General features: G+C 56.4%; 1 protein-coding gene across 1 annotated transcript; it reads left to right on the plus strand.

Moving 5' to 3' along the window:
* The first annotated feature begins 1653 nt into the window (after positions 1 to 1653).
* KCNJ12 (potassium inwardly rectifying channel subfamily J member 12) lies at positions 1654 to 41233 on the plus strand. The gene is made up of 3 exons (XM_012737915.2): positions 1654 to 1914; positions 29760 to 29881; positions 36799 to 41233. The coding sequence occupies exon 3, from the start codon at positions 36855 to 36857 to the stop codon at positions 38154 to 38156; it is 1302 nt and encodes a 433-aa protein (XP_012593369.1). The 5' UTR covers positions 1654 to 1914; positions 29760 to 29881; positions 36799 to 36854; the 3' UTR covers positions 38157 to 41233.
* The last annotated feature ends 28808 nt before the right edge of the window (positions 41234 to 70041 follow it).

Genomic DNA, 70041 nt, shown 5'->3' on the forward strand with positions numbered 1-70041 from the left:
GACCAGCCCTCTCTGTGTCTCAGTCCCTTTATCTGTTAAAATAGGGCCAACAAGCTTATATGCCCCAGAGGGTCCTAGTGTTAACCACATAATTCTAGTCAGGTCATTGGCACAGAGGCCAACACATACTGAGTGCTCAATAAACGTTAGCTGTTTTACTCAACCAGGAGCTGTGCTAAGCACTTTAGGTATACTCATCTCATTTAATCCTCACGACAGCCCAATGAGTTTAGTGAGCTCCATTGTTGATGGGGAAACTGAGGCACCAAGTGGTGAAGTGACCACAGCTGATCAGTAGAAGAGGTAGGACAGCCTGAGGTTGGTGAGAGCTGGGCTAGGCTGTGCCTACCGGCTGCCTAGGGCCCAGAGCCTGTGGCTGGTGGGGCCTGCAGATGGCTCTGCTCTGAGCTGCCAGCAGTCTGGGCGCTGGCCAGAGAGCCATCCTCCTTGGCTAGAACCCTGCAGCCAGCCTCCCGGCTGTGCAGACACATAACTATATTTCACATTAAAGGGGAAGCTGGAGGCCAAGGGGGCCGGGAGCCCTTTGAGGCTTATGCTCTGGGCACAGACCTGCATCTTCGACCCAGTTCTGTGGCCCCAGAGCTGAGCTGGGGATCAGGCCAGTGGTAAAATGGGGTTTCCCTGGGTTAGGGCCCAGCCTGGCAGGTCTGTCTGCCAGGATGAAAGGCCTGGGCCTTGCAGGAGGCAGGAGACATGAGGCCCAGACAACAGGCCCCAGGAGGCTGGGAGGGCAGGGTGGGCGGCAACAGACTGGGGAGAAAGCCTGAGCCTCCAGAGACATTGGTGGGCAAAGGAGAGTGTCACATGGGGGTCAAGTTGGCAGAGAGGGAGGAGCACAGAGGAGAAAGCAGGAGCCCAGCAGCACAAGGAGAGGGACGCTGGGGGGATGGTGTGTGTATGTCCGTGTGCATGCCTGGGAATGCTGGCTTATATTGTATACAGATGTGCACATGTGCAGATACCACCCTGCATGTGCACAAGAGTGTGTATGCACCTGCGACCATCATGTGTATCGGCGTATGTATTTTGCGTGTGTGGATGGGGAGCCTGAGCTTGTGTATCCAACTGTGTGCACTCGTGTTCAAGATTTCCTTGCCTGTGTGTGTGCTAGCCGGCACCTGTGTGTGCACGCGTGTCCCCGGAGGACGTGCCTCTGTGTGTGTGTGTGTGTGTGTGTGTGTGTGTTCGCGAGCGCGCGCGCGCGCGTCCGGGTGCGCAAGTGCCTGGCGGTGTGTGTGAGGGGCGGCCCGGGCTAGGAGGGGCGCGGGGCCAGGCCAGGGCCCTGGTAGGCTGGGGCAGCGGCGGCGCGGCGCGGCGCGGGGCGGGCGTGCTCTCGGCGGAGAGTTAGAGGAGTTGCCGAGCTGGGCTCGGGCGGCAGCGGGGCGCGGAGCTGGGTGCGCGCCGAGCTGCTGCCTCCCGCCGCCTCCTCGCCCTCCATTCCTGGTTCCCCGTCTTCTCCCGGCCACGCGGCCGCCGCTGCCGCCTCCCTGGGAAGGCAGCCGGGGGAGGGGACTGGCGCGGCCGGAGCCGCGGGGAGGTGCGGGGCGCCTGGGCGGAGGGAAGCGCGCCGGGCCCTGCCCGAGATCAGATAACAGCCGGAGGGGGAGGGGGCCGGCCACGCTCACTGTCGGACTGAGGGACGGACGCCAGCAGACCCGGCCCGACCGAGCGGCCGGGGGCGCCGTCCAGGCGCGCGCCCCCGACCGGTGGCTGGACCCGGGCGATCCGCGCCAGGGACCGACGCGCCCCTCGGCATGGAGCGCCCACTGGGGCTGCCCTGAGGCGGTGGCAGCAGAGGCGGCGATGCAGCCAGCGCGGCGGCGGCCGCGGCCAGGAGCGGCCGCCCGGAGCTCGGAGGACACGGAGCGCGCCGCGCCCCGGCTGCTGACCGAGGTAAGTGCGCGGCCGCGGGCGCACGGACTCCCGGGACCCGGCCCCCCTTCCCTACCGAACGCCCCCCCACCCCCGCCCCCCGGCCTGGGGCGAGCACTAGCTGGTGCAGCAACAGGGAAGGTGGGGCGGGAGGGTGTTTTCTTCGTCTCCTGGTTTTCATGTTTCCTCCCTTGGTGAGCCATCGGAGGAAATGCTGACTGCGAGCTTTTCTTCCCCTGCTATGTCTCCTGCTGCCGCCACCGGGGAACTTTGCTCCTGGCTAACCTTCGTCCCGGGGGCGCTCCGGGAAACTTTGAGGAGCCCTCGGCACCCCCTGGCCAGTTTGCGCGAGTGGGCTCGAGAGGGAGCGTGCGGAGGCACTTTCGCGCGCGGCATGGGTCCTACATGTGACCTTCCCGGAGACCCAGCCATCAAAGTTGGGGTACGGAGAGGGGCGCGCGGGCTATAGGGCAGCCCGGAAAATGCCCCCACCCTGAGACCTGCGGGTCCTTTAATTCGTTTCTTTTTCCTACCTCCCATGCTCCAATGGAGTAAAAATATTCTGGAAATGGTTCTCTGCCAGCGAGCCAGCCTACAAGTCCAGCGCTCCTTTTTGCTTTTAGAAGTCGGCCTTGATCTCCAAAGGGATGGCCCCTCTGGCAAGAAGCCCCTGGGGTTTCAGGGCCTCAGTCCCCTCTACACCGCACATCTGCTATGAATGTCCTGGGGGAGCAGTGTGGGGAATCTGGGGCTCGTGGGAAATGGCAGCTGGTGGGGTGCTCCTGGGTTGGGGGTGTTCAGATGAGAGTTGAGGCCCAAGGCCATGTCTGTGCCTGGGTTCTGATCCAGCGTGCACATGTCATGTGACTGTTAAAACCTGCATTGGGAATGGGGGTCACAGGAAAGTGTTTCTTTGGGGATAGCCTTTGGTTCTGGGAGATTTTCCTGCCCCCCACAGGCTGGACTTGCTGGGACCTGGGGCCCCAAGGGGCGTACCCATGTTGGAGTGCAGTGCTGCCTGTGGCCATTCTAGTTTCTGATTCTCTCCCTTGTGCCCAGGCTGGAGTCCTACAACAGAGCGCCGGGCACCTCCTGCTCCCCATGGCCGCATCCCCAGCCCAGGTTCTCAGGCTTTGTCTCCCGAGAGAGTGCTGAGGCGCCTACACGCCTCCGAAATCGGCAGCCGCCTCCTCGAAAGTGCAACCCGGGAGGCGTTTGCCTACCCTTCAACCTCCTACCGCGCCAGAGGACCGGACCGCAGCCCCTGTCTGCCCTTTCGGGCCCCAGCCCCAACTTTACTCGGTGGCAGTGGCAGCTCCTCACCCCGCAGCTCCTTCTTGGAGCCCGTGTTGAGGAGGGTCAGGGAGGGGAGCTGCTGTGTTCTGAGACAGCCTTAGTGCTGCGGGTTCCCTGCGACAGCCTTCAGCAAAGTCTGCCCCTGGGTTTTCTGGTGGCCCCTCCACCCAGCCACAGGGCCTGAGGCTGGCCACTCTAGGAGGGGGACTGCTGGAGGGCTGCTGTTCAGTGGGGCCAGCCCCCTTGAGAGAGCAGAAAGTGAGGGGAGAAGCACACTTGGGGACAAGGACGGTGGCTCCAATGTGCTGGGCAACAGGGAAGGTGCCTCGTCTCCACTGGAGCGCTGCTGTGTGCACACAGCAGGCGCTCTGTAAATGCTAGGTGTTGATGCAGACCTGGCAGGTAGAGCTTCAAGTCCCTGACTGGCCCTGGTTCTCCTCCCTGGGCGAGGGCATGGCTGAGCGCCCTGCTCAGCGCTGAGGGCACGAGCCTTCTCTTGGGGTGGGGGCATGGCCTGGGCTGGGGTCCCTCTCAGGACCCTCCTCTGGCAGTTCCCACAGCAGACCCCGTGGGGACGCTCCAGGTATGTGCCTCAGCTGGGCTGAGAGGAAGAGGTGCTCGGAGAGGGCTTTACCCAAAGCCACGAGGCGAGTTGGGTTTGAACAGAAGCCTTCATGTAGCTCTCCCCAGGCCAAGGGACTGCCCTGCCAGTGTTCCTGCCTCGGGCCTCGGTGTCCTCCCCAGGTCTGCCGGAAGCAGGACAAGGTAACGCTGGCTTGCCCTGCGGCCGTGAAATAGTAATGACAGCAGTGACGATAGTAGTAACAGTAACAGCAGCAGCAGCAGCGCCCTGCAGCGATGCAGCGCCGTGGGCAGTCTTCTCCAGCCTGGCCACAGTTGGCAACACCAAGCGTGGCACCCGGAGGAAGCCTTGGCATGCGGCTGTGATGGAAGTGACTGCATCGTCACTCCTGGCAACCTCTGTGGCCCTTGCCAGGCCCCCAGGCGAGGGACTGCTGGTGTACCCTTGCTGCCCACTGATGGCCACCCTCAGCCCCCCTGCTCCTGGCCATGGCTGTGAGCGGGCCCTTCCTCTGACAGGTGCAGCTGGTGCTTGTGGCTAGGCCCTGGCCAGGGCTCCACTGTGGGCGATGTGGGCGCACCTGCGCCTCCCCTGGGCCTGCCACTGGAGCCCTGCCACAGGCTGGCATGGAGGAGCAGCCGGGAGGGCAGCTTCTGGGCAGCAGGAAAGGTGGAGGCTGGGCTGACCACGGGGAAGGTGTGGTGGACGTAGGCTCAGCCCCATGGGGTGGCTGCTCGTGGAATTGGCAGTGTGATGGGACCGGCAGCAGGGACAGGCTGAAGATGAAAGAGAGCTGGCCTGAAACTGGGCCGTGGCCGGGCTGGCTGGTGTCTTTAGAGGTGCTTTGGGGTGAGGTCTGGGGGCTGGTGGGGGCAGGTGGGTTTTCCAGAGGAGCTGGGTCCAGGGCAGGACTGGAGGACTGCTGGGCACTGGCCCAGGCTTGGCACTCTGCCAGCTCACTTAATTTCCTAATGGCCTGCCAGTGCAGAGGGTGGCGAGAGCTCCATTGTGTAGATGGAGACTGGAGGTGCTGGAGGGACTGGCCTGTGCATGCTCTCCTGGGGGCAGAACTACACCTTTCCTGGTTCCATGACACCTTGCCTGTGGGCACTTGTGCAAGCCTGGCTTCGACCCCCTGCCCCCAAGCAGGTCCCACAAGGCCCTGGGGCTGCCTGCCATCCAAACTCCTAGGGAGCTGCCTCCCCAGGACCTAGAGAAGGCCTGGCATGCAGTAGATGCTTAGCAAATGCTCAAAGAGCCTGTGCTTCCTCTGGCCATGGAGACCTCAGTGGCAGCTCCTGCCTCCATGTACTGGTGAGAGCTGTGGGGCCGTGAGCTCTGGGGCTGGAGACCCTGGGCCCCCCTGCTTGGCTTCAGCCCCTGGTATGGTGTGCAGCTCACGAAAGTGCTTAAAAAATGGGTGTTGCGTGACTGGAGACCTGGGCCTGCCCTTGAAGACATCAGTGTCTGGGAGGAGACTGGAGAGCCGATGGGCGGGGCGAGAGGCAGGGTGTGCCACTGGGACTGATTCACTTCTGGCCTCAGTTTATCAGTGTATTGAAGTGGGACCAAAGCCCCAAGCTTCCAGGGAGGCTCCCGAGAGTGCCTAGGACAGGGCAGTGGCAACCGGGGCCTTGGCATGTGCCTCTGGGAGGCGGAGGTGGAGGTGCAGGGCCTGATCTCGACAGCAGTGGGTGTGTGGAAAGCTGACTGAGAGCAGTGGTGTGAGCACTCGCGGCGTGGAGCCTTGCGGAGCTGTCATGTCCAGCCAAGCTTTCCTTGGACATGTGGAGAACGGGCCCAGGAGGGGTGGCAACTTGCTGCAGTGGTGGCCCAGATGTGGGTGTCCTTTCCATGTCCCCCTCCACCCTTCGACTCCCACTGGTGCTCCAGAGCCCACGACTTCCTGCCAGACTGCTGAAGTGGCAGCGTGAGGCTGTGGGGGGCTTGGGGACCCCTGCCCAGTCCCGAATTAGCCTTCAGCCCTGCAGTGCCGGGTGTGGTTCCCTGCGCTCAGCCAGATAGGCATTGCTCAGCTGCCCTGGGGAGAGTCCCACCCCGACTGCGTGGTGCTGCCCTTCAAGGTGGTGGGCACAGCTTCCTGGATCTTGCCTGACTCCCACCTGCCTGACCTGAGCCCTCCCATCTCCCGGGGCAACTGAAGCCACCTCCTCCTCCCCTCACCTGTGGGCTGGACCTCTTTGAAGGGCTCAGGCTTGGAGAAGGGCCAGGGAATACAAAATAAAGCTTATGCAGTGGTGGTTTCCACCAGGGTCCCCCCAGCCACTGTCGTGTGAGCACCTGCTCCATACTTGGCGTGCTCCGAGGGCCATCCCTCGGTTCCAGCCACACTCCTTACCAGGGCCACAGGGCCCTGCAGGGTCTGACCTCAGCAGCAGCACTTGCCCCATCCCCCGGCCACCACCTGCCCTCCTGCTGTGTCTCTAGCAGACCAGGCTCCTCCTACCTCAGGGCTCTTGCACGTGCCATTCCCTTTGCCTGGACTGCTCTTCCCCGAGCTCCGTGCAGCCCTGCCCTAGCGCCTTCAGGACTTGCCCAGATGCCAGCTTCTCCCTGAGCCTCCCTGACTTCCAGTGTGACATTGTTGAATCCTTTCCCCACATTCTGTCTCTTGCTTTACTTTTGTCTGTAGAACTTAATGCCATCTACCAAATAGATTTTATTTGTTTATCTTGTTTACTGTCTCTCTCCCCCTTGGAGTATAAACTCTTCTTTCTGGACCTGATCTGCCGCAGCTAGGCCAGGGGGCAGCAGGTGTTTGGTGAGCACGTGGGGATGGATGGGCCTGGCAGGTGGTGAGTGCGCAGTAGCAGTGGTTGCCAGAATCATCTTCCCATTCTGCAGATGAGAAGACTGAGCCCCAGAGAGGTGATGTCCCTGTCCCAGAACCATGATGCTTGTCAGGGGCAGAGCTGGCTTCAGCCCTTTTCTCAGCCTTTGGCCTAATGTCTATCTGGCTGAAGGGGCTGGGGTTTATTTCTGGCCCCTACTTGGGGTGGACTCTTTATATCTGTGCCCTCACCTGCTTCAAGCTCCAAGCCTTGCTGTGCCCCTGGCCTGGGCCTGCTTCTGGCTCAGAAAACCCCCACCCTCTCCGGGGGGAAGCAGTCCCCCTTGTAGATGGGCCAGCGGAGGCCCAGGAGTGGGGCCACCCAGACCAGCCGACCTCTGGGAGTCAGCGGGCGTCGGGAGGTAGGCTGGCTGCGGAGGAGATGGGGCGGCAGGGAGGGGCGACGCCTTCATTTCTTGCCCAGCTAAGCGCCCCAGACTCCCACAGCCATGAAATACACTGCCGTCAGTGAATTTTACCTCCCCTTTCCAGTCTCTTTTTTGAAGATGACACCCAGGTTTTAAAATTTAGAGAAATTTTTAAAATTTGCCATTATTAGCTTTAGCAACGTCCCAGCTGTAAAGAGAACTGGCATGCTTTCTGGTTGGCTAAGCATAGCCATTCCCTCCTCCCATGGATGTCCCCATCGTCTCCGAAAAGACGGGACTGGCGGCCCTTTTGTGGGGAGCAGGGAGGTTCTGGGCTGGGCCTAGGGCCAGGTGTGCCCGGGCGGGGCACTGTCTCCTGAGGCTCCCCTGGGTGACGACTGGAGCCCTTGCAGCCCTCCCTGTCCCACCACAAGGGGGTGCAGGTGTGACATGGTGTCCCCACTGTGGGAGTGGGCAGCCAAGCCCAGAGAGCTCCCGGGTGTGCAGCTCTTCAGAGGCGCAGCCCCGGGCCAGGCCCCTCTGCCCTCCCTCCACAGCCCAGCCTTTTGGAGGCTTACAGAGTGGGGGCTGGGGAGGAGGGAGCGTGGGGGCCAGGGAGGTGTGCTGGAGCTGGAGAGGTTTCGAGATGGGGAAGGAGAGGTCAAGGAGGGCTGCTGTGTGGTCCGGTGGCTGCAGGCGTGCCCTCACCCCTGCCTGCCTGCCTCATTCCAGCTGCAGCCTGGGCCCCGAGCTGGCAGCTTCAGCCCTGCAATTCTCCAGCACTTAAAGCAAAAATAAATCGCTACCAGCAGCTGGCATTCCGGGTGCTAGCAGCCGCACCACCCCCTGCCCCGACCCTCCGCCTCTGGGCTCCTGATTCCAGGCTAAGGCCAGGCCTCCACTCAGGCCGGTGGGGCTGGGGAGCGCTGAGGGGAGCTTGGCATGGCCCCAAGGGGGGCGGCGCTTGGTGGGGTCATGGGGAGGGCAGAGGCAGGATAGACACCTGGGGCTCTGGGCAGGTGCTCCAAAGTGGAGCTTCCTGGAGGCCTGGGCCTCTGCCCGTGGAAGTGGGGCCTGCGCAGGGCCTGGGCATTGCGGACTCAGAGGGTCCTGGCCACCTGTTCTGTCCTGGGGACTGCCCTTACATGCCACCTGCCGGCCCAGCTCCTGGCATCTCTTTGCTTTTGGGCCCCTCCCTTCCCTTCTCAGAGAATCCTAGAGGTCTTGCCTTGTCAAATGTGAGTGACACAGGCCTTGAGGATGTCAGGATTTTAGCTGTTGAGCATGTCCCGTGTGGAGGCTGGGGCCATGGCCCAGTTAACAAGTAAACAAACGCAAATGTGATCATGGACTTTCTTACATTCTTTTGTTATTTTAATAATTATAATAGTGTTTAATTACAAGAGTGCTCCATGCTCATGGTAAAGCAGTAAATAGTTGCAAAGATAGAAAGTGACCCCTTCTCAGATCTTGTCCCCTGACCCCAAATCTTTGCACCCTTGAGGTCTGTCTGTCATTGGGGAACTTCCCCATGTTCTCAGTGCTCATGCAAACATGTGACTGTGTGAATGTGGGTGTGCAAACATGCTAACAGGTGTCATGGTGGCCTCTGCACCGTGCGTGCTGCTGTGTGGTGCCTGCTGGGCCCGGGGGTCTTCTCCTGTCTCCTCTGGCATGGCTCATGGGCTGAACCTCAGAGCGCCGGCATCCTAGGGGCTTGGTCTGGAGTCTGAACGCACAGCACTCAAGCTCACGGGTCAGCAGTTCTTTGAGTCTAAAGTTTTAGTCACTTGGAGACGGAGAATCTGGAATGGCAGAATTGGTGCGTCTTAGTGCCAGGAGAGTGCGTCTTAGTGCCCTGTATCCTCATCTGGGCACCTCCTTCCTCAGATCCCTCTGGAGTTGAGATAATCCAGCTCCCTGGGCTCCATCTCCAGGATTCCTGCTCGGAGAGTCTGGCGGGCCCTGGGAGTCTGCGGTTTTTAACCTCCTCAGGATAGCCCAGCCCCTGTCACAGCCAAGCCCCCAGCCCCAGGGCAGGTCCCATCCCCTCCGGGCCTCGGGACCCCTGGGCAGATCCATCCGCCCCGCAGGGCAGAGTAGGCGGGTGGAAGGTGAGAGCTCCCCTTGAACTTGGATGGGGAGACATTTGTTTCTCGCGCAGGTGGGGTCCTGACCTTCTCTGGCTCCATTTTTCTTAGCCCTCCGGGGGCAGGATTGCCTGGTTCTCGCAGTCTCCAGACTGGGGAACCACCACTCCTGACTCGTCTCTGAGCCTCTGCCTCTCGGTGCCCACCACCTACAGGCCACCCCGTCCTTCCTGTGACCCGGCGTCAGATGAGTCAGTCCACCTTGTACTGCCGAGGGCCGTTTTGAAAGGATCCGATATACATTCTGGAAAGGGTGTGAATGATCCCTGGTGGCCTTCTCTCCAAACCTTAGTTTCCCCATTCATGAAATGGGTACGGGCTTCATTTCCCTGTCTGGGCATCTGTTCTCTTCTCCCCTCTGGGCTTCGGCTCTGCAGGCAGGGCAGGGCAGGGCAGGGCAGGGCAGGGCAGGGCAGGGCAGCTTAGTTTCCTCCTCCCTGCTCCCCCCTCTGCCGTGCGGGCCGGAGGCTCAGCCCTGCCATCACCTTGACCTGCTGGGCCTCAAGCTGTCGGCACCACCTGCCCAGCCAGAGCAGCCAGATCCCGCCCCGGGCCCTGGGAGATTTGGGGACCTCCAGAGGGGGTGCCTCTGGGAGCCCCTGGGGCAGCCAAAGAGTGGCCCAGGTGATCCCTGGGGGCTGTTCAACAGAGGAGACCCCGTTGCCCTCCTGCCCTCTTCTGCCGCGGAGAAGGCTGGCCGGGCCCTGCCAGCACTGCCTCCGGGCCACCCATGGGTCCTGGCCCCGGTCCCACAGCAGATGCCCTGGCCCTGCAGCTCCAGGGCCCATGACCAGGCTTTGGGCCCCCGCCTGCTCTCCTGGTGGCCTCGGGACCAGCTGTGGCTGAATGGGGATGCCCCAGGTCAAGTGCCGGTGGCCGGGGGAGAGGAGGAGCAGAGTAGACGGGAGCAGGAGCCCTGGGGGCCTCAGCGTCCTCCCCTGTGACATGGGAACACCAGAGAGCGAATCGGGGTGCGGAAGGAGCACTGGGCCGGACTAGCGCCCAGGCTTGAGAAAGCGCAGCGGCCTGGATGACTGGGTGGAGGGTGGGGCAAGCGCACCAGACCCGTGGCAGCCCCTGCTGTGGCCGTAGCAGACGACCACACAGCGGCGAGACGTGCAAACTGCATCTCCCAGTCCGGAGGCTGCGTGCGCAGGGAGGGCTGGGCAGGCCAGGCTCTGAGGGAGACTGCTGGCCTCTCGCGGGCCCTGGTGGGGCCACTCGTCTTGCTCACCTTCCACAGCCTTCACTGCCTGAGTCCCCCTTCCCTTCTGGGGACACTTGGGATGTCTGAGGCCCTCTCTCTTCCATGATGGCCTGACTCCAGACCCTTATCTCAGTTGCATTTGCAAAGACCCCATCCAAATGCGCCCACACTCACAGGCTCTGGGTGGACATGTCTTTGGTGGCACCCTCGACCCACGACTCGTGGGCAGCCTGGGGACGCTGCCTGCAGCTTGGCTTTTTTCTTTTAAGGAAAAGGCTCCTTTTAGCTGCGGCCTGTGGGGAGCGCAGCCTGGGCAGCTTCCCCAGCTCTTCTGTGCCTGCAGCGTCCTCATCTGGGCCCTGGAGGTGCGAAGGGCCCCTCTTTGTTGAGGGTGTCAAGACGGCACCTTTAGCACCGTGGCCCTCTGGCCCTCGGCAGAGTGGCTGTGAGCTATGTCCTGCAGGAGGCTGGGCCTCCGAGGAGTGGACCCGCCTCACACCGGCTCCCCTGCCCAGGCCGTCCTACAGGACATTCTGGAAATGGCCCTGCCTGGGCAGAGGTGGCTTTGAGAGCTGTCCCCACTAAGTTGTGCTGGTTTACAGCCCCCCGCGGCCCCCACTCCCCGAGGCCCTGGTCCTGACGGTGAGGAGTAGCACCTCTGCCCCAACCTGCCCCTTGGCGGTCCTCGTGCTGTAGAGGTGGGGCACCCTTTCCATTAAAGCGCCGTGGTGCAGTCTTGTTTCTGGCAGCTGCCGGCGCCTGCAGGGAGAGTATTTTCCTGCCTTCATCCTTCCCTGTGGGTTGAGCCCTTGGTGTAGGTGGGATGCCCCTGTCCAGGGCCGTTCCTTTCTCATCCCACTGGGGCTTCACAGCCGACCCCAGGGACAGGGAGCACCTGCCCCATTTCACAGATGCCAAAACCGAGGCTTGGGGAGGCCCTGCAGGAGCCATCCTGTCTGTGCCCAGAGCCCTAGCGTGGGGTTCTCACTGCTGAAGGAGGGAGGGAGGGAGAGGTTGGGTTTCATTCCTGCTGGCTCTAGCCCCTGGCCCCTGCGTCTCTGTGGCCCCATGTCCCTCTGGAGGCCCATGTATCTGTGACTTATGGTGATGCCCTGTGGCCAAGGGAGCCTGAGTGTCCTCCGCCCTCTCCGGTGGCTCTGTCAGGGTATTTGGGGTCTCCAGCAAAATGCACAGCCTGGTGGTGAATTCAGCAGCCTGTGGTGTCACCAGGTGTCTGTTTCTCAGGACTCAGGAAGCAGTGTGACGTCTTGCTGAGACTTGGCACCCAAAAATAATAATGAAAATGACTGTTTACCAGCGTCTGCTGGTGCCGGGCTGTGCTCTGTGCTTTCCTGAACATTATCTTATTTAATTCTCAAAGTGTCCCGGCTGGGTAGGGAATGGGGCTTGAGAGATGAAGCCACTGAGGAGGCAGGTGTCCAAGCTGCATTTGCACCCAGATCAGAGGTCTCACGAGGAGGCCTCAGTTTTCTGCAAAAGGCCATGGGCCCTCTGGGTTCCCCCCCCCCCAGGGAGACACCCAGGCAATCAGGATGGAAGATGAGAGATGTCTTATCTGTGACACATCTGTGGCTTGCAGTGGCATGGGACTGTGAGACTGCATTTAAGCGGGGCTGCTCCTCCACCCCCGTTTGCTGTGTGACTTGAGGCAAGCAGTGTCACCTCTCTGGGCCTGATGTCCTTACTCTTAGAAACAGGGCCAAATCTACCCTATTTAAACTGTGATTGTGCCAGGAGTGTGCCTGGCCAAATGTTAGGACTATTTCAGAATTTTAGATGACAGAGTGTCTGAGCCTGTCCATTTTATAGATGAGAAAACTGAGGCCCAGAGAAGGAGAGGACTGGCAGGGCTGACACCCGTCCTGAGTGACCTCAGCCATAGGGCATGGGCAGCTAGCCCCATTTTACCTCATTCTTGCCCCACGGGCCTGGCTGGAGACAGACCACTGCCGAGAGTGCGCTGTGTGCTGGGTTCCTGCAGGGAGAGGGTGAGCCAGGGCCCTGCAGATGATCTCGGCGGTGGGGGTCTCACCCTGTACCTGTTTCTTAGACAGAGAGGGGCTCACTCCCTTCCAGCTGCCCTGTGGCCCAGGGGCTCCCGCCCTGGAGACTCCGTGGATGCCAGGCTTTCCATGAATGTGTAGGCATCGCGTGCTGCCCCAGGATGGGATGGCAGCAGCTTTGCTGCTTGGGGAGGCCACTGAGCTTTTGGTGACTGACTTACTTGTTCGTTTAACTCTGGGGCCCCCAGGCCTCTTGGGGAAGCAGCTGTGCTGAGCAGAGGTCTCTGCAGAAGGCTGGGGCACCCTGGGCTGCCGCAGGGTGGTAGAACAAGGACAGCTCCTGGGGAAGCGGCTCTGGATCCCGGCCCCCATGGGGGCGCTGCCGTGGCATCTGTGCCCCCAGAGAACCATCCGTGGGGCCCCAGGCAGAGAGGGCCGAGGCGGCTGCCTCCTGAGCTTGCAGGGAACAAGAGTTAAAGGGCATGAGCCCCGGGTCCGTTGCAGTCTTTGTTTCTGGGGCAGCCGGTCAGCCTCCTGGACCCTTTCTCCCTGCAGATTCTGCTTCCAAGCTTTGGGCGCTGGCCCTGGACCCTCCTCCTGCTTGCCAGCCCCTCACTCGTGCCCAGCCTTCCCCCTAGAAGAACCCAGGCCCTCCGCCAGCAGTGTGACCACCTCTTTCACTGAGAAGATCGAAGGGGAATTTCCACCCCTGCCCGCCAAGCTGCCCCATCGAGGCCCGTCTGCACCGGGTTGCGTCCCCCTCGTCCGTCGGGCCTGGTCCTCTCGCCCACCGGAGGCCGTCGCTGTCACCAGGCTCCTCTCTCTCCTGGACACTCTCTGCGCCTTGGCTGGGACTGATTCCCTCCACAGCTGATCACTGGGGCCCACCCTGGGACACTGCGCCCAGGCCCCAGGACACTTTAGGGGACAAAACTAAGCCCCACCCCTTGGAGCTCCTATGCCAGTGGACAACTGGCCAGGGACTCCATGGGAGAGGGGCTGAGGTCAGTGCTGGTGGGTCAGGGTGGAGCCGGCAGGAGGCCTGAGGGAGGCAGAGCTGGGCTTGGGGGCCACCTGGAGACTCAGCCAGGGGCAGGGCAGGGGTGGGGAGGGAGCAGCTGCAGGGCCTGGAGGCCAACGCAGCATTTCTGGTATGATTTCTTTCTTTCTCCTGAAAACAAGCATCTCTTCCCTGCTCCCCAGGGGGGTGGCTGCGGTTCTGACTGGGAGGACTCGGGCTTGGATCTGTCAGGCTGGGTTCAAATCTCCTTCATGTGACTCCTCAAAAAAATTTTTTGAGGTGAAATTCACATGATATAAACTTAACCATTTTAAGGCGAGCAATCCAGTGGCATTTAGTGCATTCACAGTACTGTGCATCTGCCTCTGTCTAGTTCCAAAAGGTTTTTATCACCCCAAAAGGAAGCAGGTCCCCATGAGCATCGCTCCTCCCCGCCTCCCCAGCCACTGGCAACAGCACGCTGCTTTCTGGCTCTGTGGGTGTTCTAGTCTGGACACCCCGGTGAGTGGGCCCTGCACCACGGGCTCCTGTGTCCGGCCCCCTGCACTTAGGCAGTGCCGGGCGCATACGTTCGAACAGATGGCACTTCCTTGCTGCTGTGACTGAATGGCGGATGTCCGTCCTGTGGACCAGCTCTGTTCCTCAGTCCGGGACACTGGAGCCACTCCTGTCTTTGGTAGCTGTGGACGCGGGTGTGCGTGGTTTTGTGTGGACACCTGTTTCCAGTTCTCTCCATGTACTGGGAGTGCAGTCGCTGGGTGCAGTAGCTCCTTTAGCTCTGCAGGGTCTGCTGCCTTTGCAGGCTGTCCCCTGCTCTGGGCCGCCTCCTTGGACCCATGCCCCGCCTCACGCCTCCGCCCTACCCACCATAGACCCCGCTGCTGCTGCCCTGCTTGTCCCCTGTGATGTCACTGAAATGTCAGGACAGGGTCACCAGTCACCTCCGTCTGTCTGGTCCTGTGCCCTCCTGGAATGCCTGCTCTGCGGCAGCAGGCTCAGGGTGCTGCCTGTCCACACGCCTCCCTCTGCACACCAGCCTCACCCAGGTCTGTGTCCCTTGGCGCCCAGGCCTTCCCACCCCCACCCACATGTGACGTCTCCCTTAGGGTCTGTGGGCACCTTGGACTCTATGGGGCCGGGGCCCCCACCCTCTCTAAACCTGCACTCCCGGCCCCCCATCGCTGGAAGAAGGCATGCGGAGGGACCCCCGCCAGGCCTGCCTCGGCCAGTGGGTGGGAGGGCTGAGGCTGGGTCTCCTTTGGCAGGGCTGCTCCCTGGCTGTGGGGCATCCGTGTCACAGCCGCGTGGGTCCAGGCTCCTCGTCTGAAAAGTGGCTGCGGGAATACTGGTCTCCCCACTTACAGCTGTGGCTGGGGTGAGCAGGTGGCTTGTGCAGAGTGCTGGGAGTGGGGCCTGGTGGGGGGCTCCGAAGCAGCTTCCCTCCCTATCTTTTCCTGATCTACGGTGACTTTTGCGGGAAGCAGCCCAGGGCGTGGCCCAGAGCCTTTCTGAGCTTCGCTGTCTGCAGGTGTCGGTGGGAATAATAAGCTGCCCACCTGAGGTCCCAGTGGTGCCTGTAGTGCAGCGGCTCTGGAGGCCCTGGCACATAGTAGGTGCCCAGCATGTGCTCACTCATGGGTCTTGGACATGGGTGTGTGTTTGCCCAGTAGTGCCCAGTCCAGTGGGCTGGCCTTGGGGAAGGTCAGGCCTGGCTGCCGCAGTGGGTGCTCAGGCAGGTGGGCATCAGGGCCCTCTGCCTCTGCCCTAGGCTGCAGCTGCTCCGGGCTTTGGGGCCGAAACCAGCCGAGCCCCGCCCCCACACACCCTGTCAGTGCTGAGGGCCTGCAGGAGCCCCCACCAGGGCTGTGCCAAGCACTGCATTGGGAGAGGCTCCAAGCCACCTGGCTCCTCTCGGCCTGGGGCGCTGGTGCTATGGGGAGGGGGTTTCATGGGCCTTCACCCTCCCCACAGCCCAGCATCCTCAGGGCATGGTGCCCAGGCAAGTGTGTTCAGAGGGAGGGTGGGGCCTGAGACTGGCTGTATAGACGGGCTCTGGCTAAGCGGCAGGCATTTGTGGCCCAGGTGGTGGCTGCAGTGTGGGGGCCGTGTGGATGGGTGTGGACTTTGGAGACAGGTAGAGGACTGCGGGGCGTGGGTGGCACGGATGGGGTGGCCGTGGCTGTGTGGCCCCAGGGAAGGCACAGGCAGGGTAGGTGAGCCTGCATTCCGGAGGCTGGCGAGGGGTGTCGTGTGGAGATGCACAGATGCTGGGTGCAGGGTGCAGGCTGTGGACAGTGTTACGGGTCTGGGCACTCGAGGGGTGACCTGAGGGGCTTCCACCCCCTCTTGCCCAGCCCCTACTCTCTGGGGCGGCCGAGGCTCCTTCCAGGCCCAGGCTGGCACGTTCCATCCTCGTGTCCTCTGCTGTCCCCGAGACAGCCCCGCGCGGCCGCCACGCTCGCTCCCCCGACTCGCAGGCCCGCTCGCCAGTGGCCCCCCATTCCCTGGCTGGTGGGGGAGTGCAGGCTCCCGGGTCTGGAAAGGACATTGAACAGGAGCTCGTGTTGCTTAGGGGTGTCGTGGGCTTCGACCCAGCACGTCCCGTGGTGGCCCTGGCGGTGCCGGTGCTCTTGTCTCTGTCTGACAGGAGACACGCCGGGCCCGAGAGGCGGAGGGCTCTGCGGGCCCAGTGCTCCTGCGGCCCGTGCGCTGGCGGTCAGGCAGTGCTCGGAGGCCCAGCTTCCGGCCGGGCGGTCTCCCGCGCACTCTGCCCGCCGCGCGGCCTCTGCGCCCTCCTCCCTCCGCCTGGTGCTCTCCTCTCTTGCTCGCGGGCAGCGCCGGGGGATGGCCGCCGGTCCAGTGCGGGCCTGTGGTGCCCTCTGGGGTCTCAGCCCCCGTCTGGGCTTACAGCAAGCAGGGGTAGAACCTGAGGGCTGGCGCAGGGCAGGTCCTGGGGCCTGAGGGCCCTCCATCTTGTTCCACAGCTATTAGTGATTGCTCAGGACCCGTTCTGTGCCAGGCGCTGGGCTTGTCTTACTTGGCCGCCTCACAGCCCATTTTACGGATGAGGCCACCGAGGCCTTGGGAGCGCAGTTTGATCCCATGGGTCTGAGCCCCTGTGCCCCTCCACCCTCCGCCGCCGGCGCCCAACACTGAGCAGCGAGCAGCGGGGCAGACACCTGGCCTGTGGCCTGGGGTGGGAGCATCCTCGCAGGGCCGCCTATTGGGCCCGTGGGGAATGTGGCTTCTCCCAAGCTCACAGGTGGGGCGCCACTGAGGGCCGAGGCCACCGTCCGCACTGCGAGACACTGCTGGGCTCTAGTCCTGGTCTCTCCTGCCCCACTCACAGGGCCCAGGCAAAAGAGGACGGGTTGAAGCCAAGACGGGCTGTGGTGCCCCTAAGTCTCCAGTGTTTAAAGGCCACCTCCCTGCGCCTCAGTTTCCTCATCTGTAAAATTATAACATCTATCTCATAGGGCTTTCAGGAGGCTTAAATGAAAGAACAGGTGCGGTCATTGCCGCATACGATATTTGGTCAGTGACAGATCACGAATGACAGTGGTCCCATGCGATTGGAACGAAGCTGCCCAAAACAGGTGCGCCGTTTTTTTATCTTTTATTGTTTTATCTTGTATTTTTTCCTTGCCTTTTCTGTGTTTAGTCATGTCTAGATAATCACCGACACGCTGTGTTCCAGTTGCCGGGTGCGGCGGCTGCGCCGTCCAGGCTCTGTCCGTGTGCCCTGTGACACGCAGGGCCGTGTGCCTGGGCCCGCGCCTCTCGGAACCATCCACGCTGCCAGGGCTCCGCCAGAAATGACAGTGGTGATCACAGGGACAGTGATGATGATATTCTCCATGCTAGGCATGGCTCTAGGCTCTTTAGGAACTTATCTATCCACCCAACAATCACATCTTACTGCCCTGCATTATAGATGGGGAAACTGAGGCAGAGAGGTGAAATGACCTGCCCAAGATCTTGCCTTGACAGAGTGGCAGGGGCTGCGCCACGGCCTGGAGAGAGGAGGAGGGCAAGACCTGCTGGAGCCCGTCTGCTCGGTCAGGGCTCCTTCCCCACGTGCAGCTCAGGCACGGCCCGCCCTGTCCGGGCCCTGGGCCTCTGCAGCCAGCCCAGGCTGCCCTCTGGCTTCTCAGCTGGGCCCTGCCAGGCCTGGTGACCAGGCTGCCCTCTGGCTTCTCAGCTGGGCCTGCCAGGCCTGGTGACCAGGCTGCCCTCTGGCTTCTCAGCTGGGCCCTGCCAGGCCTGGTGACCAGGCTACCCTCTGGCTTCTCAGCTGGGCCTGCCAGGCCTGGTGACCAGGCTGCCCTCTGGCTTCTCAGCTGGACCCTGCCAGGCCTGGTGACCAGGCTGCCCTCTGGCTTCTCAGCTGGACCCTGCCAGGCCTGGTGACCAGGCTGTCCTCTGGCTTCTCAGCTGGACCCTGCCAGGCCTGGTACAGCGGCTGCTGTGGGCCCTTGGAGGACAGGCTGCGCGAGGGGTCGCTCAGAGGTGCCGGCTGCCTGGTCTTGGGGGTGGAATGGGCAATGGCTGGCTCGGCTCTGGTGCTTGCTGAGGCGGGCACTGAATCCTGCACACACGTGGCTCCTTGCTCCGTCCACAGCCCTGTAAGAAATCCTCAGCTAACAGGCAGAGAAACTGAGGCTCAGAGAGGGGCAGCGGGGACCTGAGAGGACACAGCCAGGGAGTCTCCAAATCAGCCTGCTGCAAAGCCCCTGGTCTGTGTCTGAGCATGCGCCCGACCTCCTGCTCTGCAGGTGACGCGAGTGACGGCGCAGACACAGCGACTACCTGCTGGGCGATCGCTGGTGCAGGCCCATGTGGGGCAGGAGTCCCAGCATGCCCCTCAGCCTTCCGGGGGCTGCCAGCTGCTCTCCTTACGCATGGGGACACAGCCCAGAGGAAGGCTCGCCTGTGCAGGGCCGGGGTCAGCCGGCCGGGTACCCACCAGTCTCAGGAGAAGCCAGTGGTTACGGGACGCCCTGCGGTAGGCAGGGGCTCCCGGGAGCCCTCAGCCCAGTGTTGGTGTGGGAGGGCCTGGCCCGCACCCAGGAAGGGCCTTCTCTGGGAGGATGACGACAGGTCAGCACTGGGATTCAGCCCTTTCCTGGTCACTGTCCTCACAGCCAGGCCCTTGGAGTCACTTGAGGCCAAGCTGGGCCTCCACTCGGAGTCCGGGGGAGGGGAGCTGGGTGTCAGGTGCAAGGACCTCACCTGGCTGTGGCTTCAGGCAGCCGTGGGGACTGACTGCACAAGGCCATTCTCATGCCTCTCGGGGTTGCTCCCTGGACACAAGCAGGCATTTGGGAGGCTCTGTCCAGGGTCATAGTTCGGAGGGGCGGGTCACCCAGGGCCCAGATTGGAGCACACTGTCCATCAAGGTCACATGTCTGGCTTCCATGTCTGGCTGTGTGACTCTGGGCAAGTCTGTTTAGCTCTCTGAGCTATAGTTTCCTTATCTGTCCAACAGGGATTGTATCAGTGCCCACTCATACTTGGGGACTGAATTAGGGGCCACATGCTTGACGTTAAAGGCACTGGCTCTCCAGCCACCTGCCTGGGCTTTTCCCCAGCTCTGCCTCCTACAGGCTGTGGGGCCTTGGGTAAGTCACTTTATCTCTCTGAACCTCAGTTTCCTCTTCTATCCATGGAGAAACAGCAGAATCTTCTCTGTAGGGTTTTCTCAGGGCACAGGGAGGCAGTCGAGGTAACGTCCCCATAACCATGATTCGAGTTCCTGCCACAGGCCCTTGAGCAAGGGCCACCCCAAAGAACACAGGAAACCTCAGCTTCTCATGCCCGAGAATGCTGTCGTCTGAGGGTTTCAGCTCCCGGCCGCCTGCAGGGCGCAGATCAGCAGCAGTTCCGTCCCCATGCACTCTTGTCTGATGAAATATAAATAGCACGCGATGTTTTCGAGCAAGCTTAGGGAGGCGTCTGTGGGTCACCCTCCCTGCCTGGCTAAGGCTGATGAGCTGGCCATGGGGACGAGCAGGAGATGGGAGCTCGTGAATAAATCATTGCACGATCTGGGCTAATGCACCGTCCACAGGCTGCATGTGATGTGCAATTAATGTGTTAATTGTCCAGAGAGGGTGACTTTTGTGGAGGGGTGGCCCAGTGTCCCCTGATTTGCAGAGTGCCTGCTCCCATCCCCTCAGCCCGAAGATCCACACTCATTGCCCCTGCTGGGCGGCCCCTGAGGTGGGCTCCCCAGGCCTTGGAAGGGACCCCGTGCATGGGGCTCAGCTGGCCAGGCCTGACACAGGTTCTCAGATCTGTGCCCGGGCTCTAGCAGCCTCAGCTGGGACAGGGACGGAGCATGCTGGGGGGATGGGGGGAGCGGAAGCGGTTTCGGAGAGCTATGAGCAGGGCCTGGAGGCAGAGCCCCCCCCCCCCCCCCCCCGTCCCTCCCATTTCCTTTCCTTCTTCAGCCCTTTTGTCCTCAGTGGCTTGGTCTTTTTTTCCTTTGAATCAAGGCTGTCCCAGACTTAGCATCTCCTATCCTGTTGCCAAGGTGACCAGACCATCCCTGCCACCCCATAGCCACGGCCAGTGTAGGGTGAGGGACAGAGTCCTGGAACGGGCGAGTGAGCATCCATTCCTGTGTACACACAAGTACAAGAACAGACACGCAGAGACGCCCAGGTGTGCAGCCCTGCACGAAGGTGGGCACAACTGCGCCATCTGAGGAAGGACACAGGCCCATGTGGGTCCTCATGCACCCACCTGTGTATACCTGAGGAGCTCACTGGTCTGCCCAGCACTCCTGTTGGCACCACAGGGTCTGCAGTGCCTTCTCTGGCCCCTGGGGCCTCTGGCGAGTGCACCCGTGCCGGCCCTGCAGTCCTGGTTGGCTGGCAGCATCCCAACACCAGGCCAGACCCCTGCAGCCCCCACTGCCCTTAGAGCCTTGCACGGTCCCTCTAAGGGGCTTCTGTGCCCCTCGTGGGATAACTCTGAGGCATGTCTTACACCCAGGGGCTGGAGCCAGGAGCCCGTGGTAGTGACCTGCCCATCAATGCAGCCATTATTGGCTGCTGCCTCGCCCCCGTCTCAAGTCCCCGGTCCCCTCCCAGGGCTTCCTGGGATCACCTCCCAGGTAAACTGCTGGATCTCAAATCCAGAGTCAAGGGCTGTTTCTGGGGAAGGGCACGCACCTGTGTCCCAGGCCTGGTATCTGTGCGCATGTGGACACGTGGCCATGGGGCCAGAGCAGGAGCACACATGTGCACAGTGCATGGCAGTGTGTGTTGCAGCCTGTCTGGACACTGTGCGTGCACTAACACCATCAGTCCCCAGCAGCCACGCCAGGGAGGCGAGATGATCAGGTCCATTTCACGGATGTGGAAACTGAGGCAAGGGTTAACCCTATAAAAGTGTGCATGGGGGGGTGAAGGTAGGGCACACAGGGGACTGGACCAATCATAGGAAAAAATCCAGGCCCCCACTCCTCCCACACCCCTCCCCCGCAGATATGAGGATGGAGGTGGGAAGTAGCCTCATTAATTTTCTGTTTTTGAGACAGAGTCTCAAGCGTCATCACAGCTCACTGCAACCTCCAACTCCTGGGCTCAAACGATCCTCCTGCCTCAGCCTCCCGAGTAGCTGGGGCTACAGGTCTCACCACCACGCCTGGCTGATTTTTTATTTTTTGTGGAAACAGGGTCTTGCTGTTGTCCAGGCTGGCTAAGTCACCCTCAGACCCTGCAGGGCGTAGCTGGTGTTCCCCACGCCCAGTTTCTAGCCACGTACCCCAGAGGCTGGGTGCACATGCCCGCTCAGGGCACCAGGCCGAGGTGCTGGCTGACCACGTGGCCACGGGCCGCCAGATTCCCTTGCTGAGCCTCTGTCTTGCGCGTGCAGCAGGCGCAGCCGAGGCAGTGTGCCGGACGGCTGTTGAGAGGCGCGCAGAGTGGATACGAGGTAGCAGCTCCTTCCTTCCCGCTCCAGGCAGGAGAAAGCTTTTCTGGGGTCTCTCCGTGGTTGTCCCACCTCCTCTCTGAGCACACACGTGCTGGTCACACCCCTGCTACAGGACAAATGCCCCAAATTTATCTTATCCTCCTAAGACCAGGCTCAGAGAGGGGCCACAGCTCAAGGTTACACAGACGCCAGGCCCCGGACTCTCCAGCCTGAGCCCCGGCAGCACCTACCTCCCCATGTCAACAATTAGCTACCACCCAAGGGATGGGGGAGAGGCAGGTGGGAGCCAGGTAGTCAGGGAAGGCTTCCTGCAGGAGGTGGTCCAAGCCAGGGCTGGAGAGGCTGTGCTTTGTCCTAGAGACATAAGGTCCATGTGCGTGATCAAGTGCTGGGTCTCTGTTCCTACAGCCCTGGAAGCCCTGAATTCCCGCCCTGGCTCGGGTGCACACCTGCTGTGTGGTCCTGGGCAGGGTGCTCACCCGCTCTGAGCCCCAGTCTCCTGCCTCTGTCAAAAGGAAGGACAGTGTGAATGGAAGTGTCGTGCGCCACACTGCTGGTGTTCCTGACACACTGTGCACATCCCCGTCTACTGGGGTAGGAAGGGCGTGCGTGTTGGTAAGAGGTTGGTGCGAGGCGGTGTGGGGTCAGAATGTCCTTGTTGGGGACCTGGTCGCCACCCTCTAGCCATGGGGCACCTCGGTGTCCTCACTGCGACCGTGCCATAGATGAGGGAAATGCCTGGAAGGCAGATGCTGTTCCTGCCCTTCCCTGTGCATGGAAGTGCTTCCTCAGGTCTCTGTCCTTGGGGACCCTGGGAGTACGCGGTGGGCCGCCGTTGGAGGCAGCCTGGAGTGGGGAGCAGGTGCCCTAGCCTCCTGCTGTCACAGACCTCGCCTTCCCCCAGCCCCTCTGCCACCGGGAGCCTCCCCCAGCCCTGCTTCCCGCCCCAGCCCGGCTCGCCTGGGCGGTCCGGAGCCGTCCCTCTCTCCCGCAACGTCTCCCTCCCTCCCTCCCTCTGCCGGGGACAAGGAGCAAGGCTTGCTGGCCTCTGCGTGGAGTCGGGGCTCCGAAGAGACTTGTCTGCAGCACGGACAGACGGACGATGGATGAGGCCCAGTCTGCTGTGGTCCCTGCTCAGCTTCCTTCCTCTGAACCGGCATGCCGAGCTGGTACTGTGCCGGGGACACCTTTGACATCCACGTTCTCAGAATAACATGTTTGAATGCACAAGAGAACCCACATGGGCTACAAAGGAAACCAGGAGTGTTGAAATACTTATCAAAAGAGCATTTTAAAATGTGTGATGCAGCAGTTCACATGCTGCTGCCTTGTGAGTGCCTTAACTGTCCCCACGGAGAAGCTCTGGGCGGGGCGGGGTCTGCGTCCTGGGAGGCGGGGGCCCACTCTGCGTGCCCACGCTGGGCGTGTGTCGCCACTCGTCCCGCAGAGGCGCTGGGGGAGGGCAGAGCCCGGCTCCATCCCTGGGCCCCAGCAGGAACTTCTGGATGGTGCTCCATGTGGCAGGGGCCGCAGAGCCTGCTTCTGCCCTGCGGGGCCTGGGCACCAGGCCTGCTTGCAGTTAGGATCCCAGCCAGGGGGGGGAAAGGGTCAGGGGTCACCTGCGCCCCCAGCCCCCACCTGGCTGGAGTGAGTGTCTCTGTGGGGTCCTCCCCATCTCCCCCAGGCTTGGCTTGGAGAAAGCTGACACTTCCTGCCTGTGGGCCCAGCCTGCTGCCATCTGCTGTGAGCGGTTCATAAGGGAGGCGGGTGGGAGGCCCCTGCCCCAGCCGCAGCCTTCTCACACAAGGTGAACAGGAACCTCGGTGGCCTCTCACTTGACAAATGGAAACTGAGGCCCTGCCTGCTGTCTTGTGATGCACACCTCAAGGGCTCTCTCAGGGCACGGGGACAGAGCCCTGGGTCCCCGTCTTCTCATCAGCCTCACCCAGGAACTGGCCCAGGGCCCCTGGGGGAGCCAGACCCAGCCCCCACCCGCAGGGGCCCTGGAGTGTCGGGGAGACTCGGGGAGGTAGGTCATCGCACCCCGTGGCTTGTCAGTGCGGCAAGCACAGGAGGTGGGGCTTGGTGGTGGGTGTTGCAGGACACAGGAATTCGAAGGAAGATGGGGAGAAGGGCCTTTGGGAAGGTGTCTGGCTGTGGCCGGGCCAGGCGTGGCCAGTGTGTCCTCTGACCGCCGTCTCTGGAGCAAGGGCCATCATCCACCGGGGGGTGAGAGGAGGAGGCCAGGCACTCCCATCTGTGCAGCTGAGTGTCTTCGGCCGCGTCCTCTGCCTCTCTGAGCTGTCAGCTTTTCCCGCCATCTGCTTGCTGTCTCTGCCCCGCCCCGCACCCCCTTCCCCCGCACCCTCGGCTCCAGCCCCACCGCCCTCTGTTCCCGGAACACGCAGAGCAACATCCCAGTCTCAAGGCCTTGGTCCTTGCAGTTCCCACTTCCAGAAGGCTCTTCCCACGCTCTCTCCTCGCCAGGGCTCGGATCCAGTGCTCGCCTCTGAGACACGGGCCCTGGCCCCAGAGCAGTCTGCACCTGTTTCTGGAAGCACTCGGATAGGGTCCTCAAACTTTAAACGGGGCCAGTTACTGTCCCTCAGACCGTTGGAGAGTGCGGCGCACATTCCACACGTGCGCACTGTGGGCCCGGGACGAGTCGGCTGCTAAGCAGGACAGGCAGCGGCAACAACACCCGGCAGCCGGATGAATGTCCTCGGCGGGCCGTAGTTTGAGGACCCCTGCACTCAGGTTTTTGCCTGTCTGCTGCCCCTGGAAGGCGCCCCAGCACAGCAGAGGCTCGGGGTGCTGCTGAGTGAGCAGGTAGCCCTGGGCCCTCGTGCCATAGCGGGCAGCAGAGTCAGGCAGGCCCGAGGCCTTCTTGGGCCTTGGCGGCCCTCAGATCTGCGAGGAGCAGTAGGGCCCTCGGGTGGGGTGAGGAGCCTCAGCAAGCCCACCCTGCCTTCCTGGACCCCATCTCTGAGCTCAGCCTCCTGCCCATGCCAGGGTGGACCCCAGAGCCCTCAGACATCTGTCAGGCCCTCCCAGGGGATTTTCTGAAATAAGGCCAGATTTACAAAATGGGGAAGGAAAACAAAGGAAGCCTTCCTGTGTGGCCTTGGGCAAGCCACATAACCTCTCTGAGCACCCGTTTTCTCACCTGTAAAATGGGACTAGTCATACCACTTATCTTATGGGGGTTTGCTGAGTTAATACCTGGAGATTGCCCAGCTGGGAACTTCCTGTTCCCCCAAGTCCCCTCATCCAGCTCTGAGCCCCCCCTCACCCTGGGGAGTCACAGGCCCCCTTCGGGCCTTGCTGGACCCATCCAGGTGGGAAGGGATGAACAGGTAGATGTGGTGGGGGCGGGGGTAGCCCGGGCAGCAAAGGCTTCTGTCTTCCTCACAGCTGTACGTTTTTCAAGCTTCAACTTAATTTGAGTCTCAGACATTTCCTGAGAAGTGTGCACAGGAGGGACACACAGCAGCCTGGGGCCAGAAAGACCACCAAAGAAAAGGCTGGCACACTTGCCAACATGAAATGTCTGCGATGTTGTTTATCAAAACCCAACACAAGTAAAATAAAAGGTAAATGATAGACATCTGTTATAAAAAGGATTGATGTGGCCAATATATAAAGAGTTCTTATAAATCAACAAAAAGGGACACAGTCGGAATGAACAGGGGCTAGGCGTGTGTTCCCAATGTGCCGGAAATGTCCACACCTCAGACCCTCCGTGTGAAATGCCTTCCTCTAGTTTCCAGAATTCGAGCCAGAGGGAAGCCTCCTCCATGAAGCCTCCCAAGATTTTCCTAGGCCCCCTCCTGCTTCTGAGTGCCCCCGAATGCTTCTTGGGCCCCTGCAACTGAGTGCTTGGCTTCTGCTCGTTTCATCAGGGAGTGTCCCAGGTGAGGAGACCCAAATTTCTTTGACAGAGGAGAAAATCAGGCACAGAGAGGAGCTGTGCCCAAGGTCCCCAGTCTGGGAGACACAGAGCTGGGCTTAGCACCGGGTGTCCTGCCTCTGCTCTTTGCTCCAGCACCAACTGCCCAGTGAGCTGGCCAGGCCCGCCTCGCTGCAGCCTGGGGCCAGGTCTGCATTTCTTCATAACGGGCTGGGCCAGCGTAAGGCCTGCTCAGGCGGGGGCCAGGATGAGGGCCGCAGGCCCCGTAACCCGATTGCCCTCTGCAGGGAATCATGCCACCTGGATGGGTCCAGCGAGGCCCGAAGGGGGCCTGTGGCTCCCCAGGGTGAGGGGGGCTCAGAGCTGCATGAGGGGACTTGGGGGGACAGGAAGTTCCCAGCTGGGCAATCTCCAGGTATTAACTCAGCAAACCCCCATAAGATAAGTGCTATGACTAGTCCCATTTTACAGGTGAGAAAACGGGTGCTCAGAGAGGTTATGTGGCTTGCCCAAGGCCACACAGGAAGGGCCATATTGTCTCAGAACTCTTAAACTTTCAAACCCTCTTACGGCCTTTGGGATCCCCACTGCCCTTGGGATCCAGTTTAAGTTCATTGGTGTGACAGCCAAGGCCTCGGTTTCTCCATCTGCCTGTGTAATGCCTTGGCCCCGTGCTGGCCCAGCGCTCATCACACGTCCACCGCCCTGTTGTTAGGGTGATGAGGGTGTGCCCCTCCCTTCCCCACACCCCAAATCACTTAGGGTCCAGGATGTGGGGGCTGGAAGGGCCCCTGTGGGGCCAGCCTCCCGGTTTTTGGACAGGGACGGGACACGCAGAGGCAGGGAGAGCCTTGCTGGAGGCCGCTGTGCCAGGAGCAGAGACCTGCACCCGACAGGCTGACTGAGTGTCCCTCACCGTGCCCCAGGCACCGCGGCTCCGGCTTTTCACGCACATGGCCCCAGGCAGGCTGTCTGCACCTGCTCGCTCTCCCGCCAGCTTGATGGACGCCCCTCTCCCCTCCACTGTGTGGGCACCTCCCCTGGGCCCCTGGGACACTGGTGGCTTTGGTCCTGCGTGCTGCAACTGCTGACTCCCCCCTGTCCCCGGCAAGGCAGGGTGCCCCACACAGCCAGGTGCCTGCTGCTCCCTCTTCAGGTCCTTGGTGCCCAATGTGGAGCCTGGCATTGAGTGGGCCCTCAGGAAAGGTGGGCTGCAGGGGGCCAGAGAAGGACACCTGGCCCAGGTCACACAGCAAGTGGGAGTAGAACCAGAAGTCCCATGAAGCCTTCAAGACTCTGAAGGCCCCTTGCTCCTGGGACTCAGACGAGCCTAGGGATGGGGCAGTGTCTGCAGCAGCCACCAAGGGGCTCCTGCTCCCGGGACCTCGGGCCAAGGACACCCTGTCCTTCCCCGCCCCCCCCCCCCTGCAAAGGATGTTCTCAAGATAAAAATATCACCGGAAACATTCCCCGGTGTTTGGTGTGACTGTCGTCCACCCTGAAGGGCCAGAAGCTCCTGGCCTGGCCTGGCCTCGCCTTGGGGCTCACAGGGTGGACATGTAACCCCTCTGGCCACTTGGTGCAGACTGTCCCAGGGTCAGTGCTTCCAGCCACCGCTTTCTGAGCACACCCTCCGGGCCTGGCATGCCCTGGGCATAGAGGAGCAAGGCAGCGAAGCCCTGCCTGGGGCTCGTGCTTCCCCTGGGCCATGGCCTGCCAGGGCAGTTTCTGAGGACCCCACCAGGCCACGAGGCTGGCCCAGGCACTGCTCTCAGCTGCCCACATGGGTTTCGGAGCCTAGAAGCCTCTCGTGGAGGACGCTGGGGAGGATGCATCACTGTGTGGCCTCTGCCAACGCCAGGGACAGGACCTAGTTTACCTTCATGACTGTCTCCTGGGGTGTGTGTGGCTCCCCATTTTGCAGATGGGGTGTCTGAGGCCAAGGGAAGGGCCCCCAGTGAGCTACAGGGTGGCCAGGCCCCTCTAGGGAGTGCTGACATTGAGGATGTCAGCTGCCACCTCCCTGGATCCCTGTTGGGGCCAGGCCCTGTGCCTTGCCCACACCCCCCGCCACCGCACTCGGTCTCAGCACGTGCTCTGGGAGGCCAGGGGGGCCTCAGAAACCTTGTTTTTCAGAGGAAGCTGAGCCTTGGGAAGGGGCAGTGACTTGCCCTGTCCAGTGGGCAGTCTCAGCCCCAGCCTTGTCCAACAGGTTTGGCACCAGGGAAGTGTAGGGGTTGGCCCGGGCCCTTCCCACCCTTACTGGAGGCTGTGGTTCAGCCCATGCTGCTGGGGCCCTCTGTCACATGGAAGCATGCCCCCACCCACCCTGCCACCCTGTCCAGGACTGTGACCACCACCTGGGAATCGACTGGGGGACTTGGAAGGGGTGAGTCCACTCTGCAGGCTGCTGTGGACACTGCTGGTGGCAGGAGGAGCATGGGCAGGGTGTCCAGAAACCTGGGCTCTGACCTCCTGGCTGCCACCCACTGGCTCCAGGACCTTGGGCAAGTCTGCTCTGAGTCTCAGTTTCCCCTGTGTGCAGTGGAGCTGATTTTGCATCCCTCATAGGTGAGAATGAACCCAGCTGGACCTGCGGGTCTGAGGGAAGCCCTCCAGGAAACAGGTGGTAAGGGCAGAGGTTGGGAGAGCCTGGGCAGGCCGGGCTAGGTGACCTACAGACAGTGGGAGGGGCCGATGGCCTTACCTCTGCCCGCCCCTCCTGGCTCTGCAGAGCCCTGTGGCAACATCCCATCTCGTGTGCCCGAGCTCGGCCCCAGGCGAGCAGGGCTGTGAGGGCAGGCCCGGGCTCCCGTCTCGGCTGTGGAGACTCCCAGCTGCATGGCAGTTTGTGGGGCTTCCTGAGCTGCTGCTCACACTCCGTTCTGAGAGTGAAAGACCGAGAGGGGCAGAGCGCTGGCCCAGGCAGCTGCTCAGGGAACAGTGCAGTGGGCTGGGCACTGGGGTGGAGGGTGAAGAGGGCCTGGAGGGCCACTGGAGAACACACGGGATCCCCCTACAGAGTAAGTTCAGAGAGGGGAAGTGACTCATGCAAGGCCACACAGCTTGTGAGAGGCAGAGCTAGGACTTGAACCCAGGTCTGTGTGTCTCTAAACCACTGTCGCCTGCCCTGGCAGGCTTATGATGTGGGATTGACTCACCAAGTTTCCGTAGTCCTAGCCAGAAAAGCCAGTGTGGAAAACCTGCCTTGGCCTGTAACCTTGCGAAGGGCGGGGCCCGGTGCACTCGGGCTGGGCGGGGGGAGGGCGACAAGCATCTCAAGCAGCTCACCTCTGGAGGGTCTCAGAGCCCCTTCCCACCGTCCTCTCTCCTGATCTTCATAGCACACTGGAGAGGATGGTAGGGGGCCTCTTTGACAGATGGGAAAATTGAATCTTGAGGATCACAGGGTCATTGGTGGGATGTATGTGCACCCAAGGCAAATCTCTGGCAGATTACTAGTGTGTACCCATCCATATAGTGAGCCATGTGCATACCCACTCATCTGTCGAGTCATCTGTCCCATTCACCCAAACACTCCATCCATCCATCCACCCACTCATCATCCACCCATCCATCCCTCTTTCCCTCAAGCCATTCATCCACTCATTCGCTCATCCCTCCTTCCATCCTTCATCTATTCATCTACCTTCATACCCATTCGCCCATCCATCCTTACATCCATTCATCCATCCTTACATCCACTCATTCACCCACTCATCCCTCACCCACCCGTCCACCCACCCACTTATCCATCCACCCATTCATCCATCCATCCTTCCACTCATCCATCCATCCGTCCACCCATCCATCCATCCACACATCCATCTATCCATCCATCCATCCATCCACCCATCCATCCATCCATCCATCCACCCATCCATCTATCCATCCATTCATCCACCCATCCATCCATCCATCCATCCATCCACCCATCCATCTATCCATCCACCCACTCATCCACCCATGCATCCACCCACTCATCCATCCCCCTACCCAACCACCTGTCCATCCACCCAGCTGTCCACAGCTGGCTCCAGGGTTGGCATTGGGAAGGCTTTGTAGGTGGTGGCTAAGAGCATAGGCTGAGGGCCTGGGTTCTTTTTTGACCCTAGGAGAATTGCCACCTTATCTATCTCTCTGAAATGGGTCTAATAAAAGCTCTAACCTTGTGGTTGTGTGAGGATTACATGGGATGACATACATAAAACACCTATGATAGTGTCTGGCATGCAACAGGCACTTGACAATTGTCAGCTGTTATTTTCTCTGAAGACCCATCCTGTTCTACCCATTCATCCATCCACCCATCACTGGATGTTTGTTCTGGACAGGGCTCGGAGGCTACAAAGATGTGGGGCATCAGAGGTGCAGGCTGGAGGCTCCTCCACCTCCCATGGGCCAGGAGAAGTAAGCAGAAATGAGGGTTCATATGGAAATGTCTTACTTGTGAGCCCCTCTGAGAAGAGCAGCACCGTCTGCAGTAACGTGGTTTTGCTCTGTTAACTTTAGGATGCTCTAGTGTCTGGATCCTCCCCAGCTGGTGCCTGGGAAATGGCAGCGACTGCTAATTCAGCCTGGAAGACTGTCACTTGCCCACTCAGCACCATCACTTAGAAGATAGAATTCAAGAGGTAAGATTAAAGTCACTGATGTGCACCTGTGCATCTAATCATCTATTCCACCAAACACTCATCTGCACACCACCCATCCACCCACCCCAGCATCCACCCATCCACCTATGTCCACCGCCCATCCCATCCACTCATTAGATGTTCCCTCCACCCATTCATCTGCTCAGCCATCCATCCACCTGCCCTCCACCCACCTAACCCATCCATCTATCTGGTCACCCCCATCCACCCACCCACCCATCTCCCAGCCTGATTTATCCATCCATCTGCTTGACCACCCACCTGTGCACATATCTGTCTGCTCATCCATTATTCCATCCATCCTCTGCTCAGCTGCCTAGTCTTTCATCCTTTTGTCTGGCCAGGGAGCATTTCCTGGGGTCTCCTTTTTGTCAGGGCGAACTCCAGACTCTCTGGGCCTCTGAGGTTAGTCAGAGATGGGGCCTGGACAAGATCAACTCCAATATAGGTTAGAAGGTAGATTTTGGCCCTAGCAGGGGAAGCCCAGGGCTGGAGACTCGTAAAAGGCCCCGTGGAAGAGGAGCAGCAGGAGGAGCGGAAAGGGGCGTCGTGCCGCGGGGCCTCCAGGAGGGCAGGCTGGGGTCCGGGCCTTGGCCCTGGGAGGAGGACCCAGGGGAGAAAGGTTCCAATACAAGTCTTAGTGGGAGGTGATCCCCAAAGTGAGGAGGTGGGACAAAGAGGAGAGGGAGCCCACAGGGGCGGGTGGTTGGGACGGCTACTGCTGGGGTAGCTGAGCCCGGCCTTGCTGGGAGGTGGCGCGGAACCCGCCTTCAGTGTCATCCATCCCAGGGGCAGTTTCCCGGGTGTTTACCCACCTGCTCCTGTCTGTCACTGACTGAGGGCTGCTCTGGTGGCACCAGCTCCCCAGCCTGCCCTCCACAAGGGCAGGGCAGGCTCCAGTGGCCAGAGAGAGCTTTGGGGCAGAAGACACTGGTGTTGGCCGTGGGAATTGGGGCTGGCAGTGAGGGCCGGGGTACAAGTGGGCACTGACCACCCGTCCCCCACACACACCAGCGTGTCACTGAGCCCCAACTTGGCACCCAGGTCCTGCCCTGCAGGCTGTGGGCGAGGCAGGGGCTGTCTGAACCCATGCTGGGCAGTCTGGCCTGGAAAGGTGGTCGGGCAGGAGAGGCAGTGAGAAACAGGGCTGCTGCCCCTCCCTCTGCCTCTCCCCGCCGCACGGCACCTGGCCCCGCTGGCCTGGCTGCTGCCCCTTGCAGCTCCGGGGTGCCCAGCACCTCCTCGCCTTTGGCTCCTGGCCCTGGCCGGCCGGCCGGAACGCCCTCTCGACACCCCGAGTGCCGGTCTCACAGGGGCGGCAGGGCCTGGCACGAGAGACACGCTGCAGTGCAGCCTGGCCCGCCTCGAGGCCTCGGTCTCCCGACCCGCACGGCGAGGACTGGTTGCCCGGGCCCTCCGCGAAGCCCGACGGACGGCGACTGTCAGGAAAGACGCCGAGGCCGCGCCCACGCAGACCGGCGGTGCTGTCTGCTGTGGCGCACGCGCGCCGGCCCCTGGCACTCTCGCTGCCGAGGGTCTGTGAAGTGCGGCTGTGGCAAGGCAGCGAGCGCCCCTCCCTGCACGTTCCACCAAGGGCGAGCGGCCCAGGTCAGGGTGCTGGCGAGGGCCCTCACACCTGCGCCGCGGAGCCCGGCCGTGGAGTGCCGCGGGCAGTCTGCAGGTCTCGGCAGCAAACGGGGTCGCGGGGCGGAGCCTGAGAGGAGCACGGGGTGGAGGGGCACTGGTTGTGCCGCCGCCTCCAGGCTGGAAGCTCCACTTCTTAAAGGCTGTGTGACCCTTGGCAAGTGACGCAGTCTTTCTGAGCTTCGGTTTGCTCATCGGGAAAGTGGGGATAATAGTCACAGTGTTGTCGGAGGGATTAAGTGAATCACTTCGCAGAGCTCTTGGAGCAGCACCTGGCAGGTAATAAGTGCTCTGTAGGCGTCGGTTGCTGTGCTTGGGCCTCGGAGGCATCCCCGCCGTCGGACGGGCCCTGGGGTGGGGGCTGCCCGCCCCTGGTCCTGGTCTCCCCCAGGCACTGTGGGCCCCTCCACTGTCCCTTCTGGTCAGCACTTTCTTGACATCTGGGAATGCTGTCCCAGGCCTTGCCCTGGTCACCTCCGGATGTCACCGAAACCTGAGGAGCCCAGAGCCTCGGGGGAATGGGCATGAGGCATCCTGCTCCATCCGGAGGCACCTCCCGGTGACTCCTGGGCCCCACCCTCGGTCACGTGGCAGCCGTCACCTGTCGGTCTCCTCTCTATAAGCTGCCGGCCCAGGCCCAGCCAGTGCCCAGGCAGTCCGACTGCGCGGCGCAGCATCTCCAGGCTGTGCCAGCAGGGAACCACCGCACTCCCAAGGTCTGGGTCTGGCTTCGCCGTCCCCGGTCTCCTGCCATCCCCGGGGTCTGCTGGGCCTGCGCTCCCTGGGGCTCCAGTCTTGAACCGTCTGGCTCAGGTAGTTGCCCCAGCGCCTCTGTCCTGCTCCCCTCCCAGACACCCTGGGACCCCACTGGCCAAGCAGGGCTCTGCAGAGGACTCTTTTGACTATAGCCTTGGGCTACGTGACCTAGGACAATTCTCTTTCTCTTCCTGCCTCAGTTCTCCCATCTGTAAAACAGGGAGCTGGAGTCTTATCTGATCTCACCTGCGCACCCTGTTGAGCAAGAGCCAGCCTGGCCTGCGTGTCCCCAGTTGAAGGTGTTGGCTTATATTTCTTTTATTTTTGAGACAAAGTGTCACTCTGTTGCCCAGGCTAGAGTGCCGTGGCGTCAGCCTAGCTCACAGCAACCTCAAATTCCTGGGCTCAAAGTGATCCTCCTGCCTCAGCCTCCCAAGTAGCTGGAACTACAGGCATGTGCCACCATGCCCAGCTAATTTTTTTCTATATATATTTTTAGTTTGCCAATTAATTTCTTTCTATTTTTAGTAGAGACGGGGTCTCGCTCTTACTCAGGCTGGTTTTGAACTCCTGACCTTGAGCAATCCTCCTGCCTCGGCCTCCCAGAGTGCTAGGATTACAGGCGTGAGCCACCACGCCTGGCCTGGCATTTATATTTCTTAAATTGCATCCTTGTGAAACCTCGCCACACCTGTGTTTGCACAGGAGTGTTCTTGGAACACTGAGTTGTGGTGCTGCACTTTCTACCCCTGTGTCCTCTTTGGGGTCTTTCTTTGTGGTGCAGTGTTCACCAAGTGCCCAGTGAGGGTTCCCATTCCCCTCGTGCTTGGGGTCTCTCTCACAGAGGGATGGGGGCGTGGAAGGCTAGGCACCAAAACCCCGGGCTCCAACTCTGTCTCTGCTACTCAGTTTTTGGGGGACTTTGCACAAGTGACTTTGATCCGAGTCAGTTTCTGGCTCTGAGAAATGGGGGAGCGGGGTATGAACTTGACCTTATTGACTTTCTCTGTGGTTCTAGAAGGAATGTCAACAGAAACGAGGGTTCCCAGGCCTGCATGACACCGTCTGGGTGGGACCCAGGTGCCCAGCCCTGGCGGAGATGCCAGGAGCCACCGCAGCACCCTCACCTGCCTGGTGCCGGGCCAGGTGTGTGCTGCCAGCTGCCGGGCGCACGTGCAGGCTGCTGTCTCTGGCCTTTGATTCCTGTGATTCTGTTCCCTGCAGGCCTCAAGCTGCTCGGAGCACGGGCTGGAGCAGCCATGACCCGTTGGACGTCCCTCAAGGCCCCAGGGCCACACAAACCCGCCCCCTGGGATCTGGTGTCCTCCCGCCGGCGTCTGAGTGCCCCAGCCTTGGCTGCCTCCTGCCGGAGGGCCTGGGACTCTGGGGCTGAGCCGTCTTCCCAGCTCAGTCCTGGGCGCCCCGCCCAGCTCCCTGCCTCCTGGCCCAGGCGGAAGCGGCGTCCTGCATTACAGCCTCAGGCCTCAGCCCCTCAGACCCATGGTGAGGTGGTCACCTGGAGCAGCCCTGGGGGAGGACAGCGGCTGGGGCCTGTGGAGGGAAACCTTGCATTGGGCAGAAATGGTTTGGATGTCGCTCTCCTGCTGGTGGCTGTTTGGCTTGGAGGGTCCCTTCTTCCGTTCAGAGAGTAGATGTCATGACAGTAGCCACTTCGGTTGTTGAGAGGATGACCGGAGAGCACTGCTGCTGTGTCTGGCCCCCGGGGGTGCCCAGGACCTTGCCTGTTCTCCCTGTAGTCCTCTCAGGCAACGGTTGCTGTGAGTGCCTCGTCCTGCCAGGCTCTGAGGCTCTGCAGCACCCGTGGCTGACAGCGACCCTGGGGGTGCACCAGTCTGGCTGGTCCCTCAGGCTCCACTCTCACTTGTCTCCCAGGTGGTTGGAGCACAGGTCAGAAGTTGTGCCTTCTCCGAGGCCCTGGCTAGTGTGGACAGACCTGGGCTGAATCCCGGCATGCCGCCCCTGCCTGTGGAACTCGGGCAAGTCACTGCCCGTTTGTGAGCCTCCACATCCTTGTCTGTAAAGTGGGTGGCCCCCTCACCCCTCCCTGGAGAGCCCTAGGGTCTGCAGGTGGCTCTGCACCTCACAGGGCCCACAGTGCGTGCCCGGCCACCCTGTGACCTTCTCCTGGGGCCTCAGTGTCTTCCAGGCAAAGTGGCTGCAGGCACTCGAGGGCCCAAGGCTTCGGCTGGCTCCGACCTAATGGTGCGACCGGTGGGGACTGGGGGTGTGAGGGGTCCCCATAGGTGGAGAGGGGCTCGTCCAGCTGCTCAGCGTCCTGCCCACCCTGGCAAGTCCCAGGTCTGCCCCCTTCCAGCTCAGCCCAGCCCAGCCGAGGCAGGCTGGGGTCCAGATGGAGTCAGTGGCCACAGGGCTAGGCTCAGATGCCCCAGCCTGGCTCCGACAGGCGGGGTGGGGCCTGTGGGGCCGGGGAGGGACGGCTGTGGCCTGTGTGTCCCACTGAGAGTGGGCTTTGTTCCGGCTGCCGCGGGCCTGTGCGGGCGGCGTGGCGTGTGCCAGTGTGTGCAGCAGGCTGGGCCTGGCCAGGTGCTCTGCACAGCGGGCCGGCGGCGGTGATGGGAATAGGTGGCACTTTTGTGTGCTCCCCACGTGCCAGGATGGTGGCCCTGCCGTCCTGGTTTACGGATGAGGAAAGCAGGGCCCAGGAGGAGGGCTGGGCGGGTGGCCTGTGCTGCACACCGCTGGAGCCGGCGGCCACAGGTGTGGCGTGCGGGTGTCAGGAGACTGCATGGGGTATCCCCAGTGGGGGGGGGTGGCAGGCCCCCCGACTCCAGGTCCTGGGGTGGGACAGCAAGGAGCAAAACAGAAAGCTCCCTGCCCTCAGGGAGTGGCGGTCGCAGGTTCTCTTCCTCCTGTTGCCGGCACTGTTCTGTCCGGGGCGGCGCTGGGCGCTCGTCAGGGCGGGGACCGGTGTGCAGCCCTCCTGTGGCACAGGAAGGCCTCCCGAGATGGCCAGGGCCTGAAGGCGGCCATGCAGCAGGAGGACATCTGGGAGGAGAGCGTCCAGGGTGGGTTTGAGGGACGTCTAGGGACACGGGCTGTACAGGGTGAGCGGGAGAGGTTGGGAGGCAAAGTCCTGTGCAGTCCTTATGTCCCCGGGGGCACTCTGGCTTTGAGCAGAGGAGGGACAGGTCTGACTCAAATTCCACGGGCCCTCCATGGCTGCCGTGGGGACTGGGGCCCGGGGGTGGGCTGTCGGGGTGGCTTGAGCCCTGGTCCAGGTAGGCAGTGATAAGGATTCAGGCCGTGAGGGTGGGAGAAGGGGTCAGATCCTAAATATATTCTGAAAGCAGAGCCCTGGGTGGGAGTGAGAGGCGTTCAGATGGATCCAAGGATCTTGGCTGGCGCTGCTGGGAGGGTCGCGAGATTGTTCTCCACACCGAGAACGTGGTGTGGGCCTGAGTGAGGTGGCCAGACTAGAGCTCACTTGTGGGTAGGTTGGGGTGGAATTGTTTCTGGTCGGGTCTGGGTGCCAGGGTGGGGGTGGAGGAGTGTTGGGACCACTGTCCTCTGTGTGGTTGCAGACCCGCTGTCCTCTGTGTGGTTGCAGACCCGCTGTCCTCTGTGTGGTTGCAGACCCCTTGTCCCCTGTGTGGTTGCAGACCCTCTGTCCTCTCTGTGGTTGCAGACCCGCTGTCCTCTCTGGGGTTGCAGACGCGCTGTCCCCTGTGTGGTTGCAGACCCGCTGTCCTCTGTGTGGTTGCAGACCCGCTGTCCCCTGTGTGGTTGCAGACCCGCTGTCCCCTGTGTGGTTGCAGACCCACTGTCCCCTGTGTGGTTGCAGACCCGCTGTCCCCTGTGTGGTTGCAGACCCGCTGTCCTCTCTGTGGTTGCAGACCCTCTGTCCTCTCTGGGGTTGCAGACCCTCTGTCCTCTCTGTGGTTGCAGACCCTCTGTCCTCTCTGGGGTTGCAGACCCTCTGTCCTCTCTGTGGTTGCAGACCCTCTGTCCTCTCTGTGGTTGCAGACCCGCTGTCCTCTGTGTGGTTGCAGACCCGCTGTCCTCTGTGTGGTTGCAGACCCGCTGTCCTCTGTGTGGTTGCAGACCCTCTGTCCTCTCTGGGGTTGCAGACCCTCTGTCCTCTCTGTGGTTGCAGACCCGCTGTCCTCTGTGTGGTTGCAGACCCGCTGTCCTCTGTGTGGTTGCAGACCCTCTGTCCTCTCTGGGTTTGCAGACCCGCTGTCCCCTGTGTGGTTGCAGACCCGCTGTCCCCTGTGTGGTTGCAGACCCGCTGTCCCCTGTGTGGTTGCAGACCCGCTGTCCCCTGTGTGGTTGCAGACCCGCTGTCCCCTGTGTGGTTGCAGACCCGCTGTCCCCTGTGTGGTTGCAGACCCGCTGTCCTCTGTGTGGTTGCAGACCCGCTGTCCTCTCTGGGGTTGCAGACCCGCTGTCCTCTCTGTGGTTGCAGACCCACTGTCCTCTGTGTGGTTGCAGACCCGCTGTCCTCTCTTTTTCAGGAGCCGCCCGGCCAGGAGCCAGCCTGGGGGCGAGCTGGGGCGCCCCCACCCCCGGGATGACTGCAGCCAGCCGGGCCAACCCCTACAGCATCGTGTCGTCAGAGGAGGACGGGCTGCGCCTGGTCACCATGTCGGGCGCCAACGGCTTCGGCAACGGCAAGGTGCACACGAGGCGCAGGGTCCGCAACCGCTTCGTCAAGAAGAACGGCCAGTGCAACATCGAGTTTGCCAACATGGACGAGAAGTCGCAGCGCTACCTGGCCGACATGTTCACCACCTGCGTGGACATCCGCTGGCGCTACATGCTGCTCATCTTCTCCCTGGCCTTCCTTGCCTCCTGGTTGCTGTTCGGCATCATCTTCTGGGTCATCGCCGTGGCGCATGGCGACCTGGAGCCGGCCGAGGGCCGGGGCCGCACGCCCTGCGTGATGCAGGTTCACGGCTTCATGGCGGCCTTCCTCTTCTCCATCGAGACGCAGACCACCATTGGCTACGGGCTGCGCTGCGTGACGGAGGAGTGCCCCGTGGCCGTCTTCATGGTGGTGGCGCAGTCCATCGTGGGCTGCATCATCGACTCCTTCATGATCGGCGCCATCATGGCCAAGATGGCGCGGCCCAAGAAGCGGGCGCAGACGCTGCTGTTCAGCCACAACGCCGTGGTGGCCCTGCGGGACGGCAAGCTCTGCCTCATGTGGCGCGTGGGCAACCTGCGCAAGAGCCACATCGTGGAGGCCCACGTGCGTGCGCAGCTCATCAAGCCCAGGGTCACGGAGGAGGGCGAGTACATCCCGCTGGACCAGATCGACATCGACGTGGGCTTCGACAAGGGGCTGGACCGCATCTTCCTGGTGTCGCCCATCACCATCCTGCACGAGATCGACGAGGCCAGCCCGCTGTTCGGCATCAGCCGGCAGGACCTGGAGACGGACGACTTCGAGATCGTGGTCATCCTGGAGGGCATGGTGGAGGCCACGGCCATGACCACCCAGGCCCGCAGCTCCTACCTGGCCAGCGAGATCCTGTGGGGCCACCGCTTCGAGCCCGTGCTCTTCGAGGAGAAGAGCCAGTACAAGATCGACTACTCGCACTTCCACAAGACCTACGAGGTGCCCTCCACGCCCCGCTGCAGCGCCAAGGACCTGGTCGAGAACAAGTTCCTGCTGCCCAGCGCCAACTCCTTCTGCTACGAGAATGAGCTGGCCTTCCTGAGCCGCGACGAGGAGGACGAGGCGGACAGAGACCAGGACAGCCGCAGCCGAGACCGGCTCAGCCCCCAGGCCAGGCATGACTTCGACAGACTGCAGGCGGGCGGCGGCGCCCTGGAGCAGCGGTCCTACAGGCGGGAGTCAGAGATCTGAGGCCGCTCAGGTGCAGCGTCCCCCCACCCCCGCCCAGGAGGGGCCAAGTTGCCCTCCGTGGGGGCCCCCAGGGTTTGAGCTGAACCGGGGGCCACGTGCCCCAGGTTGCAGACTCAGTAGCATTTTAGTTGCTTTATGTTTCTTCGCGGTGGCCTCGGAAGGTGGGCAGGAGAGTGGGCATCCAGAGCGGGTGGCCCCGGCTTCAGAGCCAGTGCAGGGAGGTGGCAGGGAGGTGGGAGCCAAGGGCTTCTGCCTGAAGACAGAGCTGCAGCTTGCCTGCAAGTGGCTGGGCGGTGGGCGCAGCCTCCGCCGTGGGAGGCTGCAGGCTTTTAACTTGGGGAGAAACACCGGGTTTCAGCTTTCTCAACCTTAGCTTGGGAAAGACTGTTTACAAAACAAAACAAAAAAAGTAACGTGATTGAAAAAAAATTTTTTTAATTCTTGGGGGGCAAAAATGACAATTAGAATTCCATGAGTCTGCTGGGATGCAGCAACTGGCTGGGAGCTCCAGAAGGCTCCCGAGGAGGAACTGGCCTCTCCCCTGGGTAGGGGCACAGCCCCTAGGGCAAGCTCGGTGCTCCAGGGCCTGCACTTCCAATGGGGGCAGACTCGGTTCTGTTTGTGACAGAGAATCCAAGACCATGTTAACGATCATAATAAAAGCTTTCTACTGTCACTAGGGTGGAGGGTGGGGGCTGGGAAGAAACTGGTTTGAGGTTTTTGAGTTTGACTTTGTACCTTAGAGGTGCGTCTCAGGGCCAGGTACGGGACCTGCTGTCGAGGGTTCACCCCCACCCTGATTCTCACATTTCGCTTCTCTCTCCATTCTGCCCGGGGCCTCCACCCCTGCCCCGTGGGGGGCAGCTGGGAACCACGGGAGTGGATGGCTCCTCGCACAGGGAAGTCAGGATCCCAGACTCAGAGCAGTGGGTCAGCCCTGTCCCCGCTGGGCCCACAGGTGAGTCGTGCCTTAGAGACTCCAGGTGTCCTGCTTGAGTTGTCCTGTTCTTTTTGGGCTCTCTCGTCTTTCCCCACCCCCACTGCTGAAGCCCCTGCCAGCCCCTCTGTCTGTCTTGGGAAGCCAGCAGCACGGGGGAGCCCCGGCCGCACACAGCCAGCCCTGGTCTGCTGCTGAGTGGCAGGGGAAAGATCTTAGGGAAGGACAGGGATGTCACGCCTCCCACCAACTGAGATGCTAGGGAGTGTCCCCTCATTCAAAGCTGAATTGAGAAACTGGCCATGGGACAAATAATTCCTTCCTGCTAAGACTTGAGGGCCTTTCCTGCACCCCTGCCCCCACAGTCCAAGCACTGTGGCTTCTTGTCAGGAAGAGGCTCGTGTCACTGGCTGTTGGCTCTGCCGGCCGTCCTGTTCTTGGCAGCTGGTGGGGCCAGGCCTCTGCTGAGGAAGCCCACTCTCCCTGCACTGGGCCCTTGCGAAGGCCGTGTCTCCTGCTCTAACACATAGACAGCTCAGAACCAAGAGGCAGCAAGGACTCTCTGGCCCAAGTGGGGAAACTGAGGCAGAGAACACAAGGGGACATACAAAGTCACAAAGTGCGTGGGTGGGGCAGGGTGACAGGGAGGGGCTTTGGCCTAGGGTGGGGCTCCTGCCTCTTCCCTCCTCCTCTTCCCCAGCCACAGCTGGAGGCCTCGCCCGAGGGTGGGGCCATGGGGGTCTAGACCCGGCTGCCAAGGCTGTCAGTGGGACGGCCCAGAGACACCCACACCCCATGCCCTGAGGAGGCCTGACTCCATACCGCTCCAGCCTCAGACCCCACTGGCACGTCACCTCTCAGGATCTGCCGGCAGGCTCGGCTCTTTCCCGCTCCGGGCCTGGCCCTTGCCAGAAGCCTGGCCGGCCCTCCCTGCCGCGGCTCTGGGCGCTGTGGTGGAGTGGGTGCATGAGCACTCGGTGCTCTTCCACCCCACCGACGGCCAGGCTCAGGGAGGGCGGCCCGGGCACTCGGTGCCAGAGTAGAGGCCCGAGCCCGCGCTGCCCTTGCGGGGCGGGCGGCCAGGCTCCTGCTCCTCCGTCCAGAGCAGGGCCCTGGCCTCAGGTCCCCAGGCCGCCCCAGCCCTCTCTGCGGCCTGGTGCGCTCGCCTCTCGGGCCCTGGCAGGAGCGCATCCCGACCCCTTTCATCACGCCAAAGGCAGGCAGATGCTGTGTTTTCAAACTCTTCTGCCCTCTTTCTTCCTTCCCCGGTATTTGATTATTTATTTATCTATCGCTCGTGCTAAAGACCAAAATAGTCTCCCTCTTTAGTGCACCTGAAGCGGGAGGGCAGGTGGGAAGAGCCAAGAGCAGGAAGACTTGACCCCGGGGAGGGTGCAGCCATGCAAGTGCTCGCCCTGGCCTGCCCGTGGTGGCGCGGTGTGCACGCGCAGCTCTCCACTGTGCGACTGCGTGGGAACGCAGATACGTGATGTGTGCGTGTGCAGGTAGTTGCGTGTCCGTCTACCCACAGGCGTGTCTGTGTTCGTGTGTTCTATGTGGGGGCTGGGCGCCCAGCCGTCAGGTTGGATGCTGGCTACAGACGCTGGCACGGTTGAGCCCAGCAGCTCCCAGCCTGTGCCCGATTGTGCGTGTCGGTGTGTGACTGGAGCTTGTGTCCCGGGGGGAGGCATCTGGAGGTGAGCACGTATGCCTGGGTCATGTGTAGGAGGCCGTGTGTGTGTCTGCGTGAACACATGTATGTGCATGTGTGTGCGTGTGGGGGGCCACGGTGGCGGACATCGTGTGCACCTTGGGCTCGCTGCTCCCAGCATGGTGGCCGCGCCCCGAGCTTCTGCTGGTGCTGTGCCCCGGGTCCCCGCCCGACGGAGGGTCCTGGGGGCGAGGAGCCTCTGTCGGGAGGCCCTGCACTGGGTGTCTGCCCTGCGTGAGTCACAGAATGTCAAATCTACTTTAAACGGTAAAACCGGAGAATTTTCATGTTATTTTCAATTCATAGCAGTATCTAAAGACTTAGGCGATGAGACTAGACCACATTAAATGCATTTTGATCTCTTTAAGGCCCACGGTGTTGAGATGTGTGTCTAAAGTCCTCTGCCCAACTGCGCTGCATGCTGCCAGGCCTGGGGCTTCCTTGCCCTGCACTGGGCGTCGGGGCTCCCCGGGTGGCGGTGGGGCTCCCCGGGGGGCGGTGGGGAGGTGGGGCTCCCTGGGGGGCGGCGGGGCTCCCCGGGGTGCAGTGGGGCGGCTGGGCTCCCTGGATGGCGGTGGGGCTCCCCAGGGGGCATCGGGGAGGTGGGGCTCCCCAGGGGGCGTCGGGGAGGTGGGGCTCCCTGTGGCGGCGGGGCTCCCCCAGCTGGGCGGGCAGTGGCAGCTGCGGAGCAGGCCACAGGCACCTATTCCCACAGTGGCGCCCCGAGGCGCTCACACTGCGCCTCGCTCTGGGCACGTGTGGGAGGCCTAGCCAGGGTCGGGGCTGAGGAAGAGTTTCAGAGCATGTCTGTGTTGTCTCCGCTGAGATGACACGTGACAAGATGGGCCTGGTGGGCTGGGGGACGCGCACGGCCTACTTTCGGGAACTGGACCTTCAGCTCTGCCGGGGCCAGACTCTGGTGTCCCTGTGGTCTTCTGCCAGAGGCCCTTGGGGAGCGAGTTCCTCCCCTTGCCCAGACGATTTCCACGAGTGGAGCTGCTCCACAGCTCCGTGTCGGCCGGGATGGAGACGTCCTTCGTTCTCCTGGACTTACGGTGAGGGCTCCAGACCGCCCTGGGCAAGGTGCCCTCCAGGCGTTTGCGGGAGTGGGTGTCCCGCTCCCAGCACTCCTCCGTGCGGGCAGGGCCCTAAAGCCTGCCGGGGTCTGGTGGGGCCTCCCCGACCCTGCGGCCCCCCAATACCAGAACCCGAGCCGACCAGGGCCAGAGTGCTGCAGCTTCCCCAGCCCCTCCAGGCCGCTCTCGCGGCACCGACTGAGGGTCACCGGCCTAGGCGTGAGGACCTGGCCCCTGGCCCCAGCTGGTGCCCAATAAATACTGCCTGCAGAGTCTCTGGGTCCCCTGTCCTGGCTGTGCTAATGTCCCAATGGGCCCTGGGTAAGACTCCAGTCTGCTAACTTGGTGGGGGACCTTGAGTGAATTCCTTGCCCCCTCCAGCCTCAGTCTCCCCGTCTCCAGAAAGGGGGTGTTCACGTGCTGGCCAGCGCACAGAGCTGTTGAGGAGAGGGAGGAGGCAGCGTCACTCAACGAGCGCACTGCCCGGCGAGTGCCCCACACTGCTCCTCCCCACTGGCCCGGTGCGCACAGAGGAGGTCGCCCACTCAAGGTCACCATGAGGGTCGCACAGCCCAGGCCTCACACCGGCCTGCGTGCACCGAGCCGGCCAGCTTCCCCTCTGCTCTCCTGCCTCCCCAGGGATGAAATGAGCCCAACTCAGAATCTGCTTTAAAACAGGTAGAACGGGGGGTGGGGGTGGTTGGTGATAAGTGTTTAGTGAGCACCTGTTAACCTGAAGTTGGGGGCCTGTAAGACGCCTCCCTTTATCCTGGGCTAGCCTCTGCCGGGCAGGCCCAGGAGGCCTTGCTAACCTGATTTAGAGGAAATTGGCTGAGGGCTGTTAAGGCAGTCACCCCAGCTGGGGTCTGAGCCAGGCCTCGGTACCATCCTGCAGCCTCCATATTCGGCCTGCTGACCTAGACACCTACGGACCCTGCTGGGCTCTGGGCCCCTTGGGGCCCCTCTGCCTGCCAGTGGCCAGGGCTAGGGCTAGAGTCTCAGCCAGTGGAGGGACAGCCCAGTCAGGGAGCCTGCCCTGGACTCATCCCAGTTGCTCCTCTGAAAATCAGCTTGCAGCAGAGGGGAGGACTCAGGAGGAATCACAAGCCGAGGTCAGACCGGCCCGTGTGCTACCCAGCAGCAGTGGGGGCCCCCAAGGACACCCCATCTCCACCCAGCACACGAGTGGTCTTCAGAAAACCAGAATCGGGCCTTGTAGCCCTGCCTGAAACCCTCCCTGGCTTCCTGCCACACTGAAAATAAAATCCCAACTGCTTCCCCTACAGCCAAAGTCCTGTACCACCCAGCCCGGCCTTGGGGTCGCGGATCCACCGCCAGGATTCACCGCACTGCGCGAGGATTCTTTTCACAATACCATGTTGCAAGGCATAAAGTAAAAGGAAGCATGTAGGGTTTCAAAGGAAACCCATTTTATTAAAGGCAGTTATCAAAACATGAACGAATGAATACATTCGTGCTGTGCTAACCCACTGACGGGCAAGGGCTGACGGCACCCCTGGGTGGCGAGCACTGGTCTCCTGGGGACGCCAGCCATGTGGCTGTGATGTGGCCTGGCTGCAGGCCTGGCTGCCCTGGTGGCCTCCATCCATAACCGAGGAAAACGCTAAACTTCTCGGGGAGGTTAGGTGCCGTGGAGGTGGGAATGCGCCTTGGCCAAGTGCACGGCCCCTGGGTTTCCCTCTGGACCCCGAGGGAATTCAGACCGCAGTGACCGGGCTGGGGTCATTTCCTGAAGCCTGTGCTGAACCTCAGGGGCGCAGCTTCCCGCCCATCCGCCGGGCCAGGTGCCAGAAGGGCCCCGGGGCCATGACTTCGCCCCTGAGCTCGTGTGGAGGCAGGGACAGTGAGGCGTGGCTTGTGTCCAGGGGACATTTATAGGGCTCTTCCTCCACATGTGGCCCCAAGTGAGAAGTGGGTGACAGAGAAGGAAGGCCATCGGAGGAGCTCTTGGTGGGGGTGACCCTGGCACTAGCCATGTCAGCCCTGCAGCCACCCGGAGGGTGCATCCCAGAACTCTGAAGGCCCACTCCCTCGGCAGGACCCTGGCTCCCCCTCCCTGACTCTGCCCCTGCAACCTCCAGCGAGCTGACTTCTCTGCGCCTCAATTTCTTCCTCATAAAATGGGGCTGATCACAAAGCAGCCCATGAGGATTGAGTGAGGGGCGGGCCACTGCCTGAGTAGCGCCTAGAACAGTGCCTGGTGCACGGAGGGGCTGCCTAAGCACAAGCCCCTCTGTCTCTGTCTCGTGGCCCTTACCCAGGGGACAAGCATCCTGGGGGGACAGACTTGGGCCAGAGTCCCTGGGCTCTAGGAGAGGAGGAGGGCCTGCAGGACTGGACCAGTTAGCGCCAGGAGCGGGATCCAGAATGGGAGGAGTGATAGTCCTGGCTGGGGTTGGGATCTGCTGACTCTGGCATGGGGGAGCAGGAGGGACCCATGCCATGTCCAGCTTCTCAGGATCACTCTGCTATGTAGGAGTTAGCATAGGAGGGCCAGCATGGGGTGGGAGGACCAGGGTAGGAGAGGCTTGGGCTGAGGTGACAGCATCTATGGACATTTTAAAATGCAAACAAAGCAGCTCTCTGGGAGGCCGAGGCGGGCGGATTGCTCAAGGTCAGGAGTTCAAAACCAGCCTGAGCAAGAGCGAGACCCCGTCTCTATTATAAATAGAAAGAAACGAATTGGCCAACTGATATATATATAAAATTAGCCGGGCATGGTGGCACATGCCTGTAGTCCCAGCTACTCGGGAGGCTGAGACAGAAGGATTGCTCGAGCCCAGGAGTTTGAGGTTGCTGTGAGCTAGGCTGACGCCACGGCACTCACTCTAGCCAGGGCAACAAAGCGAGACTCTGTCTCAAAAAAAAAAAAAATGCAAACAAAGCTACAGCCACTTTGGAGGTTGATTTATTAATTTCTATTTAATAAAGTTAAACATACCTTTACCAGACGATTCAGCCATTGCACAACTAGGTGCTACTTGAGAGAAACGAAGACTCGTGTTCATACAACTTACAAGTGGATGCTTATAGCAGCTTTATTAATAACCACCCAACCAGGAAGCAGGCTAGATGCCCCTCGCCCGCTGAGTGGGTAACCGGGATGTGGCCCGTCCCCACCTTGGAGCAGGACGGAGCGTGGAGAAGAGCAGGGACGGGAGCGCCTGGCACAGCATGCTGCATCCTGGAGGCATTAGGCCGAGTGAAAGCCGGACCCAAAGGTTGGGACTGGTATTCTGGAAAAAGCAAAACTATAGTGCTGGGGGTGTGAGGGCAGTTGCCAGGGGCTAGGTGTGGAGGGTGCTTGCCACACAGGGCAGGAAGGAGTTCGAGGGGTTGACAGAATGCTCTGTCTCATCGCGATGACAGTTACATGGGTAAGTGCGTTTTGTCAGTGCTCACAGTGTTGTTCACAGCAGAGGATAAATACAGGTGAATCATACTTTAATTTTTTTTAAAAAGGGGGGAACAAAAGAATTTGTTAACAAAGCTGGTGTGTGGAGCCATTAGTGTGTCTAGATTTCAAGGGGAAGAGAAGCTCTGAAAGCCGAGGGCAGGAGTGAAAGTCCCCAGCATGTGGGTGGAGCCAGAAGAGCAGGAGACATTAACAACCCAGGGCCACGGTGGGAGGGGACGGGGAGTGGGAGGCCTTGGGAGCTGCAGAAAGTTTGACAGGGACAAATAAAATGAGATCGCAGAGAAGCAGAAAGACCTGCAGAGAGACACACAGCAAGAGAGAGAGGTTGGCAGACGGACAGACAGACAGACACACACACACACTCACTGAGCAACAGGTAGACAGACAGACAGACAGAAAGGTAGCTTGTCAGTCAGACACACGGAGGACAGACAGACAGATGTCTTCTTAGTTGACGAGTGAACAAGTGGCAGGTCCTGATTTTTTCACCAGCACTCATCTAGCTCCTGGGTCTCTGTTTCTGGCATTGACCTGTGCGCCCTGTGCAGCCAGAGTTTGCAGCAGGGAGGACCCGTCCCCAGTGGCCACCGACGCTTCCCTTCAGGGTGGCAGTGACAGCTGCTGAAGTGGCAGCAGAAATCTCTCCTGGAATAGACTCGGGGAGCGGGGGACTGGTGTCTCCCCGGGGGCCCTTTCCTGAGCTTTCCAGGTGGTGTGGGCTCTTATAAAGGCACGGCGGGACTTCTCTTGATGTCCTGTCTCGGTTACCGTATGGAGCGGCTGCGAGCAGAGTGGAGTGGGGGCTGGTGGGGAAGCAGCGAACTTCCAGCCATCTGCAAGGACGCTCGGTCTGGGAGGACGCTCGGTCTGGGAGGACGCTCGGTCTGCGAGGACGCTCGGTCTGGGAGGACGCTCGGTCTGGGAGGATGCTCGGTCTGGGAGGACGCTCGGTCTGGGAGGATGCTCGGTCTGGGAGGACGCTCCGTCTGGGAGGACGCTCCGTCTGCGAGGACGCTCGGTCTGTGAGGACGCTCGGTCTGGGAGGACGCTCGGTCTGGGAGGATGCTCGGTCTGGGAGGACGCTCCATCTGGGAGGACGCTCCGTCTGGGAGGACGCTCGGTCAGGGAGGACGCTCCGTCTGGGAGGACGCTCGGTCTGCAAGGACGCTCGGTCTGGGAGGACGCTCGGTCTGGGAGGACGCTTCGTCTGCGAGGATGCTTCGTCTGCGAAGACGCTCGGTCTGCGAGGACGCTCGGTCTGCGAGGACGCTCGGTCTGCGAGGACGCTCCGTCTGGGAGGACGCTCGGTCAGGGAGGACGCTCCGTCTGGGAGGACGCTCGGTCTGCGAGGACGCTCGGTCTGGGAGGACGCTTCGTCTGCGAGGATGCTTCGTCTGCGAAGACGCTCGGTCTGCGAGGACGCTCGGTCTGCGAGGACGCTCGGTCTGCGAGGACACTCGGTCTGCGAGGACGCTCCGTCTGGGAGGAAGCTCGGTCTGGGAGGACGCTCCGTCTGGGAGGACGCTCGGTCTGGGAGGACGCTCGGTCTGCGAGGACACTCGGTCTGCGAGGACGCTCCGTCTGGGAGGAAGCTCGGTCAGGGAGGACGCTCCGTCTGGGAGGAAGCTCGGTCTGGGAGGACGCTCCGTCTGGGAGGACGCTCGGTCTGGGAGGACGCTCCGTCTGCGAGGACGCTCGGTCTGGGAGGACGCTCCGTCTGGGAGGACGCTCCGTCTGGGAGGATGCTCCGTCTGGGAGGACGCTCGGTCAGGGAGGACGCTCCGTCTGGGAGGACGCTCCGTCTGCGAGGACGCTCGGTCTGCGAGGACGCTCGGTCTTCGAGGAGGCTCGGTCTGCGAGGACGCTCCGTCTGCGAGGACGCTCGGTCTGGGAGGACGCTCGGTCTGGGAGGACGCTCCGTCTGGGAGGACGCTCGGTCTGGGAGGACGCTCCGTCTGCGAGGACGCTCGGTCTGGGAGGACGCTCGGTCTGCGAGGACGCTCGGTCTGCGAGGACACTCGGTCTGCGAGGACGCTCCGTCTGGGAGGAAGCTCGGTCTGGGAGGACGCTCCGTCTGGGAGGACGCTCGGTCTGGGAGGACGCTCCGTCTGCGAGGACGCTCGGTCTGGGAGGACGCTCCGTCTGGGAGGACGCTCCGTCTGGGAGGATGCTCCGTCTGGGAGGACGCTCGGTCAGGGAGGACGCTCCGTCTGGGAGGACGCTCCGTCTGCGAGGACGCTCGGTCTGCGAGGACGCTCGGTCTTCGAGGAGGCTCGGTCTGCGAGGACGCTCCGTCTGCGAGGACGCTCGGTCTGGGAGGACGCTCGGTCTGGGAGGACGCTCCGTCTGGGAGGACGCTCGGTCTGGGAGGACGCTCCGTCTGCGAGGACGCTCGGTCTGGGAGGACGCTCGGTCTGGGAGGACGCTCGGTCTGGGAGGACGCTCGGTCTGTGAGGATGCTTCGTCTGCGAGGGCGCTCCGTCTGCGAGGATGCTTCGTCTGGGAGGACGCTCGGTCTGGGAGGACGCTCGGTCTGGGAGGACGCTCAGTCTGGGAGGACGCTCGGTCTGGGAGGACGCTCGGTCTGGGAGGATGCTTCGTCTGCGAGGGCGCTCCGTCTGCGAGGATGCTTCGTCTGGGAGGACGCTCGGTCTGGGAGGACGCTCGGTCTGGGAGGACGCTCCGTCTGCGAGGACGCTCGGTCTGGGAGGACGCCCGATGTGCGCGGTCAAGGAGTTAGGACTCATGCTGACTACATTTTCATTAAAATGCACAACATGAATCATTGACAATTTTTTTTAACTGACAATAACTCCTACCTTAGAGAATATTTTGGTTTCCAAGTATCCAGCTAAAACAGACACGTCCGCAGCAGCGCTGCTCTCCCGGCCCCTGGGCGGCCCCTCACTGGGCCTCTCTGTTCTCCGGCAGGGAGGAGCTGGACCCGCAGGAGCTGGCGAGCTCTTACAGGCAAGAGGTAGCAATGCACGTTTGAAAAAGAAAGGCTCAGAGTCTGCGTTTTGCCTTGGTCATTGCTGGAAAAGAAGATGGGGGTGTGCGGTGAGCATGCCTGTCGCTAGCCACACCCGCCAGCAGGAACCGCTCAGGTAGGGAACGTGTCAAAGAGCCAGCTCAAGAAAGGGGACTCAGGCCACTTTCATTAACTTTGAGTCCTGGGAGAGCTTGTGTTCGCTGACTCCGAAGCTGTTCTGTGTTCTCTGTGTGTTCCTCTGTGTGTGTCCTTGTTTATATTCCTGTGTGCTCCCTGTGTGTATGTGCTCCCTTGTGTGTGTTTTCCTCTGTGTGTGTGTTCTCTTGTGCATGTGTTTGTCGAAACTGCTGAGAATTCCCTGGTTTCGGCAGTGGAAGTCCTGGCGCCTACATAGAATGAAATAAAAAGTATTTGGAATATTAAGACATTGTCAGCCTCACTTATGTTGGTTGTGGCACATGTTAATTTTTCCTGCCTTTGGAAAGGGTTTTTCGAGCATAGGAGGCCCTCAGTTCAGAAGTGGCACAGAGGAAGTCGTGTCCCCAAAAGGAGTCATTATTGAGCTCTGCTCTTTTTTTTTTTGAGACAAAGTCTCGCTTTGTTGCCCAGGCTAGAGTGAGTGCCGTGGCGTCAGCCTAGCTCACAGCAACCTCAAACTCCTGGGCTCAAGTGATCCTCCTGCCTCAGCCTCCCAAGTAGCTGGGACTACAGGCATGTGCCACCATGCCTGGCTAATTTTTTCTATATATATTAGTTGGCCAATTAATTTCTTTTCTATTTATAGTAGAGACGGGGTCTCGCTCTTGCTCAGGCTGGTTTCAAACTCCTGACCTGGAGCAATCTGCCGCCTCGGCCTCCCAGAGTGCTAGGATTACAGGCGTGAGCCACCGCGCCCCGCCGAGCTCTGCTCTAATTGTGAATCCTAGATTCTGGGTGAAATGGTGTAGAGTTTTGACATTTGAATGATGTAATAGGCCAAGCAATGTAAGTCTTAGATGGATCAGAGTCCTTTCTGCTCTTTGACTGAATACATACATCAAGATTTTCATATTTTTATTTACTTTATTTTTGCTTGTTTTTTATTTAAAGACTTTCATGAAATTGTACTTGAAGCCATTTTCCTGGGAGGAACCCAAACAAGGGATTCCCACTGCGGCCAGTAGGGGGCAGTAAAGCACTAGGAACGTGTACTGGCACTTGTGCTTGTCCGGACCGAAGGGAGAACCAGCGCTCCTGTCTCTGGTTCCGTGTGTGGCTGAGGTCACTCTGGGGTCTGTAGCAAGTCTGTACATCCGTAATGAACACAGCAGCCAAGTATTTTGTTTTCATCAGCACGCAGACATCCAAGTATCTTTTCAGCAATGAGATATCAGAGAACACAGCAAAGTTATTTAAATCAGGATGGAAAAATAACAAAAATCTGCTTAAAATTATTTTATGGAAGGTCCAATGGGTCAGATTAGATAGTTGAATAACAACCCAGAATGAATATTTTACTGAGATCATCAACTTTTAAGTGTGTCTTTTTTTCTTTGTGTTTCATTTTTCATTAATTCTACATTCACAGAAATACATTTGCTAATGAAAGAGAATGGCATGTGGAAGATAAATGATCAAATTGTGTTTAGTCACAACTGATAACACTGCCAGTAACACGGCCTCTTCATTCAACAGGCTTGGATTAGCACACACACATTAAATACAAACATCAGTCAAGAATGGATTTTTGATTTGAACTCATTATATCCAAGTTTATGTTAAACTGCCTTGCTTATTCATGATTGGTCATGCCAAATATAGTGCACCTTCCTTTCTTGTGACTTCTGATAACTGTTCTCATTATACCTGTATTGACAATTCTGGAAAGTTTAACCCTTTGAAACACTTTATATTCTCAAGGCCAGCAAGGAACTATGGTTGTTAAAATGAATAGAGTCTGGCAAGAAACACCAGCTATGTTCCTTTTAGATAAACTACTGAATTTGTTCAAAATCAGCATCATGAATCAAATCAATTATAGTCTACCCAAAAGCAAATTGAACAAATTGGCTACTCAAGTGGCTGACTTACAACAAGCAGTCACCTTACTGGGAGACCAGGTTGTAAGCCTACAAAAGCAAATGAGACTCTGCTGTGATTGGAATATCACTCAATTTTTTTGTTACACCTCATATATATAATCAGACTCGATTTCCTTGGGAAAACATTAAGAAACATCTACTGGCCGGGCGCTGTGGCTCACGCCTGTAATCCTAGCTCTTGGGAGGCCGAGGCAGGCGGATTGCTCAAGGTCAGGAGTTCAAAACCAGCCTGAGCAAGAGCGAGACCCCGTCTCTACTATAAATAGAAAGAAATTAATTGGCCAACTGATATATATATAAAAAATTAGCCGGGCATGGTGGCGCATGCCTGTAGTCCCAGCTACTCGGGAGGCTGAGGCAGGAGGATCGCTTGAGCCCAGGAGTTTGAGGTTGCTGTGAGCTAGGCTGACGCCACGGCACTCACTCTAGCCTGGACAACAAAGTGAGACTCTGTCTCAAAAAAAAAAAAAAAAAAAAAAAAAAGAAACATCTACTTAATCAAGAAAATCTGACTGAAGGGATTGGAAATTTACAACAAGAAATATCACAAACTTAATTTGCTCTCTGAGGGTGACATTATTAATGGCATCTCATCTGGATTGGAGTCAGCTAATCCACTTTCTCATTTTAAGATCTTTGGGAGTTCTGCTATAGTAATTTTTGGCATTATCGTAATCATTTGCTTGTGCTTGCCTATAGTCTGGAAAAAGCTCTGAAGAGACAAGACTCCGGAGACCAACACCTTGCAGTGATGGCTATCCAGCTTTATCGCCTTATTTCTTTTTAAAAAGAAAGAAGGAGATGTTGGGAAATAGGCCAAGAGACACGAAAGGTTTCAGGAGTTTTGCAGGGCTTTGCCTTGAAGGAATCTGTGGACATGTTAGTTCACAGAATAGAAGCTACTTCCAACAAAGGAGGCATTGTCAGAGGATGTTTGCAAAGCAACATTTCTTCTTTGCTGCTGGCCATCGCCTTGAGCTTTTTTGCAAGGCAGAAGTTTGGTTTCGGTCCTTGGCGGAGAAGCTGATTAAAATGCCTGCCCTTCAGATAACGTGCAGCTGGAATATCCTAGACTTCAAGGCTATTCCTGCTTCATTCCTGACTACATGTCTATGTGTTTAGAAGAAGTAGATTAGAGTAGTACACAGACTCAGTGTTCTCATTTTATAGATTTTATCCTCAACTTGTACACTCAGCTAGATCTGTTTCTAACTTAGGGCTTAACATGCTTATCTTAGAAAACTTGTGTAACCGTCTATTCTTGTAGACAGAATTAGGTAAGGTTCCCCTGGAAACCTCAAAAAATGAGCTTTACACATAATTCTCTAACAAAAGACAACTATTTGCTGTACCAATAAATACTGATGTGGGACTTCACTTGTGGTCTCACAGCTTTCAAGAATGCTGGAGACTCCTTAACTCCTCCATTAATTAAACTGCACTTTGTCTCCATCTCATCATTTCTCCAACTATATTATTTCTTTATTTCCTATTATTTCCAAATCCCTTACAATGATCCTGCCTTGGGACCTGTTTTCCGGGAAAGTAGCTAAATTCCAGCACATGGTCATAGCTCACTGCAGCCTCAAACTTCTGAGTTCAAGCCACCCTTCTGTTTCAGCCTCCTGAGTAGCTGGGACTACAGGTGCACATGACCACGCTAAGTTTTCCTGTCTTTTGTAGAGATGGGATCGCTATGCTACCTAGGCTGGTCTTGAACTCCTGGGCTCAAGTGATCCTCCCACCTCAACCTCCCAAAGTGCTGGAATTACAGGCATGAGCCACCGAGCCTGGCCTATATCCTTAAGTTTTAAGACTTCAGGTTAAGTAGGACTTGACTGATATACATGAAAAAATCAAGCATGGTTCTCTTTAAACGAGGGAACTTACAAAACAGGAGTATTCCTGTTCCACTGAGCTAAGAGGCAGTAAAGCCTTATTTGAGACTGTGCTGGGTACCAAAGAAGGTAGAAAATGATGACACAAACAGGAGTCAATGCTTTTGTAATGTGCACATAACATGGTTCTTTAGGGTCAAAGGAAGATTCCTTTGTGCTCTTTTAATGAAGCATAATATTCATGATGCATGAAAATACAATGAAATCTAAATGTCCTGTGGAACAGAACCACACTTATTCGTTCTCAGATTATCGATGGATGCTTTTGTGCAACTATAGAAAAAATGAATAGTTGCAACAGAGACCATATAGCCTGAAAAGCCTGAAATATTTAATATTTCACCATTCATAGAAGGAATTTGGAGGAACTCTGATGTAAGCTCCAAGAAGCAACCAACTTTGCTTTGTGCTCTGGTGCATTCTAAATCGCAAGGCAGGCGCTCGCCGAATTTGTCTATAATGGATGGAGGGAGGGATGGTTTCCACAAAGACTTGGAGGTGACTCGTGGCCAGCCCACGTCCACGGTAGCCTGATCTACAATCTCATGGGAGCTTATCCCGTAAGTGAAAGCCACTTACTAAGAAGAGGGTTTAGAAGAGCCTGGGAGTGGGGATCTCCCAGGAAGAGCTGAGGGCAGGGGCGTGGGGGAGCGTGCTAGTGGACTTTGCCGTGGGGTGGAGGACGCAGGGTCACAGGTGCTGATAGGCAGGAGAAACGGCGAGCGACAGTGGCCGCAGGCCTCAAGTGCTTGTCACGTGGGAGTCTGAGCCCTCAGTGTCGCCTGCCAGGAGACACGACCGCACAACGCAGAGCGGCTCCACCTGCTGTCCCTTGGGTCCAAATCCTCCCCCACGTGACAAAGGGCTTTCCACCCCTGGCTCCTCCTGGGCCAGCCCCCAAATGCATAGGAGCACGCCATAGGCTGAACTGTGTGCCCCCAACCAATGCATGCGTTGAGGCTCTAGCCCCCCGTATCTCAGAATGGGACTGCGTTTGGAGACAGGGACTTTAACGAAGTGATTAAAGTGAAATGACATCATATGGGTGGACCCTAATCTGCTACGACTCCTCCTTATAAGAAGAGGAGATTAGGACACAGATGTGCACAGAGGGGCTACCACGTGAAGACACAGGGAGAGAATGAGAGAGTGAGAGAGAGGATGTTCCTGAAAGCTCGGCACTTGTCCTCAAGACTGCATCAGAAGAATGAGAACGAGTGGTTGAGGAGAAGGAAAGAGAAGTTTATTACTTTGCCAGCAAAGGAGGAAAATGACAGACCCTATCATCTCAAAACCTGAATTCCTGTCCATAAGCAGAAATACAGAGCTCTTAAAGGGAGGGTCTCAGTTCCGGGCTCCTGTCATTGACTGTTCTGGTCGTCCTGTCTCTGCCCATCTCTGCCGAACACCAGCTCGTGACATCCACCCACCTTGAGGCTGGCGCGGGCCTGGGATGGCTGGGCCACCTCCTGCAACACAAAGAAAACCACATTCTCCTGCCCCCTCCCAACCACCTGCCCGGGGCAGGGATGCGGCCAAGCCACAGTTCCCAAAAACGGTGGGGGAAGTTTTAAAGAGATGAAAAATATTTTTGCTGTTTTTGTTTTCAGCCATTCCCTCTGTTGCACATTCCCAACTCAATTTCCCGTTTCCATAGCTATGGGAGGAGGGGCAGGCGCTCTGTCACAGAAAGACAGGGAGAGCTGGGAGACCTCATGGGCCCCAAAGACAGAGAAGGGGTGCCAGCGCTGAGGCCGAGTGGCTTGCTGCTTTTAAAGGGGGTGAAGAGAAAAAAAAATAGTGACGGCTGTCACTAGTGAAATAGTGAAGAGCTGTCCCTGCTTTCAGATCCCTAAATGTGGCCTCTTGACCAAATCCAAACTTCACAGAACCCTTTATTCCCTTTATTAAAAGGATTTGTCCTGTAAAATTTGGGTTCAGTCAAAAGGCCACACTTGGCTGGGCGCAGTGGCTCATGCCTGTAATCCTAGCACTCTAGGAAGCTGAGGCGGGCGAATCACTCAAGGTCAGGAGTTCGAGACCAGCCTGAGCAAGAACGAGACCCCGTCTCTACTAAAAATATAAATAAATTAATTGGACAACTAAAAACATATAGGAAAATTACCCGGGCATGGTGGCACACGCCTGTAGTCCCAGCTACTCGGGAGGCTGAGGCAGGAGGATCGCTTGAGCCCAGGAGTTTAAGGTTGCTGTGAACTAAGCTGATGCCACGGCACTCTAGTCCCGGCAATAGAGTGAGACTCTATCTCAAAAAAACAAAGGCCACACTCAAAAATCAAGAAGGACACATGTGGCCCCGAGGCTGCAGGTTTCCCACCCCTGCCGATGGCAGCCTCAGGACTCCCAAACTCTAGTTCCATATTTGGGATATGTAACATGCCTCTGCAGGCAGTAGGGAGCCACTGAAGGTGTGGGAGCGAGGGAGATTCCTACTCTCATGATGTACTCTCATGGGCAGAGCTGCCCTGCCCCGCCCCGCCCCGCCCTTAGTTTCCACCTCCAGATCTTCAGGCAGAGACTGCTGCCCGGGAGAGGGGCTCTGCCTGCAGGTGCTTCCGGTCCGAGTCAGGGTGCTTGTCACGCAGAAATGCTTTCTCCAGGCGCAGTGGTCCTTGTGTGTTGCAATTGTGCTGACGGTCCACCCCCAGGCTTTCACATCACTGATCCACTTTAGCCCTTTCTCACATAGAAAGGAAATGAATCGAGAAGAAATTTGGATGCAAATTAAGTGCAGTCTACAAAAGGCCTTGCTACCAGAGCTTCCTGGATCTACAGCACATAAACCTTTTGAATATCACACTGACTACAAGTAACAGTTATTGGAATGATTCTTTTGTCAAATATCCAAAGATAAGAAATCCAAAACATCTTTATTAAGGTTCCAGAAGGTGCAAATAAGGCATGAAGCTCTCATAAACCTACAGGGATAGGAAGATCCCTAAAGTGAATTAGTACATTTGAAAAAATTAAGTTGCTCCCATCTACCAGGGCTAGGAAAATCCTGAAAAACAAGAACAATTTGGGGTATATATATATGTTTAGCTGTCCAGCTAAACATATTCTTACCAGATATAAAATATACTAGAAAGTGTCTCTGCTAAAGCCATTATACACAGCACAACAATAGTCCAATAGACCCATGGAGAAGAATAAAAAGTCTGGCAATAGTCCCAGTTATGTATGGAAATTCAGCCTATGATAAAGATGTCATCTCAGATCACTGGGGGAAAAGAAGGACTTGAAAATAAATGGTGCTGGGAAAACTAGATGGCTGTTTTGAATAAAACAATGAAATCAAGTACATATTTCACATATCACAAAAGAATAAACTTTAAATCCACTGGAGATTCAAATGCAGAAACTGAAACCGTATAAGAAATAGATGCATACATGGGTATTTCTGTGAAAACCTGGGTGTAGAGAAGGTTTTTGTTTGTTTGTTTGTTTTTGACAGAGTCTCACTCTATTGCCTGGGCTAGAGTGCAGTGGCATCATCATTGCTCACAGCAACCTCAAACTCTTGGGCTCAAGTGATCCTCCTGCCTCAGCCTCCTGAGTAGCTAGGACTACAGACCCAGGCCCCGATGCTAGGCTAATTTTTCTATTTTTTTGTAGAAACAGGGTCTTGCTCTTGCTCAGGCTCATCTCGAACTCCAGACCTCAAACAATCCTCCCGCCTCGGCCTCCCAGAGTGCTAGGATTATAGGTGTGAGCCACTGTGCCCAGCTGAGGAGGCTTTTATAATTATACTTCAAAAATTCTGATGCACTCTAAAGAACAAACTGACAAATTAATACATAAATATTAAACAAAAACTTTTTACATGGCCAAAAAGCACCATAAACCCATTCAAAATAAAAGTAAAAAATTCAGAGATAATATTTGCAGCACATAGATAGAAGGTTAATCTAAAGAGAGAGAGAAATGGTCCTTCCAGCATCTTTGAATATTTACAGCCCAGATCAAGCAGGAGAGAGGGAAGGGGCCTGGGGCCTGACGTCCGCCGGCCACACCAGGCCTGCAGCATGTGCCCGGCGAGAGGGAGCAGCAGGAGGCAGTGAGGGTTGCCCAGGGCGCCACGCCCACCAGACTGGGCCTGCCTCCAAGGCCAGCGGTCCCACCTGGGCACTTGGTGGCTGCGGGACCATGTGGCTGTTTGAGCCACTCTGCCGGGTCCTGCCCTGGGAGACAAATGACTGACCACAGTTACTAAGCCAAGGCCAGTCAGGGCCACCATGGACAAGGAGCAGCCTGAGGTACACTGGAGCCCTGGCTGGGTCATTGAGGCCTTGCCTTAGTGTCCCATCTCCCACAGAAAGGCGGGGTCATGTCCTCTCCCCTGGAAACTGTGGAGGCTCAGTGACAGCTGTACCCAGTGGAAAAGCAGGCAAGATTCACCATGCTCGGTGCTGGCCCAGGACTGTGGAAACCAGCACCTTTCTCAGCCAGTCTCTCGGAGCCCTCTCTTCATCAACTCCAAGCCCCAGGTGAGAACTCTCACCACTCTGAGACCAGCAGGTTAGAGGAGCCAAGGGTAGGTGCTCTGGTGACAGCCCTTCTAAGGCATGAGCACAGCCATCTAACTCTCCGGCTACTGAGGACCAAATTCTCCTCTACAGATTGAGGATATGTATGTAGATCTTCTATTTACTTAGACTCTTCAGGAAATTTGCACAAGAAACTGTTTGCCAATGTCCAAATCTTGGAATGACAGCCAGAGGGCATGAGTGGAATTTTATTTTGATTTGACACACGGTTTATTGTATGATCATTTTATATTAAATATGCATAATAAAAATATTCTAATAATTATTCACATAAATATGAGATTCATAATAGGATAATAAATACATCTAAAAGCAAAACACCCAGACAACTGTATCACATGTGATCCAATCCTATCACTTCTAATTTATCCAAAAGAATTATTATACACATTTGAAAAGATTTTTAACTAATGAAGTTCTTAGTTCTCAATAAAAGTGACAAATTAGAAATGTAACATTAATCTCACATTGGGTGTTGTATAAAAACAACAAACATGCAATGCAAGGTGTTTTTATATTGCATTTTCTTGCACAATTAAACATATCAAGGAATTTCAGGAGGGTCTGATCATCTAGAATCAGAAGCATTCACAGCCATCTCCGTTGATGGCCAAAGATTAAATTTAGGAACTTTAGAGACTAAACCCAGGGGCTGGGGTCCAGGCCCACCCCTTTCTTGATCAGATAACTAATGTGGTGTCTGTTTTATTATTTACTCAGTGAGGCTGGCACGGAAGAGCAGGCAGCGCTCACGGCGCCCTCGGGGGCGGGCGGGCGGCAGGACCAGGCGGCCAGGCCGGGCGTGTGTCTCTGAGGCTGCTCCTTTGTCAGCTCTATGTTTGTCTAAGCTCCCTCTGAGATTCACAGGTTGAGGTGAGTTTTTTACGACTCTTTTAACTACGAGTACTAATCATACTCAATTTTTTATTTTATTGCCAATTTTTTCTATTTTATTTTATGTCCATTCACAGTGGCAAATTTGTGAACAGATGCATTGCCTACACTGACTTTTCTCTTTTCTGTACTTCCTCTTTCATGAATCTAGTTACACAGTGTTTAATTTTTGCCCTTGATTGGTTCCTTTACAAATGCCGTTTCGGTGACAGGCGGCTTTGAGGAGTCTTCAAGGAGAGGGCTCCCTGCGGCGCGGCCAGGCTAGGGGCGCGAAGAAAGCCGGGTCAGCAAGCAGCGCTCACCACTCCCGTGGCCCTCCTGGCGTCTGTCTGCGGTGCCCTTAACAGCAAAGCCTCCGTCTTGTCCCTCCGTTTCCCTGGGGCCAGGGACTTTCTCCCTTCCCGACGCAGCCAGCGCCAGGGACCGGAGCAGCTGGGAAACTGCTCCGTGTCTGCCGGGTCTGTCTGGGTGGCACCGTCCTCTGTCCCAGCCGTCCAGCCATTTGTTTTCTTGGTTTTGTTTTTCTTAATTGTTTCTTATTTTCCCTCATCTTCTCCCTCAGTTTGTGATTTACATTCAGGAACATATATTTCACCAGGATAAAATATTCACTAATGTATACTTTCATTTTTATTTACATTTTAAAAAGATGTCATTTTTTCCCCTATTCATGGTAGCACAGTTAGAAGATTTTCATTACTGGTGGGTATTTACACATCTTCTGCATCTGACTTATGAGAACAGATTCATGCACTTCTTCATGGATCACTTTCTCATGTTTCCTTCATGGAAGAGTGACTTTGACTGAAAATAGAACCACCATACCCAGCAATCCCACTACTGGGTGTCAGTCCAAAGGAAAGGAATCAGTGTATCAAAGAGACACCTGCAGCCCACGCTCCTCCCGGCACTGCTCACAGCAGCCACGCCGTGCAGCCCACCTGTGCCCACCCGAAGATGGGCGACAGGTACACAATTGACCACTATTCAGCTGCTGAAAAGAATGAAATCATATTATTTGTAGCAACATGGATGGGACTGAAGGTCATTATGCTAAGTGAAATAGCCAGGCACAGGAAGACAATTATCACAAGTTCTCACTCATGTGGAAGCTAAAAAAGTGGATCTCGTGGAGGTGCAAAGCAGAGTGATGGTGCCCAGGTACTAGGATGGGCATGTGTGATTCTAGATGACCATACCCCCCTTGAATTCCTTGATGTGTTTAATTGTGCAAGAAAATGTACTACAAAAACACCTTGCATTGGATAGGTGGGAGGCATGGTGAGAGGCTGGTTGATGGGCACAAGCGTACAGCTAGAAGAAATAAGTTCAAATGCTTGATGGCAGAGTAGCGTGACTACAATTAACTACAGTGGATTGTGTATTTCAAAATAGCCAGAAGAGAGGACTTGAAATGTTCCCAACACATAGAAATGATAAATACTCAAGGTGACGGGCACCCCAAATGCCTTGACTTGGTGTCATGTAATGACATCACCTGTACCTCATCAATATGTGCAAATATCATGTGTCGATTTAAAAAAGCATGACGTTTCTACTTACTGCAGGATGAAAGGGCTTCTCTGTGGCACAGGCGGGGGGTGGGGGGGCAGCAGGTGTGGGCGCTTCGGCGGGAGGGGCCCGAGCTGGGAGGCTGCACGAGTGCACCTCCTAGACAGGTGCTTGTGAACAAAGACAAAGGATTATTTAAATATTTCCAGTAAAAATAAAACACACATCTGAGAACAATAGAGCCCAGTGAAACACGGGCTCCACATGTGATGTCACTCATCTGTGGCTTTCGTTTGAGACCAAGGACTCCGTGCTGCTGTGTGTCCCTGGCTGCTGGCAGCACTGCGCTGCTCGTGTCTCTAGTCACTCTGTGTTTTGGTTTCTCTGACTACTGGACATTTTCAGAGGAAACTCTCTAGAATGGGAAGTCTCGCTTCTCATTATGGCAGGGCGCTTTCTGCGTGGGCGTCCTGGTCCTATTCTTCCCACCGCCAGGCCTCTGCTCGCTTGGTTTTTGTTTGTGGTTCCTTTTGTGATATTTATCTCACCTTCCACTTCAGTGTGTGATTGCATACAGGATGCCAACGACAGCATGAGTTTCTGATCAGTAGTACAGTCCCCGGAACACGGACCATGCTGATGGTCCCATGGAAACTGGCCGACTAACTCTTCTTAGTGATCCTTGATGGTTTTAGGAACTGTCTTGTTCAAGTATGAATGGCCTTAAAATTCACTTACGATTGACAAAGATCAGTGTTTGGTGAGTCAGTGAAGTCAGTAAATGTGGAAGTTTGCTATTTGGGAGATTGAACTTCGACATGGTTATTTCTGGCAAATTGCTTGCAGCGATGCCTTGCGCTCAGTAGTGGCGACCAGCGGCTGTTCTGCGGTGGCTGAAAGGCGCAGCACCCGTCGCCCTAGGTCACTGTGGTACGTCATGCGTCCTGTACGTGGTGGTGGTCCCATGACAGTATAATCCATACTTATGGCGCTTTTTCTGTGTTCAGACACTTGTGTGGCCGCTGCCTGCAGGCTTGAGCGCAGCAGCGTGCTGTGCAGGCCTGCAGCCGGCGGGCCTCGCGGCAAGGCCTGGGCATGCGGGAGGCTGGCGCTCGGGTCTGCGCACGTGCACTCTGCAATGTCCGCGACAACGAGATCGCCCCATGACACGTTTCTCAGAGCATGTCCCAGTGTTTAAGCAGCACACGGCTATACAACCAGCACCTCATTTGTTGTTATCAAGATCATTTGCAAAACAAGATGCAAATTAATATAAAGTTAGAAATGTATGTGACTTGATCTCTGTTTCCCGTCTTCTAGGTCCTCGTGCAGAGCCCTAAAGCCTTTTGCAGCAAGGGGCCTTGCTCACGGTCATATTAAATTCCATTTAAGTGTAGTTTATAGTGATATTGTTGCATTTATCATTTCCCCCCTGGAAACTGTTATGACAGAAAGAAAAAACCCAAAATTTATGATTTTCTAATATGAGTAAATCAATGCACGAAGCCCTGGCGCGGGCCTGGTTCTGCTGCGTGTTTAGCCCTGAGGCCTGGGGGTGTCACCGAGCTTCTCCTTTCATTTGCTCCTTCTATCAACAAGGAGGGATGAAGATGAGCTCACTGGCTCTGTTTCAAGGAACACTTGGCTCTGGGGGCTGGTGGGGTTGGGTGTAATCTGAGATCTCTGATCTGTGCCAGGAGCCAGAACGCAGCAGTGGCTCTGACCCTGGCCGTGGGTCAGTCGCTTTGCCCGCTTGGTCCATGTGTTCCTCGATGTCTTCCACAGTCCACAGGCGCCCTCGGTGGGGGGTGGCCTTATCTTTCTGGAATTAGTGTTGACCCTATCTCTCTGACGGCACAATCATGTGCCCATGTTGCAGCAATAAAGGCGAGACGCTCTCCCCAGGTCCCGACCTCGGGCGCGTGGGCCACCCTCCTGCAGGCATCTGAGCGTGCCGCTGTGGCGGCCTTCGCTGCAAGGAGCTTCATGTCTTACCAACTAGCAGGCAAGACCGCCCGGCTGCCAAGAGCCGAGCCGATGGAAGAGGTCAGAGCAGCATCGCGAAGGGGCTGGACTGAGCCATGTGGCAGCACGGCAGGGGCGGGTAACCCTGAAGACAGCTGAGGTTCCTCTGCCCACCTTCCCACGGATGCTGTTACCCACCAGGACAAGTTAGGGATATTTCCGCAGCTGTCGTCTGCTCTGAGAAGCCACTGTGCACTCTCTGCAGTGCTTTTATGACCGTGCCCCTCTGGTCATTCTTGTCACCCAGCTCTGTGCTGGCTCATGGGAACCACACCCTGGTGGGCTCTGACACATCACTCTAGTTATGCATCAACAAATCTCCCACGTGAGAGAGGAGACCCTAAAACCCTTGGAAATTTTCCTTGAAGGACTTGTGTGAGACCCAGAACGTCCTGAAGTTTAAATATATAAAAATGTTGAATGACACATAGAATTCCTTCTAAAACAGGTTCTAGGCTGGGCTCAGAGGTTCCCTCCCACCTGTAATCCTAGCACTCTGGGAAGCTGAGGCAGGAGATCACTTGAGCCTAGGAGTTCAAGACCAGCCTGGGCAACAAACATAGCAAGACCCTATCTCTACAAAAAGTAGAAAAATTATCCAGGCATGGTGTGGCATATACCTGTAGTCCCAGCTACTCAGGAGGCTGAGGCAGGAGGATTACTTGAGCCCAGGAGTTTGGGGTTGCAGTGAGCTATGATAATGCCACTGCCCTCTGGCCTGGGCAACAGAGTGAGACCTTGTCACAAAAACAAACAAACACAAACCCCCAGGGTCTAGTGTGGCCAACTCGGAGAGAAAACTGTTCATGTGCAAGAGTTTCCCTCAAGCTCTGCTCAGAGACGCTCGAAGCACAGCGCCCAGGGCCCGTGGACAGCACGGAGCCAGTGAGCCTGAGATGCAGCCAGGAGAGGGAGGCACTCTCTGGGTCACAAACTATACTGTATTTAAAAGATTAGAAACAATTCTACATGACATGTTTGAAAGTATCTCTGGCTGCGTGCTGTGGCTCACACCTACAATCCCACTTTGGGAGGCCAAGACAGGAGGATCACTGGAGGCCAGGAGTTGAAGACCAGCCTGAGCAACATAGCAAGATCCTGTCTCTGCAAAGAATAGAAAAATGAGCTGGGCCAGCTACTCAGCGAGCTGAGGCAGGAAGACTGCTTGAGCACAGCAGTTTGAGGTCACAGTGAGGGAGCTATGATGATGCCACTGGACTCTAGCCTGGGCGACAGATCAAGACCCTGTCTCAAAAAATATAAGTATCTCTTGATCAGCTTGTTTCTGAAGACAAATTACACAGCTTTCCTTTGGAAAATAGTAGCCCAGAGAAAGGTCCCCATAGCCAGAAAGCACTGTGAATGTTAGTTAGTTGTATTTGCTATATATTGTGACCTGGATTGCAATGGCCAAGTGATTGGCTTTCTTCCTGAGTCTCGTTGAATTTTTGTTGCTGTGGAGATTGTCAGGTGTAGCGCTGATGAGGTCAAGTGTGTCGGGTCACCATCAGTTGATATGCTTCCATCCTAGCTGCTGCCATGAATTTTTCTCTGCCAGGAAGCTTCCCGATACAGCCTGCACCTGCATAGACTTCCAGCGTAGGTTGGGGCTGAGTCTACACCGCTAACATGAGAGTCATGTGACTTCTGGACACATCGCTGAGTACTGATGTACCTGAAGCCACAAGCCAGGAGCTTGCAGGAGCTCAAATGGAACAGAAAGTGCCTGGGGCAAAGCCCAGCAGGCACCTGGGCAGGTGGCCTGCCAGAGATCTGGTCCTCAGCACCCACCCTGAGCTCCGTGCCTGTTTGTCCTGCTGGCATCAAGCCTTTCTCTATGACGTCAGTTTCTGTTCTCTTTGACCTAGTAGGACATCATTCTGTGGATCTTCATATGATGTGAATCCAACCTAGGAATCCTTTAGGATTGGCCCAATCCTAATCTTGAGGGGGAAGTCTGTAGCAGATGAAATGGCAACCCCCTGATTAATTGAAAACTATTTGGCATGGGTGAATGGTGTCTTTAAAAACAAAACAAAACAAAACAACAAAATGTTTTCTGTTTATCAGACTAGCCACATCAACTTAAAGGTCTTAATATAAAATATGGAATTAGAATTTTAGCAGATGCTGTCGTCTCTTCAATTACACTTTTTCATTTCATCAGAGAACTAACAGGGACTTGGAAATGGTGAAGAAAAAAATACAAAATTAGAAAAAAGGGAGATATTTTGTAGCTGATGTCTGATAAATTGGATAGGCTATCCATTTTATATACCTTCTAATTGATAGAATATTTAGGAAACTTTGGGTTTCAGAAAGGCAAACTGTTTTTGTGAGATTAAAAAAAGAAAAATATTGATATTAAAGATATTTTAGTGTTTTATAAAGAACTGCATTGCAGTTTGAATATTTAATTTAAATAAACGTTTACCTTTGCGTTTGAAATACAACTGAGACTCCTAAATCATGGTGGCATTGAATTAAGACACTGCTGGGTACATCCTGCCACCTGCTGGCAGAATTTATTCCCCACAAAAACCTTGTTTCTTTGGAAGAATAATTGGAAAATAGCTTTAAATATCCATCCTCTAGTGTGTTTTTATTCATGAAGCCTTAATATACTGCCATATTTCATGTAATTAATTTTCAATATCTCTTATACTTTTTTAATGTCAGTAATGGTAAAATCTCTCTCATTCTATGTTCAAAGGTGTATGAAGAAAGGGCTACACTAGATTGTTCCTCAGAAACAGATGAAGTATGTGCTCTGATAGATTCAAGGCCAGAGGTAGGAAGATGCAGTGAGATGCAAATTGGTGGTAAAGGAAGTGGGAAGCTGAGTACCATCACATTGGCACTGGCTACTTACCTAAGCTTTCTAGGTTTTGGTCTGAGGCAGTGGTCCCCAAACTTTTTGGCACCGGTGACCGGTTTCATGGAAGACAATTTTCCACAGACTGAGGGGTAGGGTTGGGGGCAGAGAGGGAGGGTTGGGGGGAGGCAGAGCTCAGGCAGTGATGCGAGTGATGGGAGCAGCCGTAAATGCACATAGAGCTTCTCCCACGCCACCTCCTGCTGTGTGGCCCAGGGACCTGGCAGGGGAGCCGGAGCTCGGGAGGAGCTGTGTGGCCACCTACCAGTACCAGGTGGCAGCCCAGAGGTTGGGGACCTCGCGTCTGAGGTATCATAGTTTCCACCTCCCAGCAGCACCCAGCTGCGGTGGGGCAGTTTCCCGCGACTCGTGACACTCAGGTGTGCAAAGGTCCGAGAAGCATCCTGGATTGAGTGGGGAGAAATGTAATTAACCTGTACTGATTTCCATGTATTTAAAGAGTGAATGTTCTCAGGGATTCCCACATTTTAAAAATCTTCTCTTAATTCAAATATTTAAAATACAATAGATGGAGGCAGAAACCCAGTCACATTCCTTCCGGCAGCAGGGGGCAGCGAGAACCTCAGGCGTCAGATCAGGGGTCCTGTGGTGGGCTGCCACCATCACGGCAGGAGCTCAGAGAACCGGGAGAAGATCGTGACAGAACTGCCCGATGCTAAAACATCTAACATTAAAATAGAAGGGTAACTTTAAATAATGATATATAATTACAGTATTAATGGTAGGGTAATTGAGGAAACCATTTATGCTAAATTATGTTATGTGTATGTTAAACCTATAGATGAAAATGTCATTAACATTATTTATATCATCTGTGCTGGTTTCATTAATGCTATTATAAAATAGTTATTAAAATATATTAGTTACATTTTATTAATATGAAAATTATGAATTACTATTAAAATATTAAATAGAACTTTAAAGTTAAATAAAAAGAATATTATGTTATTACTAATATGTTAGAGTTTGATAAAATATTAAATTTAAATACCATTTTAATGGAATGTTTTCTAAGTTTTCCAGTAATATTTATAGGAAGTTAGTGAGGTGTTGCTTGATTAACAAAGAACATGACGGTCCTTAGTGCTGGCATTATCTGATTAATTGGAGACAAAAAGAACATTTACAAAAGAATGGACTATTCCAAGTTGTATTTTAATGTCCTTTTATTTCCACATAGTAAAATCGTTGTGATTCACTTGATATTTTTGAAGAAATTCTAAATATTGGTTAATATCCTCACTTGAAATTTTAAATAATTCACACAATGGCAGATTATTATAGGTAAAGAGGATTTTACTTGAATAGATTAGACTATTTTAATGTGAACCCTGTGGCTTGAATCATATTTGTTGTGTTAATATCACTGACTTTAAATTTCATAATAATCAAGCGCATTTCAATGTACACATTTCATTTTACATTATTCTGCAATTTCGATTGTTTTGCAAAAATATCCTCTGACCATTAGTCATTCTGTTGTGAGTTTATGAACACAGCCTGAGACGTTGTTCGATGATAGCGCCTGAGAAGGCTCTAAAATATGCATGATTTTTTTCTTTGTATGGTGGAGGCCTGAGACTCCACACACTATCAAAGGAACCAGCAATGTATGCTACACAGAAATTAAGAAACAAACCTGTATTTTTTCACTACCTTGGTTCTCTATCAAATTAACTTTAATAGATTTCTAGAATCAATTTTTGATATTTAAAAAAAGATCATTCTCTTCTTAAAAATTTGTTGCAATATTTTATTTAATTTCAAAATGTTAAGGGGATACAAATATTTTTGTTTCATGGATGCCTTGTACAAAGCTTACGTTGGGGCTTTTAGTGTGCCCATCACCAGAATAGTGTTCATTGTACTTAATGGCTAGGTTTTTACCCCTCACCTCCTCCCAGCCTTCCCCCTTCTTGGTTTCCAATGTCCTTTACATCTCTTTGTGCCCATGTGCACCCATCATTTAGCTCCCAATATTAGACAGTGGTGTTTGTTTTTCCATTCCTGAGATACTTGACTTAGGATAATGGTCTTCAGTTCAATCCAAGTTGCTGACAAAGACATTATTTCATTTCTTTTTATGGCTGAGTAGTACTCCATGGAGTATGTGTGTGTGCATGCATGTATACACACCATATTTTCTTTATCCACTCATGAATTAATGGGCACTTAGGTTTGACGTGGCCCAATTACAGGACGGGGGATGACACAGAACATAAAATAATGACACAGACACACATGGACATGACAATGACTCGAGTGACCAATGCACCGGTTGCTTTATTTTTATACCCCCCCAGACCCAAGGTTAGTTCCTTGAATGTGAGCATCTGAGCATAGCAGCGATATCAGTCAATTCCGGAGTTGTTTCAAAAGGGAACAATTTCCCATGGTCTCAGACCTCTAACGGTTACTAAAGTTAAGGTGCTGGACAGGGCTCAAAAGCCAAGGCCGAGACAGACAACATAAAACAATGCAGCCATCTGAAGTGCTTCTTGGTCTCAATCCCAGGCGGCAGCTCCTCCTGGCCCCCACGGCTGTGCCTGTCTTGGGTCGCCCCCCATGGGGAGTCTTACCCGTCACTGACTACCAACCATCAATCGGGGGCCAGTCCTTGGGAGAGTTCTTCTTGTTCTTGTTCTCATGGCCTCCAGACTCCCACCTCGGGGCCCTCCGTGTGGGAGTCGGGGGCATTTGCTTACGTGCAACAACTCAGGCCTCTTATCCAGTCACAAGGCCGCGACCGTGTCTGAAGGAAACGCTGACCACCGCTGCGTCAGGCGGCACGCGGACATCACAGGCTGCAGTGAGTGATCAGTAGGAGGCGTAACGCCAGACTCAGCCCCCAAGATCTCCCCCTTTTTTCTTTAATTAAAAACAACGAATATGTTGAAAAACAGCCATGACATCTCGCTGCTTTCTGTGCTGCGTCTTCTGCTTGGTCTTCCAGCACCTATGAATTAAGAATAAGAGACCCAACAGCAGCAAAAGGACAACCAGATTCCCAGCAATACTACTAAGCATAGTTTTAAGTGAAGCAAGGGGATAAACTTGGGATAATCCATTAGCCAAACCAGAGAAAAACTCATCATTGTTAAAATCGGGTAATCTTTTTTGAAAAGTTGAAGTGATTTCTCACTCTAACCTTTGGATGTCTTTAGTAATATTTAGACTTCCAATCAACAATTTTCTTAATGACATCCAGTGTCAGCTACTATTAAAAGGAATGGAAGTTACACAGAACCGAGAGGAATTCCAGTCACAATGTAAAAAAGACTGAGTATTCGGCACCTGAATTTGGTCTCCCAATCATTGCACAGTGCTTTTTAGCTGAATGACTTTGCCTTCTAGGCGGAAGTCAATCTCCTGTTGATGTTGCCATAATTTATGAGAATCTTTATGCCATTTTTAAACAAAATCAGCAGTTTGTACAGAATGATGTAAAGCTACTCCAGCAACCACGGCTGAGGAAGCAATAGCTAGTAAGCCTACTACTGCCATGACTATCAGACCAATGACTCTTTTTGTTTTATGAGCCAAGGAAGTTATTTTATTTAATAAAGTAGTAACCAAAACAGAGTCTCCCCAAGGCTGTGAAAGGCTAACAGGCAACCATATCTCTGTATGAGCCTTGAAGATGTATAAACTATGTAAAGATTTGTTAAAAGTAGCCCATGAAGTAAAATTTACACAAGTAAATAGGGCACAATTACCAGGGTAAGTCAACTTTTCTGTAGACTGATTTTAATAAACAGTTTCCATTAGCAAAAGATAAAGATAAGAAACACGCTAGTAAGGACCTAGAGGGCGGTGGTGAAGATCTACCTTGGTTTTTTCATTATCACTTGAGGACATATTTTTTATATAAATTTTAAAGTCTCCACCTGAGGCAGAGAGTTTTTAAATATGTTTTTGCTTTTTTGGTCTTTGAGTCAAATTAGACATTACCCCCTTAAAACCTTTCATGGATAATAGTACAGTGCGGGTAGCAAACAAGGAGGGATTATGTTGCAAGCCCCACGCTTGCACAGAAGGTGCCAAGCAGTGTTCTCCTGCTCCAAAGCATATAGGATAACCTTGAGCATAAGTAGAGTAATTAAACACCGAGCGGCCTTCTTCCTCAGGGTATGGTGATTGACACTGATGGGGCGGAGCAGCCCCTCAGAATCACTAGTGTACACCACAGCCTCAGGCTCTCCCCAGGACACTGCTTTAAAAAGGGGAGGACAGGGAATATAAGCCCAATAGACATGCTGAGCATTAGCAGAATCAGTCTGTCCAACTGCAGGGGAGCAAAAATAAGCAAAAGAATAGAAAGGTTACGGATCAACCAGACTGCTAGTGTTACCGCCTGCTTCTTCTTTGCTTGTTTTTGGCGCGGCATCTCTTCTCGAGCGATGTCTGGCTGAGGATGCCGCCGCCTGAGGCAGTGCACAGGAACCCACTCATGACCCTGCTCTGTGGAGACATAAGCATATCTCCACCCCCATTATAAAACTTTTCTTTTAATCCATCCACCAGTAGGGGCAGCAACGTGCACAGGATCCCAGGCTTTTTGCAAAGCAGGTGAAAAAGCAAAATGACGCTCTGCTGCCAAGGCATGCAAGTCCTGCCAAAAATTTTAAAAAATAAGGGTATAGAGAGCACGGCGTAAATGTTGATGAGGAGATTCCTTGACTCCCCCTTTTTGTTTTTGTAATAGAAGCTTGAGAGTACGATTGGCATGTTTGATGATGGCTTGCCCTTGGCTGTAAAGAGGAATTCCAGTAATATGTTGGATAGAATATAACGTTAAAAAGTCAGCAAGTTTTTTAGAGGTATAAGCTGGAGTGTTATCCGTTTGTCCCATGACTGCAAAACAGGAATAAAGATGAGTAATAACTCCAAACAATGCGACGTGGGTCACATCCATCTGTGAAATATGATTACTACGAAACTCTCGTGGGTTATTACACCGAGGGGTGAAAGAAGGAAGAGTGAGAGGGGCGCAGGTGGAACACGAGCGAACAATAGCATGAATCTATGTTTTGTACAGAGAAAATCGTTGCTGAAGGCCTTTGGCATTGGTAAGATGGAAGGCGCACTTAGCTGAGGCATCTTGAACCCAAGCTACAAGTGAAGAATCGCACAAGCTACTTGCCAGACAGAAGCAAGCTCTAGGTTAGTTTGAATATCTTTGGAACTCAAATTTGTAACTATTTTATCAGGATCTCATCCAGACAACTGACGACTTCATCGTCGACCCCTGGTGATTAAATGAGCAAGTTTAAGTTTTTTATTTTAATTATTTGCTAAAAACAACCATTTAAGGATGCCAGTGTCTTGGTCCAGGCAACCTGTAGGAGAATGATATGTATTAAAAAAGATAGAGACTAATTGGACAGGAAGGCCGAAGAAAGGTAAGAAATCCAGAGCTAAGTCGTTGCTCCACCAGCTGTAACTCCTGCTTGGCTTGTGGGGTGCAGGAGCGAGGGCTGACGAGAGCTGAGCCTCCCTCTCATGTAGCAAATAAATGCTGCAAAGCCTAGGTAGGTATACCCAATGACGGTCCCAGCCAATTTATATCTCTAAGGAGCTTTTAAAAGTTATTGAGTGTTTTGAATTGTGCAGCACAGAATGTACACAATTTTATAATGTTATTACATATATCAGTTGCTTATATTTTTACATTTATACATGATGTATGATCATATATTTATATACATATTATATAGCATATAGTGCATACTATAGATTATAATTAGTTGTAGTATACATCATATTATATATGATACATAAACATTATATTTGTTTATATAGATTAACATATATGCATACATTGTAATTACATGCAAATAGCATTACACACATACA

The sequence above is a fragment of the Microcebus murinus genome, chromosome 18 (genome assembly GCF_040939455.1).
Source record: "Microcebus murinus isolate Inina chromosome 18, M.murinus_Inina_mat1.0, whole genome shotgun sequence".
In the NCBI taxonomy this organism is placed as follows: Eukaryota; Metazoa; Chordata; class Mammalia; order Primates; family Cheirogaleidae; genus Microcebus; species Microcebus murinus.

Coding starts and splice junctions, on each gene's coding strand:
- KCNJ12 (XM_012737915.2), top strand. CDS start 36,855: ATGACTGCAGCCAGCCGGGCCAACCCCTACAGCATCGTGTCGTCAGAG.